Source organism: Bufo gargarizans, chromosome 6 (assembly GCF_014858855.1).
Source record: "Bufo gargarizans isolate SCDJY-AF-19 chromosome 6, ASM1485885v1, whole genome shotgun sequence".
In the NCBI taxonomy this organism is placed as follows: domain Eukaryota; kingdom Metazoa; phylum Chordata; class Amphibia; order Anura; family Bufonidae; genus Bufo; species Bufo gargarizans.
Window position 1 is genome coordinate 356,342,099 of NC_058085.1, and position 72,089 is coordinate 356,414,187.

Genomic DNA, 72,089 nt, shown 5'->3' on the forward strand with positions numbered 1-72,089 from the left:
CCCCTGAACACCAGAGGGCACGTGCTCCAGATCGTCTCCCATCATGCTTCTGTTCTCCACATTGCCGCCACGGAGGAGGCCGAATTTATACAGGACTCCGACCACCACCCAGTAAAAACAAACCTTGCTCTATCCCGTCTTGGATGCCAGACAAAAATATGTCCAAACCAATTTCCGTCAAGTGAACACCATCCGGCCTCATCAAAGCCCTGTTGTCTCCTTCCAGTTGACGGTGACGGACCGTTATACCACCTCGAGAACGCACAAAGTGTGAAATGTGAGCATTCAGAGTTTTCCGGCACCTCTCAAGTGCCTCATTATCTCTTGCCCCGTGCCAGACCACCCGTGGAATCACCTCCGACCACACGATGACCAACTCCCTAAAGAAGGCCGGGAACCGCTCTATGTCAGACCGCATGAGCGCCATTAATTCCATAAGCCGAAGGGCACATAAGTCGTTTCCACCCGCATGAATCACCAGTATTACCGGACCAGCGGACCGGAGACCCAAATCGACTACCTCTGGCAACAGTTGCGACCACCGAAGGCCCCTTATACCTTTCCAAAAAACCTCCACTTCCCTGAATCCCAAGTTCCTGCCTCCAGGCCTCCGTTCCGCTCTCTGCGCCGCCCAGAAAATATAAGAGTGGCCCAATAACCACACCACCGGACGAACAGCACCTAAAAAGACAAAAAGAAAAACATAACCACCATACAACTGCAACCACATAACCCCTCTATTCAATATATATATTTTTTTTTATATATTATTCTTTTTTTTTAAACCAGCAGATCCGGCCGAATATACCGCGCAAAACAAGCTGAACGCCACCTACCAATACGCATCACTTCAGATTCAGCTAGACCCACTCTAGCCGCCTCAGTTGCCGCCCCAATCCGAAAAGAATGAGTACCAAACTCACTAGGAACAACCCCCGCCTGCCTCAAGCATTTGCGCAAAACTGAAGAAAACTGAAATTTCGTAAATGGGGACCCATCCGCGTGCGCGAGAAAATTCACTCCCCCCGCTCAGACAGCCATATACTCGCCAACCACCCTAACTGGGCAAGCTAACCCCGCCACCGGCAATATTAGCAACCACACCCCCGCCCCCAGCTGATCCGTTTTCGACCTCTTAATATGTACTCTGAGAGCATTATTCGCCAACACCACATCTGATTGCAACAAACCCCCAGCTTTAGAACTTGATGGAGCAACCAATTCACCCACCCTCAGGGCCCCAAAAAAGGCTAAGCAAAAACTAGCCGCCACCATAGCGCCCTCAAATTCCGATGAACAAACAGTCCCACAACATTCAATCATCTTGCAAAGCAGAGCGAAAGACACAGGCCGTCTATTATCCCGCACCACATATTCTTTCTGCCATCCTTTCATAGCCTGTCGCACCACAAAAAATTTCGGCACATCCGTCCAACCGCATAATTTGAAATAGAACGCCACCCCGGACAGCCGTCGCCGCGCAACAGGAGCAGAAACCCCCATAGACCTCATTCTCAGCAGCCACTCCACAGTCACCCCCAAGCGAATATCATCCCTCCCACCAACATTTCTCGCCCCACACACCGCCAACCATTCCGCCCAGGCCTTACCATGTGCCTGCCACGTCGCCGGCGACACTGACGCACTCACGAGTGACATCAGCTGTTGGCCACTACTTGCCACAGGAACTGAGGGCATACCAGCCCATCCAACGCCGCCTCCGGATGCAACTCCCAATTGAAGCGAGAAAGAGCATCAGCGATCCGGTTGTCAACTCCGGGAACATGCCTGGCCCTGAAATAGATGTTCCGCTCCAAACAACGAAGCACCAAATGACGCAGCAACGCCAGCACCGGGAGGGAGGAAGAAGACAGACAATTAATACACTGGACCGTACTTAAATTATCCGACCAAAAACAAACATGCCGGTTCTCTAAACGTCCTCCCCAAATCTCCACCGCCACTACTATAGGGAACAGCTCCAACAGTGTAAGATTCCTAACCAAGCCCAAAACCCTATACTCATCCGGCCAGGAAGCCGCGCACCACTCCTTACCCAGTACCGTTCCAAAACCACACGAGCCCGCCGCATCAGACCACAATTCCAACTCCGAGTTCGGTACCATCTCACTGATAAAGCAAGTGTGCCCGTTATAAGAACCCAGAAAGGACCTCCACACCCTCAGGTCAGCCTTTAATGACTTTGTGAGCCGAATGCGATGCCGAGGGGATCGGCTCCCTCGCGTAGCCAAAGAGAGGCGCCGCAAAAAAACCCGACCCATAGGCATGACCCGACACGCAAAGCAAAGCAAACCCAGGAGGGACTGGAGCTGCCGCAAAGTCACCTTGTCAACTACCAAAAAACCCTCAATCAACCCCGCCAAAGTACTCAATTTGTCCGCGGGAAGCCGAAACACCATGGCTACCGAATCAATTTCAATCCCTAAAAAGGAAAGACAAGTCACCGGACCCTCCGTCTTTTGTGCCGAAATAGGAACCCCAAAACGTGCCATTACCTCCAAAAACGTGGCCAGCAGGAGACGACAGCCGTCACCCTCCTGCGAACCCACAAAAAGGAAATCGTCGAGATAGTGAATCACCGATGACAACCCGGACTCCACACGAACAACCCATTCCAAGAAGGAGCTGAACATCTCGAAATAATGGCACGAAATGGAGCACCCCATAGGCAAACACATGTCATAGTAGAAAAGGCCCTCAAAGCAACCGCCAAGCAAATGGAAACAATCAGGGTGAATGGGCAAAAGCCGAAACGCGGATTCGATATCCGATTTCGCCATAAGGGCACCCCGCCCCGCATTCCTCACCAATGCCACCGCCCTATCAAACGATACATACGTCACCGACGCCTCCCCAGGAAGGATGGCATCATTCATGGACATACCCCGGGGATGAGACAAATGATGTATGAGACGAAATTTTCCCTGCTCTTTTTTGGGAACAACACCCCACGGTGACACCCGCAAATTAGCAAACGGAGGGGCAATAAAAGGCCCCGCCATTCTACCCGCGGCCACTTCCTTCCGCAATTTTTCCACCAAAACATCCGGATGTTCCCTGACAGACTTAAGGTTATCAGAGTAAACCGGGGACCTATTAAGAACAAACGGAATAAAGAAACCTTCAGAAAAACCATCACAAAGCATCCTCGCAGCCTCCCTATTGGGGTACCTGTCTAGCCACGGCGCCATCTCTACCACGCTGACCGGCGTCCTTCTGCTCAAAGACAGGAGGGACTCTTCCGGGCCTAACCTGGGATTTAGTACATCTCCCCGCTCCGTGAGGGCCCCCGCAAGCTGAACATTCATGTTTATACTTGCACAGCCCGGCGTATTTGCAAAAACCCTCATTGAACAACCAGCACGTGCCCGGTCTTCTAACGGCCACTGATCCCTGAGCCGTGGAAGCCCCGACACCAGCGGCCGCCCCTGGAAAGGGAGGGGGCCGCTGCGACACCATAAGCCGAAGCCATATGTCTGTGCCCTCAACCCCCCATCCCAGCTCCGGCTGCAGCGCTAAACGTCTCCTAAACTCTTCGTCATACCTCCACCACGCACTGCCCCCATGAGCCTTATAGGCACTATATATAGTGTCCAGGTATATGAACAACTCCGCACAGCGCTCAGGATGATGCTGGCCCATAACACAACCTAAGACTGCAAACGCCTGTAACCAGTTGTTCATAGTCCTGGACACTTTCATTCGTCTGTCGTATGGTTTATCTAAAAAACGTTTCTCCTTATCCACCGTGTGTTGGTCCACCGATATCAATGACCAAATGTCCACATATTGGTTAGACCAAATCTTTTCCCTCACTGCGTCCTCCAAATGCGAGCCCAAAGGACTAACCCCACAGAAAAAGGAATCCTTGTGCACGCCCGCCAACACCGGAGGGGAGGGCCTCACCGACGGGGACACTGCGTCCCCCGACACCGGCCCGGCCACTGGCGACACAGCCACGGAAGCGGAAGGTGACGACGAGGCTGGCAATCTGTCTAACAAGGACTTTAATAATACTTCCAGCCCGGCAGTAGCCCCACTATTGCCCCATGCCCCAGCAAAGTGGTACTCACCAGCAAGAGAAGGGACTGGCGCAGCCATCGCAGGTACAGGAACGACATCCCCATCAACCGCCAAATTCACCAGGCTAGCGGCCCTGGACACTTCAACCGGGACCGGCCGATCCCGTCGGGAACGCGGTGAACGCACAGACTCCCCTGAGGCGCCCGACGACCCCTCTGAGGACGACGGGGAGCGCCACCGAGAGGATCTGGACCGCCTACTACGCCTAGACGACCGGGATCTGCGCCGCTGACGGCGACTACGGCGATACCGCCGCCCCCCGCTCCTGCCATCAACCGATGAGGAGGGGGACAATGACACTTCCCTGCGCCTGCGTGCACGGACCTCAGTGGATGGGGCAGCAAGTGGCTGGCTGAGTGGGAGGGGGGGGGGCAATTGCGGGGCACCCATGACATTATCGCTGCCAACAGTAGGAAGAGGCAGTATGGCTACCTGCTGACCAGGCCCTGAACCCCCAAATATACCGTGCACCGGATCCCCTTGTAATGATCCCCCCAAATGGGGAGGAGGAGGAGGTAACAGTGGGGCTGGCTGGGAATCAGGAGGGGTAAGAGGCCTATCCCCCTCATCTGGGGCACTGCTATTGGACCCCATCACACATCCGCCGCCCGCCTGCACAGCCGCTGTATTCCGCAACTGGGGCGGCAAAACAGGCGGAAGCGGAAGGGGCGGAGCTACCAGCCGACGGCGCGATTCTGCACCCGGCCGCCGAACAAAGGCAGCGCGCCTGCGCACATTCACCCCAGCCGGAACCACAGCCAGGGAGGAGGGAGGGGAATGCCCCAAGCGAACCGGGGGCCGGTGAGTACGACCCGACCGCGGCTCCGCCGGCGCATCGCTGAAGGCACTGGGGGAGGGAACAGCCACTAGTGGTGCCACAACCGCATCCAACACCGCAGGCGCATGAGGGACGGAGGAAGCAGGAGCGCTAAGACCGCTCAAAAAAGAGCGCAGCCAGCCTTCCCCTTCCTCCCTAAACCTAGCCAGGAGAGCTTCACGCAAGTGAACATCTCCTGCGGCCATAACTCTTGGGGACAGGGAGCTAGCAGACCTACCAGCTTCCTTCACCGAACAGAGGAAGAAGCAGGGGCAGGGGAGGGCGTATTTATCCCCCATTAAAGCCACCTCCCCTTCATTTTCACTAGCCACACCACCCTGCCACTTAACCCATTCCTTCTCATTCCCCCATCTGCCACATAACCCTCCAGAAACATCCCGTATATGGGCCCTCTGACCACCTTGGGAAAGGATAGGAGGAACCATCAGTCCCTCATCACCCTCCCTAAAACTGTCGGGTGCTCTCCAGGAACTGAACATAAAGTCTTTAAATGTGGCTTTTATGGTGGATTGAATACACTGCATTCCCATGCACCCCTTCCACCACAAAAAAAAGGTATATGGTTCAATCTTCCTTTTCTCATCCTCCTCCTTCTCCTCCATCATATCAACATGCTTATTAGGCTGCCCTCGCTCCTCATGTTTTTGGGGGTCAGTTCAGCAGCAGATTCTCACCCCTAATGTTTTAGAGGGTCAGCAGCAGGCCCACAAGCATAATGTTTTAGATGGTTAGCTCAGCAGCAGACCCTCACTCCTAAATTTTTAGATGGTCAGATCAGCAGCAGACCCTCACCCCTAATTTTTTAGATGGTCAGATCAGCAGCAGACCCTTACCCCTAATGTTTTAGATGGTCATATCAGCAGCAGACCCTTACCCCTAATGTTTTAGAAGGTCAGATAAGCAGCAGACCCTAACCCCTAAATTTTTAGATGGTCAGATCAGCAGCAGACCCTCACCCCTAATGTTTTAGATGGTCAGATCAGCAGCAGGCCCTCGCCCCTAATGTTTTATAGGGTCAGCAGCAGGCACTTGCTCCTATTGTTTTTTAGGGTCACCAGTAGGCCAGCAATCATAATTTTTCAAGAGTGTGTATGATGCCCTCCTTTATGTGTAATAAAGGATGTATTGGAGGGCCGGTTCCTTGTGATTTTTGGCAGCCCTTTCACTTAGTGCATAGGCTTTATGAGTGTAGGAGTCCCACTACCTGAACAATTGTACCACAATGTGAATGAGGACCTCCTTTATGTGATATAAAGGTTGTATCAGAGTGTCTCTTCCTTTTAATTTTTGGCAGCACTTGCACTTTATATACAAGTAAATATACAGGAAAGAATGTTATCTAACAATTTTTCCTCTAAAGTCGATTTTATCTTCGGTTTTGTGCGTACTATTGTCAGTCTGTAAAAGTGGCGTACTACTCAGACAACATCATTCCCAGCAACGACCTGGGAGTCCAAGATGCATTCAGACATCCTTCCCATGCTGTTCCTGAACCATTTCAGTGGTGTTTCAATCAATTTATGACCTTTTCCAATGAACCAGACACCCTCCCCTAGCGTTACAGTGCACCCCAGCACCCCACAGTATGCAGTATAGCACCCTATAGTATACAGCACCCCACAGTATGCAGTATAGCACCTTATAGTATACAGCACCCCACAGTATGCAGTATAGCACCCTATAGTATACAGCACCCCACAGTATGCAGTATAGCACCCTATAGTATAAAGCACCCCACAGTATGCAGTATAGAACCCTATAGTATACAGTACCCCACAGTATGCAGTATATCACCCTTTAGTATACAGCACCCCACAGTATGCAGTATAGCACCCTATAGAATACAGCATTCCGCAGTATGCAGTACAGCACCCTACAGTGTACAGCATCCCACAGTATGCAGTATAGCACCCTACAGTGTACAGCATCCCACAGTATGCAGTATAGCACCCTATAGTGTACAGCACCCCACAGTATGCAGTAAAGCACCCTATAGTATACAGTACCCCACAGTATGCAGTATATCACCCTTTAGTATACAGCACCCCACAGTATGCAAGCAGTATAGCACCCTATAGTATACAGCATCTCACAGTATGCATTATAGCACCCTATAGTATACAGCACCCCACAGTATGCAGTATAGCACCCTATAGTATACAGCACCCACAGTATTCAGTATAGTACCCTATAGTATACAGCACCCACACTATACAGTATACAGCACCCCACAGTTATCAGTATAGCACCCTATAGTATACAGCACCACACAGTATGCAATATAGCACCCTATAGTATACAGCACCCCACAGTATGCAGTATAGCATCCTATAGTATACAGAACCCCACAGTATGCAGTATAGCACCCTATAGTATACAGCACCCCACAGTATGCAGTATAGAACCCTATAGTATACAGTACCCCCACAGTATGCAGTATATCACCCTTTAGTATACAGCACCCCACAGTATGCAGTATAGCACCCTATAGAATACAGCATTCCGCAGTATGCAGTACAGCACCCTACAGTGTACAGCATCCCACAGTATGCAGTATAGCACCCTATAGTGTACAGCACCACACAGTATGCAGTATAGCACCCTATAGTATACAGCACCCCACAGTATGCAAGCAGTATAGCAACTTATAGTATACAGCACCTCACAGTATGCAAGCAGTATAGCACCCAATAGTATACAGCATCCCACAGTATGCAGTATAGCACCATATAGTATACAGCACCCCACAGTATGCAAGCAGTATAGCACCCTATAGTATACAGCACCCCACAGTATTCAGTATAGCACCCTATAGTATACAGCACCCCGCACTATACAGTATACAGCACCCCACAGTATGCAGTATAGCACCCTATAGTATACAGCACCCCACAGTATGCAGTATAGCACCCAATAGTATATAGCACCCCACAGTATGCAGTATAGCACCGTATAGTATACAGCACCCCACAGTATGCAGTATAGCGCCCCTTAGTATACAGCACCCCACAGTATGCAGTATAGCACCTTATAGTGTACAGCACCCCACAGTATACAGAACCCCACAGTATACAGTAGAGCAGTATAGCACCCCACAGTATACCACACCTCACAGTATACAGTATACAGCACCCCAAACCATACAGAATATGGCACCTCCCACTATGGGGTGCTATACAGTAGAGCAGTATAGCACCCCATAGTATACAGCCCCCCAAGGTATATAGCACCCCACAGTATAGAGTAGAGCAGTATAGCACCCCACAGTATACAGCACCACAAAGTATACAGCACCCTAAAGCATACAGCACCCCACAGTATACAGCAGAGCAGTATAGCACCCCACAGTATACAGTAGCTTATAGTATGTTAGCATAACAGCCCCTGTCATCTTTTCCTGATGTAATCTTCACAAAAAATTCTCCACAGTTAAGGCAACCTTCTCCTGCAGCAACACTCCTGGTAGAAAGAAAGGACCTTTGATTACCTCATAGCCATGTGACCAGTAATATTGCTAGGTTACTGGTCACATGGTGATGATGTCATCTAAGGTCCTTTCTCCTAAGAGAATCACAGCTCTCACAGCTCGCTGCCTGGAGTGCCGGCAGGCAGGCATGGCATGGCAGCACCCCCCTGTGTAGCTGACAGCCTGACCCCCGGGGCAGTGGCCGCAGGGCTCAAGAGGCAGCTGCCTTGGGCCCCCCAGGAGAACCTTAGCCCGGGCAGCTGCCCCTTTTGCCCCTTGTTAAAGACGGCCCTGCCTACCCTTATTTATTAATGGCTTGTAATCAAAATTCACACATATCACTCAAGAATTGCAAACTTCTTGGATGTTCTTTAAAGATTACTTTCAACTTCTTAAAAAAAGTTGTTAAAGGGAACCTGTCTGGAGTAGCATTTGCTGAACAGATTGGTAAGTAGTTTAGTGTAAGTTATTCATTGAAATTTATGCTTAACCTGGGCTTAGGCAGTATGTGGACTTGCCCACTGATTGACAGCTTTCTCTCACAGTCCTAGAGGGAAGGCTGCCAATGACTGAGTAGGAGCGCCCACTGGACTAAAAAGTAGAAAGAGCAGGAATGTCAATGAATGAATTACAAGTTATACTGATTCTTTTTCTACAAAACCACATATTAATCTACTCTGACCACAATGAGATCCCCTTTAAGGCACCTTTTTTCCAATATCTTTATAAGATAGACTTCCCCAACCATGTAATAATCTAGTTGTTTGCCTTTAAACCCTTTCCAGTTCCCCAAATTTCAGTCACCTTGATCAGTCAACCACATCTTTAAAGTCACTATGGTCCTACAACTTTCTTGGAAGCATCAGTACATTTAGAGGGGACATTTGAGTGAACTAAATAGTTGTATGTTTAACTTGTCATGAGCTTCTGTACTACATGTCTTATAGTAAAAAAAAGTTTGGTGCTCTCTTTGGCTTGATTTCCAGAGTATTTATATTGTTGGGTTCATGCACAAACTCACAAATAATCTGCATGATTGAATATGGTGATGCTGATTTTATTATTGATGCCAACCAATAATTATAATCAGCATCCGATGCTTTTCATAGACAGAAGCATCAGTTCCACTCTTTACAAAAGCCCAGCAATTCTATAAGTATAATTAGAATAGTCTGGAAATATGGTTTACAAACCAGGTGAACTGCACTCCTGCTACTTTTTCATTTCAAACTCTAAATGTATTTATGGGGTCTACACAAGCAGATGACTCACTTTTCTAATTCCTTTTTTTTGTTACCCAAGAGATGAAGTGTCAGTGCCATGAAAAGCAATGTCCTACCTGTTGTGTCTGTTATAGAGGCGTCCAGTCTACAGTAACCCTGTTCTGTCTTCATACACATTCACACAGTTTGCAGTCTGACATTGAGCATAAACCATTCCTGTCTTCCAAATAAGAGGACTGTTCTTTGTAGTCTAACTTGTTTATTGGCAAAACAGGATTGTTGATTGGTAAAACAGGATTGTTTGGCAAAACTACAAGAATACAAATAACATGTATAAGCATGGATAGCATGTACTATAACATTTGCATTGACAGTGAAAGCACATGGTAAAATGGCTGCCTATACATAGGATTACATGTCTAACATCTAACAGTAATAACTCCCTGAAATGAATGAACTGATCCCTTATTGGGGATCAAAGGGAATAAAACTTAACATTTAATGGTAATAAGGTTAGAATAAATGGCACAAAAAAGGATACAAAAAATAGACAAGCCCAGACGGGCCAACAACAATTGCACGAATAGGCACCAATGTAAGTAATGGAACGTTCTCACCCAGATGGTTGATGGACGGACAGATCTGTATGGATGGAGCCTGATTGGTGATGCCACAGGAAAGAAGTCCGATTCATGGAGGGTGCTGGTCACTGGAGTGCGTGCATTAAGGATGGTACCAGAATATACTAGACGGTAGGCAAGGTCGGGAGTATTAGTCCCTAGTGTGTCCCTGGTGAAGGGGGGAGGGGGCTAGTCGACCCTACCTACCTAGACAGAGTGCTTGCTCCGCAAGGAGCGACCCCGTCCGGATACCTAACCCTGGTACGGGCCGGTGTCCCTAGTAAGCCCTAAAGGTGTCCCCTTTACACCTTTAGGGCTTACTAGGGACACCGGCCCGTACCAGGGTTACGTATCCGGACGGGGTCGCTCCTTGCGGAGCACCCCACAGTATGCAGTATAGCACCCTATAGAATACAGCATTCCGCAGTATGCAGTACAGCACCCTACAGTGTACAGCATCCCACAGTATGCAGTATAGCACCCTATAGTGTACAGCACCACACAGTATGCAGTATAGCACCCTATAGTATACAGCACCCCACAGTATGCAAGCAGTATAGCAACTTATAGTATACAGCACCTCACAGTATGCAAGCAGTATAGCACCCAATAGTATACAGCATCCCACAGTATGCAGTATAGCACCATATAGTATACAGCACCCCACAGTATGCAAGCAGTATAGCACCCTATAGTATACAGCACCCCACAGTATTCAGTATAGCACCCTATAGTATACAGCACCCCGCACTATACAGTATACAGCACCCCACAGTATGCAGTATAGCACCCTATAGTATACAGCACCCCACAGTATGCAGTATAGCACCCAATAGTATATAGCACCCCACAGTATGCAGTATAGCACCGTATAGTATACAGCACCCCACAGTATGCAGTATAGCGCCCCTTAGTATACAGCACCCCACAGTATGCAGTATAGCACATTATAGTGTACAGCACCCCACAGTATACAGAACCCCACAGTATACAGTAGAGCAGTATAGCACCCCACAGTATACCACACCTCACAGTATACAGTATACAGCACCCCAAACCATACAGAATATGGCACCTCCCACTATGGGGTGCTATACAGTAGAGCAGTATAGCACCCCATAGTATACAGCCCCCCAAGGTATATAGCACCCCACAGTATAGAGTAGAGCAGTATAGCACCCCACAGTATACAGCACCACAAAGTATACAGCACCCTAAAGCATACAGCACCCCACAGTATACAGCAGAGCAGTATAGCACCCCACAGTATACAGTAGCTTATAGTATGTTAGCATAACAGCCCCTGTCATCTTTTCCTGATGTAATCTTCACAAAAAATTCTCCACAGTTAAGGCAACCTTCTCCTGCAGCAACACTCCTGGTAGAAAGAAAGGACCTTTGATTACCTCATAGCCATGTGACCAGTAATATTGCTAGGTTACTGGTCACATGGTGATGATGTCATCTAAGGTCCTTTCTCCTAAGAGAATCACAGCTCTCACAGCTCGCTGCCTGGAGTGCCGGCAGGCAGGCATGGCATGGCAGCACCCCCCTGTGTAGCTGACAGCCTGACCCCCGGGGCAGTGGCCGCAGGGCTCAAGAGGCAGCTGCCTTGGGCCCCCCAGGAGAACCTTAGCCCGGGCAGCTGCCCCTTTTGCCCCTTGTTAAAGACGGCCCTGCCTACCCTTATTTATTAATGGCTTGTAATCAAAATTCACACATATCACTCAAGAATTGCAAACTTCTTGGATGTTCTTTAAAGATTACTTTCAACTTCTTAAAAAAAGTTGTTAAAGGGAACCTGTCTGGAGTAGCATTTGCTGAACAGATTGGTAAGTAGTTTAGTGTAAGTTATTCATTGAAATTTATGCTTAACCTGGGCTTAGGCAGTATGTGGACTTGCCCACTGATTGACAGCTTTCTCTCACAGTCCTAGAGGGAAGGCTGCCAATGACTGAGTAGGAGCGCCCACTGGACTAAAAAGTAGAAAGAGCAGGAATGTCAATGAATGAATTACAAGTTATACTGATTCTTTTTCTACAAAACCACATATTAATCTACTCTGACCACAATGAGATCCCCTTTAAGGCACCTTTTTTCCAATATCTTTATAAGATAGACTTCCCCAACCATGTAATAATCTAGTTGTTTGCCTTTAAACCCTTTCCAGTTCCCCAAATTTCAGTCACCTTGATCAGTCAACCACATCTTTAAAGTCACTATGGTCCTACAACTTTCTTGGAAGCATCAGTACATTTAGAGGGGACATTTGAGTGAACTAAATAGTTGTATGTTTAACTTGTCATGAGCTTCTGTACTACATGTCTTATAGTAAAAAAAAGTTTGGTGCTCTCTTTGGCTTGATTTCCAGAGTATTTATATTGTTGGGTTCATGCACAAACTCACAAATAATCTGCATGATTGAATATGGTGATGCTGATTTTATTATTGATGCCAACCAATAATTATAATCAGCATCCGATGCTTTTCATAGACAGAAGCATCAGTTCCACTCTTTACAAAAGCCCAGCAATTCTATAAGTATAATTAGAATAGTCTGGAAATATGGTTTACAAACCAGGTGAACTGCACTCCTGCTACTTTTTCATTTCAAACTCTAAATGTATTTATGGGGTCTACACAAGCAGATGACTCACTTTTCTAATTCCTTTTTTTTGTTACCCAAGAGATGAAGTGTCAGTGCCATGAAAAGCAATGTCCTACCTGTTGTGTCTGTTATAGAGGCGTCCAGTCTACAGTAACCCTGTTCTGTCTTCATACACATTCACACAGTTTGCAGTCTGACATTGAGCATAAACCATTCCTGTCTTCCAAATAAGAGGACTGTTCTTTGTAGTCTAACTTGTTTATTGGCAAAACAGGATTGTTGATTGGTAAAACAGGATTGTTTGGCAAAACTACAAGAATACAAATAACATGTATAAGCATGGATAGCATGTACTATAACATTTGCATTGACAGTGAAAGCACATGGTAAAATGGCTGCCTATACATAGGATTACATGTCTAACATCTAACAGTAATAACTCCCTGAAATGAATGAACTGATCCCTTATTGGGGATCAAAGGGAATAAAACTTAACATTTAATGGTAATAAGGTTAGAATAAATGGCACAAAAAAGGATACAAAAAATAGACAAGCCCAGACGGGCCAACAACAATTGCACGAATAGGCACCAATGTAAGTAATGGAACGTTCTCACCCAGATGGTTGATGGACGGACAGATCTGTATGGATGGAGCCTGATTGGTGATGCCACAGGAAAGAAGTCCGATTCATGGAGGGTGCTGGTCACTGGAGTGCGTGCATTAAGGATGGTACCAGAATATACTAGACGGTAGGCAAGGTCGGGAGTATTAGTCCCTAGTGTGTCCCTGGTGAAGGGGGGAGGGGGCTAGTCGACCCTACCTACCTAGACAGAGTGCTTGCTCCGCAAGGAGCGACCCCGTCCGGATACCTAACCCTGGTACGGGCCGGTGTCCCTAGTAAGCCCTAAAGGTGTCCCCTTTACACCTTTAGGGCTTACTAGGGACACCGGCCCGTACCAGGGTTACGTATCCGGACGGGGTCGCTCCTTGCGGAGCAAGCACTCCGTATAGGTAGGTAGGGTCGACTATCCCCCTCCCCCTTCACAAGGGACACACTAGGGACTAATACTCCCGACTTGCCTACCGTCTAGTATATTCTGGTACCATCCTTAATGCACGCACTCCAGTGACCAGCACCCTCCATGAATCGGACTTCTTTCCTGTGGCATCACCAATCAGGCTCCATCCATACAGATCTGTCCGTCCATCAACCATCCGGGTGAGAATGGTGGGCTTGTCTATTTTTTGTATCCTTTTTTGTGCCATTTATTCTAACCTTATTACCATTAAATGTTAAGTTTTATTCCCTTTGATCCCCAATAAGGGATCAGTTCATTCATTTCATATAATTTGGGATTTTTTGGTCAAGGCTCTAAGCTAGACCTGTGCACTTTTTGTACTCTAATAACTCCCTGAGTAACAATTACAACTAACAGAACAGCTCTGCAACACACAAAATCCCTGAATCAAAGGTAGAGCTCTCACCAGATATTGCATTTGCAAGGATGGTGGAGTTTGAGAAGGAGATATGCAAAAGGACAGCTCTGCTGATGTGTCCTGGAGACTGGAGACTTCTCTTACCCAGGATGCGTTTCACTCCCAAAATGCAGTTTACCACCCACAATGCAGTAGTCTTTGTAACAGAAAAACAAAGTGTAATATAACTTAACACCGCTAGATGTGCTATAACCACATTAATCACTACAGAAATACCAAAACTGAGGCAGACATTATCTGTAATGATTCTCAAACTCAGCTGGGCAGAACAAAGCCAATAGTGCAATGCTCTGTATCCAGTTCCAGGTGACCCACTGACAATGTACAGTAGCGTAACTAGAGTTTTATGGGCCCCAGGGCAAACTTTGGATCGGTGGTCACTCCCTTGAAACTCATTGGACACTTCCTCCTCTGTTGAAAGGCTAGATATGTCAGCCAGTTTATTCCTGCACTGCTTTCTTTGATAGAAATCAGTATTCAAAATACTTAGGAAGGTATTTTGACCAGATTTGGCGTTCACACGAAAAGCTTCTCAGGACATAAGTCCATAGGCCTCAATTTATCTCTCTCTATGTGGAAGACTCTGGCTTCAGATTCAGAATTCAGGAAGACTCTGCTCCCAGCTGCAGGTACAACCAATGCAGGGAGCCTCTGCTGACAACCAGTTGATAGTTTGTTGGCCCACATCGATTCGCTGGGATCCTAGTACAAATTTAGCTCCCCTCCAGGAGGACTGTTGGCTAGAATGGTATCTCGTTACTACACGCAAATGTCTGCTTATGACCCTGTGGAATGCCAATCGCTCCCTTTATTGACATGTGTAGAACCCTAAACCTGGGTGTATCTGCAAATGTATTATACAATATATAGGTATGTATTGTTAAGTATTGTAATTTTATGTTTTGGTTGTACATTACAGTAGGCAATATGGTTAGCAAATGGTTTGCAGGAACAGGGCTAACCACCCTGTTCCTCCCCTCTTGGTAGGATTGGGCTAGTCCTGCTTACTGCCAGGATGGGGAGTTTTCTGATTAAATTGAGAAGGGAGAGAAAGAACATTGTTGAGCTCCTGCTCCTTTGAAAAGTTCTCCAGGGAGACCAACTTGATTTAGCCTCAAGCAAACAATTGAGACACAGCTGAAAACTGCATTACATACACTGCTGTAAGGGGAGGCACTACGGCTCAGACACTCATCTCCCGAAACTACGACTTGGCTAGTTAAAGTTCAACTCTAGATCTGACAGTGGACACGTATACCCACAAGTGCTAAGTTGTAGCCATCCAACCTGCCTCCATACCTCCTTTACTGGTGCTAGAAACTGCACTTTTAATCTGTTGCTATTAAATGTACCAAAAGCTATACTTTGCACTTAGTAAAAAGAAACTGTTAAACGTTCGCTTCTGGCCTCATTCTTCAAACTACGTTTCCTCCGCACCGATCCCCAGGAAGCAATGGCCTGAGGAAGTACACCATGACACAACACTTCCTCAGGGCCTCTACCACTCCCATTCTCAGCACCGTCTCCTCAGTGGCATGCTACACACGCATGAACCCACCCCATGTTATAGAACCAATTTACAGTCCATAGGGTGACTTCCACAGGCCCCTTCCTGACCGCGGATTGTGTCAGTAGTGTCCAACAACATGGCTTCGGGGCTGGTTATCCCAGGCTCCATGCTATTCGTATAAAAGGAGGTCAGAACCGTCATAAATTAAAGGAGAAAGCATCACCACTTGCAACACAGTGCAATAAACTACATACAATAAACAGCACAAATAGCACTGACATTTCCTCCAATTCAGAAAATATAGTTTATGGTAATGTTTATCTTATGCATACCAATGAAATCCAATATAAAGCTCTGCACTTGTAAGTATTGAACTCAGTGCACCACGTATCCCTCATTTCCTTTGCTTGGAATATAAAAGGGATGCATTTTAAACAATAAAGCGCGCATATCGCTATATTACTCAATGTTCCATGCAAATTCCAGTAAAGAAGAAGGATTGGACCTCTGCATGCTGGTAACTTAAAGCATTTTTATTTTTATTTTTTTGCAGTGAGAAGGAATTTATATGGGAATGCATCAGCTGCTTTGTCATTTTTATCACTGAATCGAAGCTTGGGATTTTACTTTCCACAAGTTTTGCAGTGAGATAACTTTGAAAAACTGCTCTACTGCAGCCCCCGGGGTGTATTTAGGTGTTTGCCAACAGACTGCACAAGATGCAGATTACACGTCGGTACAGCGGCTCACTTTAAGCGTCCTATTTGGATACATTGCAGCGGCGAAGATTAAATCAAGCCGTTTTCTGTTTTGCTGAGTAGGGCCAAGGTAGATGACACATATTTCTTATGTGCGAAATCTATTCAATTACCAATAAAGTGGAATCAACTGACTGTACACGATCAGCAGATCCTAACTCGAACATTTGTTTCATCAGTGTATTCTTAATGGCCTTAGCAGCTCTTGACCTATAAGGAGGAATAAAATGTTTTTAAAGCAAAGTCGAGTCACCAGCAGAGATGTCTGAAGGTTGTGTTTTGCCTTGCACGAACAATCCTGTTCCCTGGAGCCGAGGCCTTTTGCTGGCTTAAGAAAATAAGCCATATTTAATGAGGACCTATAACCCCTCCTGACTTGTCTGTTTTAGTAAAGGGGTTATGAAACAAAAATAATTATTATGCAATGAATAGGGAATTTCAAATAAAGTATTGCTTACATTATACTGTATGTGCAATAAAAATATTGTTCTTTTTTTATACACTACATTTTCCCCTCTGGTAGCGCCCCCTGCTGTTTATTCTTCTGCCCCACCTTCTCCTGTGTTCAGTGATGGACTAACATGCTCAGTAGCTTCCCTGATGTCTTCCTCGTCTCAGTGACGGAATAGTGATCTCAGAAATGGTGAAGAGGCCCAGAAACCATTCATCTATTCACTCACGCAGTATTCAGCTTCCTCTCTTTCTAGACAGCGGAGAAAGACATTTTAGGGAGATTAAATACCATATATATCTCTGGGCCTACATGTGATAGTCTATTGTCTATGCAGTGACGGTTGAAAAAGAGCTAATTACAACGCACCCTGGGATATGCAGGTGCTTGATTGTCTCATGTAAGATGCTGCCCACACACAGAAAGGGAACAAAGTCCTCAAAATATAATCTGTTGAACATCCAGCAGTAATTTGTATAAAGTGCAATTTTTGTCAGATGAGGAGGTATGGTGGCTAAATAAGTGGCAATTAAAGAGGTTGTCCGGGTTCAGAGCTGAACCCGGATATATCCCCATTTCTCCCAGGCAGCCCCCCTGACTTGAGCATTGGAGCAGTTCATGCTCCGATGCTCTCCTTTGCCCTGCGCTAAATCGCGCAGGGCAAAGGCATTTTTTTGAGTTCCGGTGAAGTACTAGGCTCTCCATGGGGATGTCAGGTGGAGGCTTCCGCCCAACAGTGAGTCTGGTGACGTCAACAGGAAAGATGGGCAGGCTTTAGCGCTGCCCTAGCCTGTAAAACGGCTAGGGCAGCGCTAAAGCCCGCACATCAGAGCTGGTGACATCACGAACACACTGCAGGGCGGAAGCCTCTGCCCGGCAGTGTGTTATTGTAAATAAAAGAGCCCTTGCCTTGCGTGATACAGTGCAGGACAAATGAGCGCATCGGAGCATTGCATGCTCCGATGCTAACATCAGGGGGGCTGCCTGGGTGAAATTATGGGTATGTCCGGGTTCAGCTCTGAACCCGCTGGACAACCCCTTCAATGCAGATGTGCTATCCTGCTGATAACTCTCTCTTGCACTTCTAGCTGGCACATGTGGATTTAGGTGTCCACTGTATAGGATTGGAGGTGGTCTGTCCTGGTTGTTTTCTAGGTGATGGGTGTCTGAACTGTATTCCCTCACCTGCAGTAGGGTATGTGAAGCTGTGATGTGCTGGTCACTCTGCTGTCTATATCATACCATAGCTTTTGGGAAAGCTGTATCTTTCCAGGTTTCCTACTGTTTATGCAGTTTCTCTGAAGTAGTGGTCTGACAAGGGCTGGGACGTAGCTAAAGGCTCATTGACCCTGGTGTAAGAGTTCAGCTTGGGCCCCCTCTTCACTCAGCACTGGTGCACCTAGCTTTTCTGCTACCTGAGGCAGAAATTAAACCCCCCTTATCCCAAATTCTCAACCTAACGCCTTCCCTCCAGTCCTACGGTTAAAGGGGTTGTCCTCTTTTTACTACTGATGACCTCAGCATAGGCAATCAATATCAGATCGGCAGGGTCCCCTTTGAAGAGAGGGAAGCGATCATATGAGAGCTGCTTTTTCTGCTTTGTTCACCTGCTCGCCGTAGCATTTGCAGTGATGAGCAGGTAAACAGTGCAGAGAAGGCAGCGGCGTACAAAAAAAAAAGGGTAACCCCTGTGACGGTAGTAGAAAATATCCCCGTCAAGCATTCCCTTCTTCCCATGAAAGAAAGTCACCCAATATTCCACGAGTAGGAATATCCCTGGAATCGCCGAGTAATCCACACATGAGTCAACTTAATGCTGGAAACACGAGACTACTTTACTGGCGCACAGAACTCACAATTTATGCAGCATAAAACTCCTCCTCTGGGCCCGGCTAGATAATTGAGTTTTAACAATACACACGGCTCAATTGTCTGCTGGCCAGAACATTTACAACTTTTAACACTTTCAGAATACACACAGCTCAATTGTCTGCTGGCCAGAACATTTACAACTTTTAACACTTTCAGAAAAGTACTTTCCATCCCACATACAAACATAATTTCAGCCTCCCTGTTCGGTACACGAATACATTCATTCTTGACATTTGGAACCAAACAATATAGACCTTAAAATAGCAGGGAGAGAATTAAACTGAAGCATATAGGCAATTGCATCAAAGTCCTTCACAATGGCCCCCCTTTTTCTCCCTGCTCCGGCAACTCGGTTGGACCTTTCCTGGTCCAGTAGGGTTGACGGGTTCAGAGCTTTTAGTCCGAGGTTAAATCCGTTTGGCGTGACAATCCATCGGCATTCCCGTTTTGCTTGCCTGGGCGATAATGAATCGTAAAGTCATAGGGCTGTAAGGCCAAGCTCCAGCGTAGCAAACGGGCGTTGTCCCCTGAAACCCGGTTAAGCCACACCAAGGGGTTGTGATCGGTGATGAGAGTGAACGCCCGGCCATAAAGGTAAGGTGTGAGCTTTTTGAGTGCCCACACCAAGGCCAAACACTCTTTTTCAATGGTGGCATAGCTGACTTCCCTTGGCAACAGCTTCCGACTCAGGTATGCCACCGGGTGCTCACCTCCATCCTCCCCGATCTGGCTCAGTACTGCCCCCAGTCCAAACATTGAAGCGTCTGTGTGGACAATAAATCTTTTGTTAGGATCTGGGGTAACCAACACCGGAGCATTAACCAGAGCAGTCTTTAGTGCTTGGAAAGCCACCTCGCATTCCGGGGACCACAGGACTTGTCGGGGTAGCTTCTTTTTGGTCAAGTCGGTCAGGGGTTTGGCCAGGGCGCTATAGTCGGGTACAAAGCGTCTGTAATAGCCGGCTGTGCCTAAGAAAGCCATGACTTGTGTCTTGGTGTGGGGAGTGGGCCAATTGGCAACAGCCTCGATCTTAGCCGGCTCCGGCCGTTGCTTACCACATCCTACTCGGTGGCCCAAATATTGTACCTCCGCCATACCCAAGTGACATTTGTCGGGTTTCAGGGTCAGCCCGGCCCCCCTGATCCTATCTAATACTACCCCTATGTGCTCTAGGTGCGCCTCCCAAGTATCGCTATGGATGGCGATGTCATCCAGGTAAGCGCATGCAAAGCTCTGGAGACCCCCAAGTAACTGATCCACCATCTGTTGGAAGGTGGCCGGGGCGTTCTTCATCCCGAACGGCATAACCCGGAATTGGTATAGGCCGAACGGGGTGATGAAGGCCGACTTGGGTATGGCATCTTCTGCTAGGGGAATCTGCCAATATCCCTTGCATAGGTCTATTGTGGTCAGATACTTCCCTGCAGAGATACGGTCAAGCAGCTCGTCCATCCGTGGCATCGGATAGGCGTCCGTAACTGTCTTGTCGTTGAGGCGCCGGTAATCTACACAGAAGCGGGTTGTCCCATCCTTCTTTGGCACTAAGACTACCGGCGAGGCCCAAGGACTTTCTGAGGGCTCAATTACGCCTAGCCGAAGCATCTCATCTATTTCCTTCCGCATCCCTTCCCGGACTGCTTCGGGGATACGGTAAGGGGGCTGTCTCAGGGGTGCCTGTCCTGGAGTCTCTACCTTGTGTATGGCTAGGAGTGTGTATCCAGGCTCCTGAGAGAATGTGGCCTGTTTTGTTTCTAGTAAGCGGACAGCTTGAGCCCGCTCTTGCGGCTCCAGCTGTTCACCTAGCTGGACTTTCTTTATCTGGGTCATCCCGTTGTTACTGCCCAATAGGTCGGGAAGGGGTAGGGTCTCTGTGTCTTCTCCTGCTGGTGCACAGATAGCGGCTACCTCCTCTGCCCGTTCCTGATAGGCCTTGAGCATGTTGATGTGAAAGGTTCGTTTCACATCTTCATCCTCGCAGCTGGCTATCGTGTAGGTCGTGTCGCATATCTGTCCTATAACTTTATAGGGGCCCTGCCAGGCGGCCTGGAGCCTGTCTGTTCGGACCGGTCTTAATACCATGACCTTTTGGCCTATCTGAAAGCTCCGCTGCCTAGCCCGTCGGTCATACCATACCTTCTGGCGCTGCTGGGCCGCCCGGAGGTTCTCTCGCACTGTCTGGGCTAATTCCTCCATGCGGTCCCTCAGCTCCAGGACATAAGGTACAACCGGGGTCCCCTCAATCTCTGTCTGCCCCTCCCAGTGATCCTTGATGAGATCTAAGGGCCCCCTCACCCGCCTCCCATAGAGAAGTTCGAAGGGTGAGAATCCGGTCGATTCCTGCGGCACCTCTCGGTAGGCAAAGAGAAGGTGTGGCAGGAATCGCTCCCAATCCTTGTATGCCCCCGTGAACGACTTCAACATTTGCTTTAGCGTTCCGTTGAAGCGCTCGCACAGGCCGTTAGTCTGGGGATGGTATGGGGAGCTAGTCAGGGATTTAACTCCACAGGTTTTCCATATCTGCTGGGTTACCTCGGCCGTGAATTGGGTACCTTGGTCGGACAGAACCTCCTTGGGAAAGCCTACTCGGGAAAATACTTTAACTAGGGCCTCTGCTACGGTCTCAGCCTGTATGTTAGAGAGAGCTACCGCTTCGGGGTAACGGGTGGCGTAGTCTACTATGGTGAGTATATACCGCTTGCCGGAACAGCTAGGTTGGGCCAGGGGCCCTATAATGTCCACGGCTACCCTTGTGAACGGTTCTTCAATAATGGGCATGGAAACTAGTTTAGCCTTTGGGTGGTCTCCCTTTTTACCTATACGTTGGCATACCTCGCACGTTTGACAATACGCCCTGACGTCGTCAGATACCCCAGGCCAGAAAAAGTTCTGAGTTACCCGATACCCTGTCTTGCGTATTCCCAAATGGCCTGCCAAGGGTACGTCGTGCCCAATCCTCAATAACTCCTGCCGGTATTTCCGGGGAACTACCAGCTGGCGTTTTTGCTTAGGCCCTGGTGCATTACCCCGGGTCTCGGTGAGCCTGTACAAGCGGCCGTTCTCCCAGATAAATTGCTCCTTCTCTAATCCCCCTTGGCCCCTCCTGGCTTTCTCTCGATACTTTCTGAGGGAAGGGTCTCCGGTCACCTCCCGCCCAAAGTCCTCTGGGGTGTCCCAGGGTAGGGGTTCTACAGTCAAGGGTAGGTTGGGTTGGCTTACCTGGGTCTCAGTAGGAAGTGGATGGCTCTCGGCAGCGCGACTTTGTGCTCTGGTGGTTACTGCGTGGGCCTCCTGAGCGGGGGTAGAGGCGAACGCCGAAGTCAGGGGGCCAATGTCGTTGCCCAAGATGACTTCAGAAGGTAAGTCTTTCATGACGCCCACATGAACAATGCCAGCTCCCGCCCCCCAGTCTAGGTGTACCTGTGCAGTAGGGATACGGTATACTGCCCCCCCTGCCACTCTCACAGCAATTGATTTCCCCGGTTTCTCTGATGCCTTAATAAGGTGTCTTTGTACCAACGTGATGGTTGCCCCACTGTCTCTTAATCCCCGGGCGGTTTTTCCATTAACCATGACCAGCTGACAATGGTGTTTCCTGTTGTCCGTAATAACAGATTGTACCATGAGGGCTTCGTAAAGGGTGCCCAATAGGTTCTTCCTGACCCAGTTCCTGGGGATCCCAAGCCGAGTCTACACAATGGGCTGCTGCTGGGGGGCGGTACCCAGGTCGAGACCAATTTGACCTGGTGTTGTTGTCCATGGGGCAATTCTGCTTGTAGTGACCCAGCTGTTTGCACCGGAAGCAGCGTTGTTCATTGCCCTCCTGGCGTGGATAGCGAGGGCTAGATGTCACCGGTCTGTTAGGAGGTTGGTATCTAGCGGCGGGTGGGTATGAGGGCACCGTTGGTCGTGGAGGTTGTACCCGTGGTGTGACCGGGTTCGTCTTGCGAGTATCCGCATATTCATCCGCCAACTTAGCGGCCTCTGGTAGAGTCATGGGCCGGCGATCTCTCACCCAGTCTTTGACATCCGTCTGGATGTGCTCGTAAAATTGTTCCAGGAGCATTAGTTGCAAAATGTCCTCTGCGGTGGTGGCCTGGCTGCTGTGGACCCAGTTAGAGGCCGACAGGGATAACTGGCATGCCCATTCCACGTAAGAGTCTTTCGTGGTTTTGCGTGAGTCCCTGAACTTTTGTCGGTAGGACTCCGGGGTTACTGCATAACGAGCCAGGAGCACTTCTTTAACCCTGGCGTAGCTATGGATCTCCTGCTCTGGCACGGTCCGGAAAGCATCAGAAGCTTTGCCTGACAGTTTGCCTGACAATATTGAGACCCACTCTCCTCTATCTATTCGGTGCAGGTTACATTGTCGCTCAAAATCTGCCAGGTAATTATCAATTTCACTGTCTTTTTCATCAAAAGCTTTAAAAGCGCTAAACGGAATCTTCCTTGTGTCTGCTGTACTGTACTCACTGTTTGGAGAATGTGCGGCTGCTTGTTGGACTGCTGCCAGTTTTAACTGTAGCTCTGCGTCTCTTATTTGTTTAGCCTCCTCCGCTAACAGGTTCATCACTTTCAGCACCACATCCGCCGTTGGGTTCGGACCGAACCATGCTAGCTTCTCTCTCATTGCCTTGTTGGCTGGTGATTCCTCCTCCTGAATCACTGGTGTCCCCATCTCTTGTACTGCTGGCGTTGCTGCAACCAAGTTCTCCTGGTCTAGCTCCATTAATTCTGCTATAATGACCCGCTTGGTTTTGTTGCTAGCAATCCTTCCACGGACTTCCAGTAGTTCTTTCAGTGTATTTCTTTTAAGCAGGGTGTACCAGCCTTCCATTCACTGTTCCCAGTGTCTGCTTGGAATCCTGGTGTAAAGGAAAGTAGAAGGGAAAATCCCGCTGCTGCCAACCAGTTGTGACGGTAGTAGAAAATATCCCCGTCAAGCATTCCCTTCTTCCCATGAAAGAAAGTCACCCAATATTCCACGAGTAGGAATATCCCTGGAATCGCCGAGTAATCCACACATGAGTCAACTTAATGCTGGAAACACGAGACTACTTTACTGGCGCACAGAACTCACAATTTATGCAGCATAAAACTCCTCCTCTGGGCCCGGCTAGATAATTGAGTTTTAACAATACACACGGCTCAATTGTCTGCTGGCCAGAACATTTACAACTTTTAACACTTTCAGAATACACACAGCTCAATTGTCTGCTGGCCAGAACATTTACAACTTTTAACACTTTCAGAAAAGTACTTTCCATCCCACATACAAACATAATTTCAGCCTCCCTGTTCGGTACACGAATACATTCATTCTTGACATTTGGAACCAAACAATATAGACCTTAAAATAGCAGGGAGAGAATTAAACTGAAGCATATAGGCAATTGCATCAAAGTCCTTCACAACCCCTTTAAAGACATACTTGGAAAACATTACATACAGCGCTACAGAACATACAGGGTCATACCTCTTACATCCAGTGACTTCTCTTCTCTGATGTAGATATTCTATTTCCTCTTCTTCTCCTCTCAGACAAGACCGCTATGGGGACTTCTTTCAGCCGCGCCTCGTCTCTGCAGAGTTTAACAAACAGACATCTTACTTTCCTACTTTTCCATCCTCCTCCTCACCTTCTCAACACCGCATCCTGCCACCACAATACTGTGTCCACTGTGCCCCCAATGTTATCCGTCAGAAACAGTCCCCTTGAAAATACTGGTACCACACAGAGCGTCAGTACAAAAACACCCCTTTATATTGTGCAAAAATACCCCTTTCAGATCAGACCCCCATATAAAACCCTAAATGAGACCCCCCATCTCAGACCAAACCCTCTTTAGACCTCAGATTAGACCCACCCATTAGACCTCCATGTAAGACCCCGACCCAATATCAGACCTCAGATAAGACCCCTATTAGACTTCTAGACCCCCATTAGACCTCCAGACCCCCAATCAGATGTCTATACCCCCATTAGACCTCTCCAGACCCCCAGTCAGACCTCCATACCTTCCTTTAGACTTCTCCAGACCCCCAATCAGACCTCCAGACCCCCATTAGACCTCTCCAGACCCTCAATCAGACCTCCAGACCCCCCATTCGACCTCTCCAGACCCCCAATCAGATGTCTATACCCCAATTAGACCTCTCCAGACCCCTAGTCAGACTTCCAGACCCCCCATTATAACTCTCCAGATCCCCAGTCAGAACTCCAGACGCCCCATTAGACCTCTCTAAACCTCCAGTCAGACCTTTAGACCCCCCATTAGACCTCTCCAGACCCCCAGTCAGACCTCAAGACCACCCAGTCAGACCACTCCAGAACCCCCCAGTGAGACCTCCAGAACCCCCATTAGACCTCTCCAGACCTCCAGAACCCCTAGTCAGACCACTTCATACCCCCAGTAAGACCTCCAGACTCCCCATTAAACCTCTCCAGGACCTCCATATCAGACCTCAAATCAGACTGTAAAATAATAACTTACTTCTCCTGTATCCTGCCGCCACTCTCCCTGTCCTGGCTCTCTTCTCAGGTCTTGCGCTGCAGTCACATGACCTCCTGCAGCGTCACGTCAGAGTGCGCTCTGTACGTCATGATTCTGCAGGCACACAGCAGCGCAGGACCTGAGAAGAGTAAACAGAAGGAGGAGTAAGTACAGCGCTCACAGCACTTAACCCCCCCCCCCCCTCCTCCACCTGCCTACTAGTGAGGGCTTCCATTATGGAAGAGTTCACTAGTATTCCCTTTTTAAGATGCACTGCATCTTATAAAGAGAAAAGTACAGTACCACTGGCAAGGGGGCCCCTCAGGGCCCCCTGGCTTAGGGGCCTGGTCGCAACTGCAACCGCTGCGACCCCTATAGCTACACCACTGCACATGGGAATAGGTTCTCTTGCTAATCCCTAAGACTCTAGGGCCATGAGCAATTGGACATGCTTCTTTCTTCCTCACTGTCTTAGCGAGAACTCCCCTTCCTGGCAGGAAGAAAGACCATCCCACTCCTACCAAGAGGGGAGGAACAGAGTGATTAACCCAGTCCCTGCCAACCATAACTCTTGATGCTGGTTTACTTACATTACATAACATAGCATTAACATAGCAAAACAATTGAAGATACCCTGAGGTCTGGGGTACTGTATAGGTAGCTGCTATGACAGTGTACTGGAAGCAGGTAGAGTATGGGCCCACTCCTACCACAGCCCTCATAGCAGTCATGTTCTCTGTCCACTGGAAAAAATTGCAACTAGGGAAAATAACAGTAAAAATCCCATACATTTTGAAGTATGTGTTGCAGGTCATTGCAACCTGTAGAAAAGGTCAGAATCTAATAATTTAATAGAGTGTCAAGCAACCAGAGAAAGCTGAGAGATGGGATTAAAAAAGACAAACATCTGCTCCCAAATTACTTTCCTTTGTTGATCCAGAATAAAGTCAACATAAAAAAAAAATCATCTGAAGGAAACTGTCAAAATCAGAAATATGTAACCCCCCTAAGCAACAAATCAGGAAGATAAATGAATAATGTGGCTGATCGATCTGTGTAATATCTCATGGAGGAGTTAGAGATTTGTATAACAAATTCTCTCAACCTGAGAGGTTTGAGAACCTTTAGCGAAAAAACACCAGTCATCCTGCTTCTTTGATGCTATCATACAATCAAGATTGCTCTTATTTCCTGCAAGACTTAAAGGGAACCTGTCACCGGGATTTTGTGTATAGAGCTGAGGACATGGGTTGCTAGATGGCCGCTAGCACATCCGCAATATCCAGTCCCCATAGCTCTGTGTGCTTTTATTGTGTAAAATAAAACTATTTGATACATATGCAAATTAACCTGAGATGAGTCCTGTCCCTGACTCATCTCACGTACAGGACTCATCTCAGGTTCTTTTGCATATGTATCAAATTGTTTTTTTTACACAATAAAAGCACACAGAGCTATGGGGACTGGGTATTGCGGATGTGCTAGCGGCCATCTAGCAACCCATGTCCTCAGCTCTATACACAAAATCCCAGTGACAGGTTCCCTTTAAAGGAATTATGTCAGCTAGTTTGAGCCTATAGAGCTGAGGAAATGAGTTGCTAGATCTCCCCTAGCACGTCTACAATATACATTTCCCATAGCTCTGAGTGCTTTTATTCAATAAAAAAACCGATTTCATTTATATGCAAATGAGGCTAATAAGGAGCCCAAGGGGCTGTTACCAACGTTTCAGGAGCCCAGCCACGTCCACTGTGAAGGAGCCCAGCACCGCCCGCTTCCTCTGAATCTCCTCCTTGCTCCCCTGACGTTGAAGCGCCGTAATCTTCACATGCCAGCTACTTACAGGTATAAAGCTCATTTCCGTTAAGGCTTGTTTTTCTTGATGGTCCAGGATTTTTCTCGTTCCCATAGGCGATTCCGGGCTTGCCCGCGATCTGTCAGCTGTAGAGATGGGTCCTGGTTCGTTAAACTATCTCTAGTTACCCTTCGGGGATGGGCACCACTTGATCTCCCTACGCGACTCCGTCAGCAAGAATCTCCTCCGGAATTGGGGGCGAAGTCTGGGGCTAATAATAATAATGGCGCGCTGTATACTCCTGGTGAGCCTCCCAAATGAGTCTGTAAACCTCCTCGTACCTCTGAGAAGCCAGGGCTAAATTTCCTGGTCGCACTTGGGCACTGTGAACTGGGCCCTCTCCCTCACTCTGGTGCATTGCCGGCTCTTCAGTCAGGGCTTCAGAGATCGGGGCTCTCAACTGGGTCAATAGAGTCATTGAACCTCATGGGATGAGCTGCTTGGTTGCGCTGATCCGGATGGGCCGCACTTCTCTTATCTGGCACTGGTGTATCGTCGGCCGCAAATCTACTGGGTTGAAGACGATCCCGTTCCTTCTCCTGGGTGGCGAGGTAGAAATTCCGGCCGCTTCTGCTGCACTAGCCGGTGCAGGGTTTACGGATAGCTCTCCCTCTGGGGCTGACGGTTACTCCGGCAGTCCAATCCTCCTTTGGGGCTGATCAGGATGCACAATGGTGTTGTTACTTTCGCGGCCCAAAGCTGGAGACGAAGGAGGAGCTCTAGGGGTGAAACTTTCACTTCCTTGCTCCATAAATACAAAGTGGTTCCCTGTGGGCAGGACTGACTTGCTTTTCAACCATGCTGCCTCTCTTTTGCATGTCTTTCTTTCTTGTGTGCTCAGCATCATAAGATGTTTGAAGTGTCCCATTATACACATACAGTTGCAAGAAAAAGTATGTGAACCCTTTGGAATGATATGGATTTCTGCACAAATTGGTCATAAAATGTGATCTGATCTTCATCTAAGTCACAACAATAGACAATCACAGTCTGCTTAAACTAATAACACACAAATAATTAAATGTTACCATGTTTTTGTTGAACACATCGAGGAAATATTCACAGTGCAGGTTGAAAAAGTATGTGAACCCCTAGACTAATGACATCTCCAACAGCTAATTGGAGTGAGGTGTCAGCCAACTGGAGTCCAATCAATGAGATGAGATTGGAGGTGTTGGTTACAGCTGCCCTGCCCTATAAAAAACACACACCAGTTCTGGGTTTGCTTTTCACAAGAAGCATTGCCTGATGTGAATGATGCCTCGCACAAAAGAGATCTCAGAAGACCTGAGAATTGTTGACTTGCATAAAGCAGGAAAGGGTTATAAAAGTATCTCCAAAAGCCTTGCTGTTCATCAGTCCATGGTAAGACAAATTGTCTATAAATGGAGAAAGTTCAGCACTGCTGCTACTCTCCTAGGAGTGGCCGTCCTGTAAAGATGACTGCAAGAGCTTAGCGTAGACTGATCAATGAGATGAAGAAGAATCCTAGAGTGTCAACTAAAGACTTACAAAAGTCTCTGGCATATGCTAACATCCCTGTTAGCGAATCTACGATACGTAAAACACTAAACAAGAATGGATTTCATGGGAGGATACCTCAGAGGAAGCCACTGCTGTCCAAAAAAAACATTGCTGCACATTTACAGTTTGCACAAGAGCACCTGGATGTTCCACAGTAGTACTGGCAAAATATATCTGTGGACAGATGAAACCAAAGTTGAGTTGTTTGGAAGAAACACACACTATGTGTGGAGAAAAAGAGGCACAGCACACCAACATCAAAACCTCATCCCAACTGAGAAGTATAATGGTGGAAGCATCATGGTTTGGGGCTGCTTTGCTGCGTCAGGGTCTGGATGGATTGCTATCATCGAAAGAAAAATGATTTCCCAAGTTTATCAAGACATTTTGCAGGAGACCTTAATGCCATCTGTCCACCAGCTGAAGCTCAACAGAAGATGGGTGTTGCAACAGGACAACGACCCAAAGCATAGAAGAAAATCCACAACAGAATGGCTTAAACAGAAGAAAATTCTGAAGTGGCCCAGTCAGAGTCCTGATCTCAACCCGATTGAGATGCTGTGGCATGACCTTAAGAAAGCGATTCACACCAGACATCCCAAGAATATTGCTGAACTGAAACTGTTCTGTAAAGAGGAATGGTCAAGAATTACTCCTGACCGTTGTGCATGTCTGATCTGCAACTACAGGAAACATTTGGTTGAAGTTATTGCTGCCAAAGGAGGTTCAACCAGTTATTAAATACAAGGGTTCACATACTTTTTCCACCTGCACTGTGAACGTTTACATGGTGTGTTCAATAAAAACATGGTAACATTTAATTATTTGTGTGTTATTAGTTTAAGCAGACTGTGATTGTCTATTGTTGTGACTTAGATAGAAACATAGAATGTGTCGGCAGATAAGAACATTTTGGCCCATCTAGTCTGCCCAATATATCTGAATCCTATGAATAGTCCCTGGCCCTATCTTATATGAAGGATAGCCTTATGCCTATCCCATGCATGCTTAAACTCCTTTACTGTATTTGCAGCTACCACTTCTGCAGGAAGGCTATTCCATGCATCCACTACTCTCTCAGTAAAGTAATACTTCCTATTATTACTTTTAAACCTTTGCCCCTCTAATTTAAAACTGTGTCCTCTTGTGGTAGTTTTTCTTCTTTTAAATATGCTCTCCTCCTTTACCGAGTTGATTCCCTTTATGTATGAAGATCAGATCACATTTTATGACAAATTTGTGCAAAAATCCATATCATTTCAAAGGGTTCACATACTTTTTCTTGCAACTGTATGTGGGACACTGCAGGACCAAGACAAGGTGAACTTGAAGTCTTACTAGGTGACCATACAGACAGGGCAGATGGAATATGCCTGGGCAGGTGCATAGCTCCTGCACTTAGCAAAGAGGGAGTCCGGCTGACCCCCAGGCCCACAGCTAACAGGAATATATAGCACATCGTGACGACACCCAGACCAAGACATTAACCCCACGAAAACCAGACAACAGGGCGGAAAGCAAGAACATACAAGAAGAACAGTACACACGTAACAACTTGTCGCCCATGGCAATTTTCCTTGCCAGTATGCCACAGCAACAGGTGTGAGAAATATGGCAACCTATGTCACAGTGAACCACACTGTGACAAGTCTCTGTTTACCTGATGCAAAATATATGTTATGGCACATCCGTGAGCAATAAATGCAAAGTACAGTTTATGGCACCAGATGAGGAGGTGTGGTGGCAGGCTGAATGGCAATAGGTGGGGACTAGCAGAGACTTGTGAATATAGGTGTCCACTTTTGTACAGGCTTAATATTAGTCTGACCTAGTGATGTTCTAAGTAGGTGGTGGTGTCTGAGTTGTTGTCCCTCAACTTGCAGCAATTTCTGTAAAGCTGTATGTAGCTGATCACTCTCATGTCTTGTCATTCAAGTGTTGTCTTGAGGCAGGATTTAGTTGTTCTCAAGGGAGAAGAATATCTGGTTCAAGAGTTTTCCTCACAGGGGAATAAGATACGGTTCCTGGGAGCAGGAGCTCTGCATTTGCTTTCTCATTCACCACCAGAACAGGAACTTCTTCCTCTTCTCCTCTCTCCTCGCTCTAGCTAGACTGGAACTCCCCTTCCTGGCAGGAAGTAGGACCAGCCCACTCCTACCAATAGGGGAGAAACAGGGTGGTTAGCCAAGATTAGCAAAGATTTTCCATCAGTGACAATAACAATAGTCTGTTTAACAGTTGTGAACATGCCTTGAGAGTAACATTAAATGAAAAAGTAGACATTGCCACTCCCTTACATGCTACTACATGAACTTTATCCACCCTCTTCTTCAATGTTATGATCCTAGAGCACCCCGTTAAATGATCAATTGTAATTATTAGCGTTACTATTTCCGGAACAATTTTTTCTAGTGACATCACGTAGGAATCAACTGTAAGAATGTAAGGGGGTTGTAATGGCCCAACTGGTCTCTGGGCCCTACACAAGCGTGGCACAATGTAGGATACAGACTCATCAATTTAAATATGCATGTTCTTAAGATTGAGGCAACTAGTGTGGCGGATGCAGCCTCTTTCACTTAGGCTGGGTTCACACCTGAGCGTTTTACAGCGCGTTCCTGTATGCGCGATTGCAAACGCCCGTACAATCGCGCATACAGAGCATACCCAGCGTCACAGAGGGTACAGGCAACACAGCAATACTTTACAAGGTGCTGTCACCACCAGACATCTGAGAAGCTCTGACAGATGCCTTTCAGAACCTCCTCCTTGAGCTTCCTTTGTTTTGCTTTCAGTTCCTCATCTCGTTAGCCTCGCTCAGCTGTCATGTAGTTGTACTGATTGCATCCCTTTAAATTCCTCCCCATAGTGCATCAGTTTGCGGTTTATATTACTTCCTGGAGTGTGTGTGCATGCTGATCCTACTTCCCAGTCTTCTACAAGATAAGTGTTGTGCATTCATTTGTGTTTTTCTGTTTGCTGGATCCCAGGTGACCCTGACTCCCTCCGTATCTAGTGTAGGGAGCTGGTGGTCGTGTCCCCTCACTATTGTAGGGTCTTCAGGTGTTATACAGTCGAGGTACGAGGATATGCGATCATCTACCATTGGGATTTTCGCATAGGCTGAGCAGTAAGGGAGAGAGCCAGGTCTTATGCAGGGGTCTCCCTTTTTGTTCCTTAGTTTTGGATCCAGTGAGTCATATATTCATTTTGTGTTGTCTTGTTTCCTGTACACATTCCGTGACAGGTGCAATGCTTGGCGGTTACAGCAACAAGCAGACTCTCATAACTCTTACTGCCGATGTGTTCCACTCAGCAGGACTAGCTATTGTCATAGGCCTTGTGCATTCTGGCACACAATGTTTCCTGCATACATTGTCAAAAATACTACCAAATGCCTTGAAAGCCTGATGCACTTACCTCTAGCAGGTTAAGCATGCAGTTATCTTCAGCAGTGCTGCTTTCATTAATTTTCTTTCACTTCACTTGATTTTTTTGACTGAATTGATAATAGACCTATCAAGAATAGTTTTTGGTAGTATAAAGATATTTGATATTATTCTGCAAAAAAAAATCACAATATGCAAATGTTTATCTGCACTTGCATGGATGTTATGCGCCTCCTAGGTCAGCACTAGAGCAAGTGGAAACAGGTGAAACTAATATAATCGCAGATGGGGGCAGAAAAAGAATCACATGCATTACATGGTCTTGTGAGCTCTCCTGACTTGTCTATCGAAGACGTTGTTCACACTACAGTGAAAGCCGGCTGGATGGACATGTCAGCTTTTTTAAAGGACTGTAAATACCAGGATTAAAAAAAAAGTCCTAATTTTGACCGTTTTGACTGCCTGAGGGACCCCATGGAAGTCAATAGGTCAATTTTTAATGGCGGTTGGAATGTCATCCGTCTTGACGGCTGTTAAAAATGGGTTGGATGTTTAAAGGGGTTGTCTCGCTTCAGCAAATGTAATTTATTACGTTGGGGAAGTTGATACATAACATTACTAATGCATTGTGATTGTCCATATTGCCTCCTTTGCTGGCTGGATTCACTTTTCCATCACATTATCACACATTTTCATGGTGATAATTCATAAATTTCAAGGAGGAATAACAGATGAACAGTAAAATGCTGTGTCCTCCAGAATCGCTATATTGTGAGGAATACAAGTAATTTGCTAAAATAGAAATGTCAGGATCGGTGATAGATCCTCTATAGGTAGCTCTGATCAGACAGAGATCATGCTTTGAATTTATCACCCTCATTTTACTTCTTCTATTTGTGAGTGCATTTTGTGATGAAATGATTGCACCATTTAAAATGTTAATGCGATTTTATACCGTTTAAAGGTTGGGGTTTACAGACAATATAAATTTATGATTATTTAAATTCATTTGCTAAATTGATCTTACTTTGTTTGTATTAAAATACGGTGTCTCGGCTTCGGAAATAACTGCAGCCGTTTCAGCACAATTTATTTAAATAGATCATGTTAATGTCTTCATTGTTCTTGCAGGAGAAATAAGTTTATAAGGCTAGAGAGTGTGTTTGAAAGTAAAATGAGATAAAGCAGTATGCATAATGTCTCCAGAATGGTGAACAATTTATTCTACAATAAAAAAAAACCTTTGCTGTCTATTAAAGGTTGCTTAAATTATCATAATGCACAGCTTGATGTATATAGCACATAGTGCTAAAGCATGTACGAACCCACAAATGTAAATTTTAGATTTCACAATGTGTTTTGGGAAAATTTCTTGATGGTCCCACTTTCTGACAAATCCCACAAAGACTAAAATTATACAAGTACCAACGTTTTTCTTATACATAAAGGGGTTGTCCGCATACAGAGCTGAGACAGACATATCACCTTCTTTCCCCACTCAGCCCCTCTGACATGAGCATTGGAGAATTTCAGCATTGCTTCAGCACATGGACACACCCCCGCCCTATAACAGAACCCGATCTGGCAGCCATTTTACATTCTGTGTTTTGCCAGCGTAGGGAGAGGTTGCTTTGTGGAGCAGGGACAGGCTGTTAGGGACACCAAACGCTAGCTAATAGGGCCACAAAAGTCTTTTTAAGGACTGGTATAGGTGTGCTATCGATATGTGTGATATAGTGAGGGATGTGATATACTAACATAGAAAGTATATTATAGTGCATTTGTATTGTGCAGCAGTTGTGTGCGGTTCTGCTGCGATACCACAGCTATATAAAGGGACAAACGCTATTGGAGTAACTAATTGCAACTGGTGTGATATACCTGTTGCCCCCCAAAAAACTGATTGAGGGGTGTGATATACCTGCTTCCACCAAATATTGATTCAGGGGTTCTATATACCTGTTTCCACAAACTACTGATTGAGGGGTGCGATATACCTGCTTCCACAAAATACTGATTAAGGGGTTTTTATATACCTGCTTCCACAAAATACAGTTTGAGGGTGCTATATATCTGCTTCCACCAAATATTGATTCAGGTGTTCTAGATACCTGTTTCCACAAAAGACTAATTGAGGGGTGTGATATACCTGCTTCTACAAAATACTGATTAATGGGTTCTATATACCTGCTTCCACAAAATACTGATTGAGGGGTGCAATATACCTGCTTCCACCAAGTATTGATTGAGGCCAGCGATACACCGGCTTCCAAAAAATACTGATTAAGGGGTGCGATATACCTGCTTCCACCAAATATTGATTCATGGGTTCAATATACCTGCTTCTACAAAATAGTGATTAAGAGGTTCTATATTCCTGCTTCCACAAAATACTGATTGAGGGGTTTCATGTACTTGCTTCCACAAAATATTGATTGAGGCCTGCGATAAACCTGCTTCCACAAAATACTGATTGAGGGGTTTGATATACCTGCTTCTACAAAATACTGATTGAGGGATGTGCTATACCGTCTTCTACAAAATAATGATTAAGGGATTCTATATACCTGCTTCGACAAAATGCTGATTGAGGGGTGTGATATACCGGCTTCCACCAAATACTAATTGAGGCCTGCGATATACCCTAACAGAATCCTTACAGATCACGGCTACAAGTCACAGATAGAGATAAAGACATGTTCACCATTTTCTCTTTATTTTAATGTTTAAATAGCACGGTCATTTTATCTGAATTAATGAATATTCTCCTACTTTGATAAAACACCAGATATCTGAGTGCCTTTCTTTCTATGTAATTTATACTTGACATTTTTAAAATGACAGGCAGAGGAAGAGTCAGGCCATTCTGCAGGGGTGGTAGGGGTCGGGTAGGTGCACCAGACTAGAACCTAAGTGGGAAGTTGGAGAAGCTGCGAGCTATTATGTCAAAGGACACACCAGAGTTGGTTGAGTGGCTCACTCAGCCTTTCACTTCTGCACCCTCCTCAACCTCGGTATCTGCACCCTCCTCACTCTCTGCTGTGTGCACCCCTAAAGACACCACCACCATAGCCCCTCCACTGGAGTCAGAGGAATTATTTTCCAATCCATTTCCAGACCTTACCGATGCGCAGCCATTCTTGGCATTGGATCAGGAAGAGGAGGTAGCAACAACTGCCACCAAGTGGTCTGATGACAGTACACAGATCAGCCCAAGGAGGGTGGTCCCCGCTGTTGCTGCCTACTCCGAGATCTCTAATGTCAGTGGTGGTGAAGGTGATGTGTCGATGGATGTCACGTGGGTGCCCACAAAAGAGGAAGAGGAGGGGAGTTCAGATGGAGAGATGGAGAGATGGAGCAACAGATAGGGAGGAGAAGGAGGAGAAGCAGGCAGAACTCGCAGTGCACAGGAGGCAAAAAGCAGACTGCAAATGTATCTGGAGTGAGCCATCCACCATGCCCGGTCACATCTTGCGCTCCCAGGATGCTGGGACATGGCTCTGCAGTGTGTTTTTTTTTTAAATGTGTCAGCTGCTGACGATAGTGTTGCCATCTGCAGCCTGTGCTGTCAACGCATAAGTCGCAGTAAGCTCAACACTCACCTAGTGACGACCGCCTTAAGAAGGCACCTGGCCTCCCATCACCAAGCCCAGTGGGAGCAAGGCCGTCAGAGCCCACAAAGTCACACTCCCCGCGCTCCTTCTCCTCTCTCCTCCTATTTGTCCTCCACTCCACCTCCACTCCACCTTCCACCATGCCGTTGTTGCACTCATCTGGCAGAAGGCAGGCTTCTGTGGCCCAAATGTTCGAACTTAAAAAGTTGATGATGCCAAATAATCTGACCGATGGGCTAGTTCCCCAACTACTGCTATGAATACTGGTGGACTTGGAGGCCTTTAGAAAATGTGTGGCCATTAGCACACCGCAATGGAAGGTCCCCGTAAGGAAATATTTTTCCCAGAAGGGCATCCCAGAGCTATATGGCCACGTTCAGCGGCAATTGAATATATCTCTGGCACACAGTGTCGGTGCCAAGATACATCTGACCACAGACACGTGGTCTAGAAAACATGGGCAAAGAAGGTACTAAACTTTTACTGCCTACTGGGTGAACCTTCTGACGGCCATGAAGCATGTCACCCATGGCACCGGTGTGGATTTGGTGTTACCGCCATGGATTGCATGCAGGCCTGCCTCTTCTCCTCCTCCTACTCCATCCTCCGTCTCCTCCTCGGCTGACTCCTCCTTTTACGCTGCTACCGCCTCTTCTGCTGCACCCCCCAAGATCCCCAGAACTTATTCGACATGCCAGGTGAGACGTTGCCATGCTGTGCTGCGGCTGTTGTGCCTGGAAACCAAGGGCCACACAGATCCTGCTTTCAGCTCTGCGGTCACAGGCCGATCAGTGGCTAACCCCGCTCAATTTGACAGGTGGTAAAGTGGTGTTCAACAACGGTGCCAATCTGCTGAGCGTGCTGAAGCAGGGCAAAATGACACACGTGCCGTGCATGGCACACGTCCTGAACTTAGTCGTGTAGCGATTCATTGATAAATACTCTGGGGTCCAGGATGTCTTGTGGCAGGCCAGGAAATTTTAGAAGATCTTACACTGCCATGGCTCGCCTTACTGACATTCGGCAGCGACACCACCTGCCCGTCAGACGTCTGATTTGTGACATCCCTACGCACTGGAAATCCACCTTGTATATGCTTGATAGGCTGTTCCAGCAGAAACGTGCTGTTAACATCTACCTGTACGAACTCTGCAGCAGGACAGGTTCTGGGGAGCTTGATTTCTTTTCACTGCGCCAGTGGCTGCTCATTTGCGACGCATGGAGACATCTGCGTCCATTTGATGAGATCACCAAACTGGTCAGTCGCAGCTAGGGCACCATCATTGACATCATACCCTACACCTTCTTTCTGGAGTGTGCATTGCGTCGTGTCATTGATCAAGGCATCGAGGAGCAGGAGCTGGAAGATGAGGAAGTCGCAATGCTGGATGAATTTCCAGGGGGGCTACTCCATCTGAGACAAGTCAGCAGGAGTCTGAAGAGGAGTCAGAGGAGGATGGTGGCTGGGAGGGGAAGGAGGAGCAAGAATAGCATGCTTTAAACTTTTCGGGGATCCCTGGTGTTGTCTGTGGGTGGGGGGATAAGACCGAGGACGACATTCTCCTGGGCGATGACCAGAAGCCAGGACGCTCAACCGCTTCCAATTTAGTGGGGCCTTCATGCTCCAGTGTTTGAAGAGGGATCCCCGTATAAAAAGCATAAAGGGCAAGGACCATTACTGGGTGGCAATGTACTTAGACCCCCAAAACAAACACAAAATGGCGGACATGTTACCAGCATCACAGAGGGCTGTCAGAATGCAGCATTTACAAGCCTTACTGCGAGAGATGCTGCATTCTGTTGTTGCGGGCACTGGCAGAGGAATTCCCACCCACAGCGAAACAGGTACGGTTACCAATCCTACCACGCCTGCAAGAAGAGGGCGGTTTGAAGATGTTTTGGTCACTTTGGATATGATATCATTCTTGCAGCCAACCCATCGAGGGCTGCCCTCCGGATCCAGCCTCAGGGAACACCTAGACCGACAGGTGTCCGACTACATTGGGTTAACGCTCTGAGAAGCGAGGACGCTCTGAGAAGCGAGGAACCCCTAGATTACTGGGTGTGCAGGCTTGGTCACACCTGTGATGATCACGTGTAATTGAATTTCCTTATGCCAGCCCACACATTTCTGCCACCACCCAGAACAAAAAATGGTCCTTGTCTTATGTATATACAGCGGCATAAAAGGCCTTTTCTGTCAGGTGACAGTAAAAATGTTATTCAGTGACCGCCTAATGTACCTCCAGCCATATAATCACTTCTTCTTTTCTGTCAGGTGAATGCCTAATTTTTGGGGCCTGTACTGGCCTACAGTAAAATTGACTGACCGTCTAATATACCTCCAGCCACATAATCACTTGTTCTTTTATTTCAGATGAATGCCTCATTTTTGGGGCCTGTACTCCACTGGCCTACAGTAAAATTGTTATCCACTGACCGTCTACTATACCTCCAGCCACATAATCCCTTGTTTTTTTCTGTCAGATGAATGCCTAATTTTTGGGGCCCGTACTCCTGTGGCCTAAAATAAAATTTTTGTAGGATCCAGCAGGGCGCATTTTTGAGAGTTTCCCTTTAAGTCGCATAAAAGTGGCCCCTGATTAAAATACATATTTTTTGTGGGAATTTTTGCCATTGACCCCCCTCTGGTATGTCACTGTCCATGTTTTGGGACTCTTTGTGCACTTCTAGTAAGTATTTGGTGACTGCAAATATGACCTGAAGGTTTTTCATGTTCACCTGCCATTAAAGTGAATGGGGCTCGCCATGAACGCGCGGTTTGCGAACATATGATCGCGAATGCGCGTTCGCGTTTACGAAACGTCCGGGCCGATGTTGGTCCATCACTAATGTGAAGTCCACAGAGTAGCCCTATGACATAATGGTGAGGTGGAAGCAGCATGAAGAGACCAGAGTGGCCCAATGACAGAGGCTAGAGGTGGCTGCAGCATCAGGAGGCCACAGAGCGGCACAATAACAGAGTGTAGAGGTAGCGGCAGCATCAGGAGGCCACAGAGTAGCACAATGACAGAATATGGAGGTGGCGGTAGCTGCAGCAGCATCAGGAGGAAGCTACAGAGTGGCACAATGACAGTGTAGAGGTGGCAACAGCAGCATCAGGAGACCACAGACTGGCAAGGTGACATAGTGTGGAGGTGGCAGCAGCATCAGGAGACCACAGAGTGGCAAGGTGACATAGTAAGGAGGTGGTAGCAGCATTAGGAGACCACAAAGTGACCCGATGACATAGTGGGGAGGTGGGTGTCAATACGAGTACCAGCTGAAGATCGTGAGTGAAAGAAGGAGCACATGGCATCAGATGTGTGGCATCAGGCGGTTGGAAGCATCAGAATAGTAGCTGAGGCAGGTAGCCAGAAGAAACCGGTCTTTTTTGTCAAAGTGTTGGTGTGGCACCATGGATGATCTAGTCTGATGCATCAGGCATTGGTGGGTGGAAATCTTGGCTGATCTAAGCCTGATTCATCTTGACAAAGGTCAGTCTCTCCACATTTTGGGTGGACAAGCGAGTTTTTCTTGGGGTAACTATGGCCCCCGCCACACTAAACACTTACTCTGATGCCACACTACTGGCCGGGCAGGACAGCTTTTCCAGGGCAAACTCTGCTAGTTGCGGCCACAAATCCAGTTTGGCTGCCCAGTAGTCTAGTGGATCTTTAATGTGGGATGGCAGGGTACTGTCCAAGTATGCCACCACCTGCTGGTTCAGGTTCTGCTCCAGGTCTAACTGCTGCTGCTGCTGGTGAGTAGTTTCTTCACTAGGCTGGTAAAGAAAGCTGCTCATCAACGACTCTAGACTCAAGTTGCTTCTGATGGAGCTCGAACTGCTCCTACCCCCCACCCTGCCACAGTAGTCATGGCAGAGGAACGTGAGCTCAGAGGGCCCCCCCGGTCAGACCTGCGACAGGATAGAGGATGGCGCAGATAGGCAGGGGCTAACTGACTACATAGAATGTCTCTATAATAGTTCAGTTTGTCCTCCCTCTCAGCGGGTGTAAAAAAGTACCCTATTTTGGACTGGTAGCGAGGGTCCAACAAGGTGGAGAGCCAGAAGTCATCCTTCTGCCGGATGGTGACAATTCGTCTGTCACTACGCAAGCAAGTGAGCATGCATCGGGCCATTTGTGCAAGTGACTCTGAAGGACTCCCTGCCTCTATCTCCACTGCATACTGCCACGGTGTGTCTGGGTCCTCTGCCTCGTCTTCCTTATCGCCCTGTAGCTCCTCTGGCTGCTGCTTCTCCTCTCCTGTCACCTGTATGTAAAAGTCACCCATATCGCTACACATTGCTTGTGCTTCAATGTCCTCCTCCTCCTCCAGTTCAGCCCCCACAGGGCTCATGTGGCTGTGAGATCTAGGCACCATGTCTTCAATCCCCTGACCAGCCAGATTTGCCAGCATCTGTTCCAGGACATGAAGCAGTGGAATGACATTGTTCATCCCATAGTCCTGGCAACTGACAAATAACGTGGCCTCCTCAAAGGGCCTGAACAATCGGCAGGTGTCAATCATGAGCTGCCACTGGCTGACATTGAAGTTACAAAGGGGAGTACTCCTATCCACTTGGATCATCAAGAAATCGCTAGCAGCACCAGCTCTCACGCCAATCTCCTCATCACCACTTACCTGCCTAGTGGAGGAAGCAGTGGATGTCTCCTCCACATCTTGGCTGGCCAGTAGCTGCTGACTATCCTCTAGTAGCTCATCCTCCCTGTATAGTGGGGCTGAGCCCACAGCATATAATATTTCTCTGGCTGAGGGAACAGAAAAGGACAGAGGCAGGTTGAGGACAGGTGAGGGCACAGAGCCTGTTCCCGGGCCATGCCAACTAAGGGTTGTGTCTGACCAACCCACTGACTCTTGGCTGGGGGTGTCTGATGTCACTTGGGACAAAGTGAAAGACCGAGTCAACCATTCAAGAACCGCTGGGTTGCTGGTCAAGACACACCCGCTAGATGACACCGGGAGCTTAGGCCTCTCGCTGTGACTCCTGCTGCCACCCCCCCTTACTCTGCTGCGACCACTGCCTGCGCCAGAAACAGTTAGTCCTCTGCCACTCCCCTGTGCAGGGCCTGGCACTTCTCTGTCTGACATACTGTTAGATCAAATAAATAAATAAAAAGGAAATTAAAACACTCCAAAAAAGTCAGTTTTTTCTGACTTCACCACACAACGGCTAATAAGCCCTTTTTTCCCCACTAATACACACCAAAAAGGGCTATAGTTTTCTAACTTCACCACACAACAGCAAATACTTTTATTGTGCCACTAATACACGCAAAAAAAGTGCTTTAGAACATATAATATTGCACCGCTGAATGGCAAATATATTTTTCTTTTTTTCTCTTATACACCCCACAAAAGGCTTTAGAACATATAACTGCACCACTGAATGGCAAATAGGCCCTTATTTTTTTCCCCTTTATAGACAACACAAAAGGCTTCAGAACATATAACTGCACTGCTGAACGGCAAATATATTTTTCTTTTTTGCACTTATACACTCCACAAAAGGCTTTAGAACATATAACTGCACTGCTGAATGGCAAATATATATTTTCTTTTGCCACTAATACACGCCACAAAAGAGCTTTAGAACATATAACTGCACCGCTGAACGGCAAATAAATGTTTTTTTTGTGCCACTAATACACGCCAAAAAGGGCTGTGATTTTCGCACTTCACCACACAACGGCTAATAAGCCCTTTTTCCTCCCACTAATACAAGCCAAAAAATGCTTTAGAACATATACAGTGGGGCAAAAAAGTATTTAGTCAGCCACCAATTGTGCAAGTTCTCCCACTTAAAAAGATGAGAGAGGCCTGTAATTTCCATCATAGTTACACTTCAACTATGAGAGACAGAATGGGGGAAAGAATACAGGAAATCACATTGTAGGATTTCTAATTAATTAATTGGTAAATTTCTCGGTAAAATAAGTATTTGGTCACCTACAAACAAGCAAGATTTCTGTCCCACACAGAACTGTAACTTCTTCTTTAAGAGGCTCCTCTGACCTCCACTCATTACCTGTTTTAATCACACCTGTTTGAACTTGTTATCAGTATAAAAGACACCTGTCCACAACCTCAAACAGTCACACTCCAAACTCCACTATGGCCAAGACCAAAGAGCTGTCGAAGGACACCAGAAACAAAATTGTAGACCTGCACCAGGCTATGAAGTCTGAATCTGCAATAGGCAAGCAGCTTGGTGTGAAGAAATCAACTGTGAGAGCAATTATTAGAAAATGGAAGACATACAAGACCACTGATAATCTCCCTCGATCTGGGGCTTCATGCAAGATCTCACTCCGTGGAGTCAAAATGATCACAAGAACAGTGAGCAAAAATCCCAGAACCACATGATGGGACCTAGTGAATGATCTGCAGAGCTGGGACCAAAGTAACAAAGGCTACCATCAGTAACACACTATGCCTCCAGGGACTCAAATCCTGCAGTGCCAGACGTGTCCCCCTGCTTAAGCCAGTACATGTCCGGGCCCGTCTGAAGTTTGCTAGAGAGCATTTGGATGATCCAGAAGAGGATTGGGAGAATGTCATATGGTCAGATGAAACCAAAGTAAAACTTTTTGTCAAAAACTCAACTCGGAGGAGAAAGAATGCTGAGTTGCATCCAAAGAACACCATATCTACTGTGAAGCATGGGGGTGGAAACATCATGCTTTGGGGCTGTTTTTCTGCAAAGGGATCAGGACGACCGGGCAACGAAGGAGTGGCTTCTCATCAGATCTCAACCCCATAGAAAACCTGTGGAGGGAGTTGAAAGTCCGTGTTGTCCAGCGACAGCCCCAAAACATCACTGCTCTAGAGGAGATCTGCATGGAGGAATGGGCCAAAATACCAGCAACAGTGTGTGAAAAACTTGTGAAGACTTACAGAAAACGTTTGACCTCTGTCATTGCCAACAAAGGGTATATAACAAAGTATTGAGATGAACTTTTGTTATTTAACAAATACTTATTTTCCACCATAATTTGCAAAATAATTCTTAAAAAATCTGACAATGTGATTTTTTAGATTTTTTTTCTCATTATGGCTCTCATAGTTGAGGTATACCTATGATGAAAATTACAGGCCTCTCTCATCTTTTTAAGTGGGAGAACTTGCACAATTGGTGGCTGACTAAATACCTTTTTGCCCCACTGTAACTGCACCGCACAAAGGCAAATAAGACAAAAAATATTTCCTTGTAATAAACCCTGTTAATGGCTGCATCAAACAACACTTGCTCCTTAATAACAAGAATGGTTTGCTGGAATTACAGAGCTGTATAATGGCAATTTGGCTTCCAAATCAGTGCTGCAAGGTGTAATAGGATTGTTCCTATTACCCAGGCTGTAACCTCCCCCACTGAACCCTGTTCTACATAAATGCTGTAGAATGATTCCTCCCTATCCCTTCCCTACACCTTGAATAATCTTTTCCTAAACTTGTAAATCGTTTTTTTTTTTTAGCACAATGAAGTCTTTCCTAGCACTGTCCCTGGCGCCTGCTGATGTCTCTCCCTGCACTAAGTACACTGGCAAATGGTAGAATCCAAGATGGCTGAGGCTATTTATAGAGCTGTGACATCACAGGGCTGGCTGCTGATTGGCTGCATGCATGGCATTGTGGGTGATCCCTCGTTCCCAGAGTTCCTTGCTCCATGTCCTCACACCTGCAGCAGCCATTTTAGGAAAAAATTTGATTCGTTACCACAAAGCGTGAGGAAATTCGGATTCGGTGCAAATCAAATTTTTCCTGAAATTCAGATCGAATTCCACTTAGTAAACTTTGATTCGCTCATGTCTAGTGGCAGCTGCAGTAATGCCAATAATAACCCTCCAATGTTTGGAAATATATATATATATATATTTTGTAATTTCAATGTTCTGGGTCAACAGCAAATTCCATAAATATCTCAATCGAGATTCCCATGACAACTGCCATCTGCGTACGATGAAAAGTTTGTAAGTGTATGTAAGGAGAAAAACTTTTAATAATAAAGCGTATAAGAACAGAGAGAACAGACTCAAACTTATCAGAACATTTTGCCTTGATAAAAGCAGTGTGTCTCGCCTTGCCCTGTGAATGTGCTGAGATCTGTCAGACTAGCTGCACATGTCTGACTTCTTTGTTTGTTTTGATTTGGGTTTGAGCTGGATCCACCTTCCCTCAGGTGTACTGGGTTCCATTGTTAGTGAGGCTATTTATTCCTCCTTCCCCCAGTGGCCTGTGCGGGTTATAGTTCTTTCCTGGGAGCTCTTGATTTGCTCAAGATAAGTCCTCTCTTGATTTGCTAAAGATAAGTCCTCTCCTTCATTTCCCTTTGTGTGTTTTATCTAGGCCTCTAGGGAGACGCTTGCTTCCTCCTAGTTTGAAGAAGCAGGTTGCCTCTTCCCTTTTCCCTGCTCCATAGGGTTTGCCCATCGTGTTTAGGTTTAGGCACGAGGGCATGTGCATATCCACCCTAAAGGTATGCACATGTGCATAGCAGCTTAGGGAAAGCTTTTAGGGATCGCTAGGAGGTGACCCTTTTCTCCCTAGCTTTTGGGCCTAGTTGTTTGTTCTGTTTAGTTATTTCCCCACTTACCTACCTATCGTGACACAGTGATAGAGTCCACAACTCCTTCAGTGTCAGCAAGTGAAATACATGATTATATCATAACTTTTTCTATTTTTCTTTGATGTAACTATCTGGGAACTTGTAGTTGGCAGGATAGGTTATAGTTATATATAGAAGCATTTTGGGTACATACAGTCTATTGATTACGTTTTACTGAAATTTTTTGTGGTGATGGGAACAAAATTCTGCAATTTTTAATTTTAATTTTATTTATTTTTTATGGATTTTATTTTACAAACTTTCACCATGTGGTATTAATAATATCTATCTGTTAAATTGTTACCATTTATGGCAATACTAAATTTATAGTTGTCGATTTCAGGGGAATTACTGTATTATGCAGTACATACAGTATAAATCAGCATTTAGTTTAAATTGTAGAGACAAAATAGAGAATATATTTTTTTGGGTTGGGTGGGGTGTTTAAATCCTTTCTTCCTTTTTATGCCATTCATCGATCATCTTGAATTTGTTTTTCAATTTATGTTGTGGAGTATTAAGAGGATACTAAATAGTTATTCAAAGTTAGCGGATACAACTGCATATAGCTTCTTTCCCATTCTACTTTGTTAAGAATATAACATATATTTGTTATACGTGATTACACAGGCTAAAAAAAGAAAAATGCCAACTTAGCGCAGCTATTTGGAACGACAAAACAAAGATAATGCTAACCGTAGCCAGTGTATCCTCATAAAGCAAATAAATAAATAAAGCCATCCCTATAACCTAACCCTGATAATGCATCAAGATGAGTTGGGAGTGTATGATTACATGAATGAATCAAAGCTTAATGGAAATATTTCATTTGAAAATGACCTATTGCTTAAAGGGAACCTGTCACCGGGATTTTGTGTATAGAGCTGAGGACATGGGTTGCAAGATCACTCCTAGCACATCCGCAATACCCAGTCCCCCGTATCTCTGTGTGCTTTTATTGTGTCAAAAAATCGATTTGATACATAGGAAAATTACCCTGAGATGAGTCCTGTGTGTGAGATGAGTCAGGGACAGGACTCATCTCAGGTTAATTTGCATATGTATCAAATCGATTTTTGGACACAATAAAAGCACACAGAGCTATGGGGACTGGGTATTGCGGATGTGTTAGCGGCCATCTAGCAACCCATGTCCTCAGCTCTATACACAAAATCCCGGTGACAGGTTCCCTTTAAGTCACATTTTTTTGATAAACATATTTTAAAGAATTTTTAATGATGTTTTTTTTTCATTTTTCTTGTTAAAATCTACCGTATATTTAAACAAAACCCATAAAATCCTGCAGTTTTCACACTGGCTGCTAAGACTAATAATAAGTTCGCAGGACAGTTCGCAAACGTGATCGCGTGAACGCAAACAAATGTTCTCGAACCGCAAGTTCGCGGCGGGCCCCATTCACTTTAATGGCAGGCGAACCTGAAAAACCTTCAGCTCATATTTGCAGCCAGCAAACAGAAGAGGAAAAGTACACAAATAGTCCCAAACATGGACAGTGATATACCAGAGGGGGATCATTGAAAAAAAATTCCCACAAAAAATATGTATTTTATTCAGGGGCCATTTTTTTGCGTCTTAAAGGGAAACTCTCAAGAATGTGCCCTGCTGGAGCCTAGAGAAATTGTATTTCCTATCGATTTGATGTATACAAATGTGCAGCACTCCACGTTTTTATATCCTGGAGAGTCTTTTCAAAAAATGCATACATTAACGCAATTTTTTTTCCTACCATGCAACTGTATGGTGAACGGACGCCACTGTACGGCATCAGTTTGAGGCATCTGTTAACGCATATATTTTTGGTATGCATTAAATGGATGGCAAAAATAGGATATGAACCCAGCCCTAGTGTCAGAATAAGCACCAGTACACATCGGAGCAGCGTGGCGGAGAGGGGAGGCCGCCATGTACTGACTAAGCGCTACCTGGTCCTGGTAGTCAGGGATAAGGACTGTGTTTCCAAAGGATCATTTTCTACTGGGAAATACAGGGCACAGTATAATACACTAGAATCTATATAATATAAAGATATTAGCCCTACCGCTGAATGATAATACAATTAGGTGATCATTTATGATATAGAAATATGTCTATGTTAGGCATATTTCTGACACAGATTGTGGCGCAAAGGTCCTTAGCACCGCAATCTGCATATTTTTCCCGCTCATGCCAGGTCTAAAAAAGGATGGCGTGGGCAGGGAGATGGATACAGTTATGGATACAGTGGCTGGAGGTAAATTAGGCGGTCACAGGAAAATAAATTAACTGTCGGCCAGTACAGGCCCCAAAAATAGCCAGTAGGCATTCACCTGACAGCAAAGAACTTTTGATTCTGTGGCTGGAGGTACATTAGGGGGTCACAGGATAAAAATGCAACTGTCAGCCAGTACAGACCCCAAAAATTTGGCATTCAACGTACATAAAAGGCCTTTTATGCCGCTGTATTTACCAAAGACAGGGACCATGATTTGTTCTGGGTGGTGGCGGATATTTGTGGGCTGTCATGAGGAAATTCAATCAAACATGGTCGACTCGTGACATGTGTTGAATTCCTCCGAGATCCATGCCTCATTCATATTTAGAAATGTGAGGTAGTCCACAGTGTCGTTAGCTAGGCGAGTGCGCTTATCGGTCACAATCCCCCCTGCTGCGCCGAACGTCCTTTTGGACAGAACACTGGACTGCTCTGGCCACAGGTTAAGCCGGCACACCCAGTAGTCCAGGGATTCATCGCTTCTCAGAGCGCCCACATCGGCCGTGAACCCGATGTAGTCGGACACCTGTTGATCTAGGCGTTCCCTGAGGCTGGATCCGGAGGACGGTTGTCGATGTCGATGGGTTGGCTGCAAGAATGATATCATATCCGAAGTCACCAACAAATCTTCAAACTGCCCTCTTCTTGCATGCGCTGTTGGATTGGTACCTGCAACTGTTTCTCTGTGAGTGAAAAATCCTCTGCCAGGGCCCGCAAAAGCAGAATGCAGCATTTCTCAAAGCAAGGCCTGGAAGTGCTGCATTCTGAAAGTCCTCTGTGATGGTTGTAACATTTCCGCCATTTTGTGTTTGTACCGGGAGTCTAAGTACGTTGCCACCCAGTACTGGTCCTTGCCCTTTATGCTTTTTATACGGGGGTCCCTTTTCAAACACTGGAGCATGAAGGCCCCCATTTGCACTAAACTGGAAGCGGTGGAGTGGCCTAGCTCTTGCTCATCATTCAGGATAATGTTGTCCTTGTTCTCCTCCACCCAGGCACGGACAACACCAGGGATCCCAGAAAAGTTTAACGCATGCTCTTCTTGCTCCTCCTCCACCCCAGCACCATCCTCCTCTGACTCCTCTTCAGACTCCTTTTGTTGACTTGTCTCAGATGGCGTAGCCCCCCCCCCCACCCTGGGAACTCATCCAGCATTGCGACTTTCTCATCTTCCTGTTTCTGCTCCTCAATGACACAATGCAATGCACGCTGCAGAAAGAAGACGTAAGGTACGATGTCACTGATGGCGCCCTGGCTGAGACTGACTAGTTTGGTGATCTTATCAAATGGCCGCAGAAGTCTGCATGTGTCACGCATAAGCAGACACTGGCGAGGTGAAAAAAAAATATAAATCCTCAGAACCTGTCCTGCCGCAGAGTTCGTACAGGTAGACATTAACTGCATGTTTCTGCTGGAGCAGCCTATCAAGCATATACAAGGTGGTCTGATGGACAGGTGGTGTCGCTGCTGAATGTCAGCAAGGTGAGCCATGGCCGTGTAAGATCTTCTAAAATGGCAAGAGATTTTCCTGGCCTGCCACAAGACATCCTGGACCCCGGGGTATTTGGCAACGAATTGTGCACGACTAAGTTCAGGACGTGTGCCATGCACGGCATGTGCGTCATTTTGCCATGTTTCAGCACACTCAGCAAGTAGCACAGTTGTCGCACACCACTTTACCAACTGTCAAATTGAGCAAGGTTAGCCACTGATCGGCCTGTGAATGCAAAGCTGAAAGGAGTGCAGGACCGGTGTGGCTCTTGGTTTCCAGGCACAACATACGCAGCACAGCATGGCAACGTCTCACCTGGCACGTCGAGTAGGTTCTTGGGAGCTTGAAGGGCGCAGCGGAAGAGACGGTAGCAGCGTAAAAGGAGGAGTCAGCCAAGGAGAAGGAGGATGGAGTAGGAGAAGAAGAGGAAGAGACAGGCCGGCCTGCATGCAATCCGTGGCGGTAACACCAAATCTACACGAGTGCCACTGGTTGCATGCTGGACAGCCGTCAGAAAGTTCACCCAGTGGGCAGTAAAAGTTATGTACCTTTCTGCCCCCGCTTGCTAGACCACGTGTCTGTGGTCAGATGTATCTTGGCACCAACACTTTGTGCCAGAGATACATTCACTTGCCGCTGAACGTGGCCATATAGCTCTGGGATGCCATTCTGGGAGAAATATTTCCTTCCGGGGGCCTTCCATTGCGGTGTTGCAATGGCCACAAATTTTCGAAAGGCCTCCGAGTCCACCAGTTTATATGGCAGTAGTTGGCAGGCTAGCAGTTCTGACAAGACAGCGGTTAGCCGTTGGGCAAGAGGGTTTTCCGGCGACATCATCTTTTTTCACTCGAACATTTGGGGCAAGAAAGCCTACCTTTTGCCAGATGAACGCGACGATGGCACAGTGAAAGGTGAAGTGGAGGACAACTGTGAGGAGAAGGAGAAGATGCAGGACGGTGAGCGCCGGGAGTGTGGCTTTTTGGGTTCTGACGGTGTTGCTCCCACTGGGCTCGGTGATGGGAGGCCAGGTGCCTTCTTAAGGCGGTCGTCCCTAGGTGAGTGTTGGGCTTACCGCATTCTGCAATTGCTGTAATTTTTTCAGACACTGCCACGTAACACCTTTCCAGGTCATAAGTTGAACACAGAATGTCTTTCTATGACCTTCTCAGGACATGACCTTCCTCAATTCTGTGACTGATTGGCTGATCCTGGCAGTCTGTCAGCCTTCGAGTCAATTAGGGCAAGCCCATGACATTTTTACGCAATTTGTTTGAAACAAAAAAACTTTTTGCAGACACATTTTTGTTAAATTTGGAACAAATCTGATTTGTTTAGAATTGATTCGCTAATCTCTGATATATATAGTATTAGAGATGAGCGAAGCAAATCCCACAAAGAGAAATTTGATTCGAATTTCAGGATAAATTTGATTTGCCTCGAAGATGAATTTCCTTGTGCTTCATGTTAGCAAATCGGTTTAACCTAAAATAGTGTAAAAAAAAAAAAAAAAAAATCATACTTACCTCCTCCATTTGCTTGCGACAGGCCGGCAGCCACCATCTTGAAGATCTCGGCCGAAATTTCGTGCGTGGTGACGTAATCTCGCGCCGTGTGAGATTTCGCTTATGATCATCAAGCAAGATGGTGGCGGCTGGCCTGTCGCAAGCAAATGGAGGCGTTAAGTTTGATTTTAAAAAATGTATGTTAATTTCACACTATTTTTACATTTAGGTGCTGCTATCATGTATGAACGCGGCATCTGAGGGGTACAATGGTGGGGGGCAGCGCTATCGCAGATCCCTGTCATTGCACCCACTACTTACAAAAACATGTGCTTCGTGATGTAGTAATTCGGTACTAAGCAAATTTTTTTTTCAAATTCAGCGAATCAGTCGAATCAAGCTTTTCATAAATTCGCTCATCTCATATATATATATATATATATAGAGAGAGAGAGAGAGAGGTGATACTTGTCATCCTGCCTGTGTTGATAATGATCTGACTCCTGAAAAGTGATGTCTACAGAACAGGCATATAATATTGCATAGAACTTTAGAAAAGAGGCTCATTCCCTTTAATTGCTTATTCCAGTTATGGCAACATCTCTGCATTATTTGCTAAAAATCTAAAAGCAAAGAAATAAATCAAATAGCTTTTGACAAATTGCTTTTATATCACTGAAAGAGTAATTTGTTGCTTTTTGTAAACACAAACATTTTCGCAGATTTAAATTGTCTTCCTTTACAGGGATATATAGATTTCTGGGGACATTTGCGCTCGATGGAAAAGCTTCTTTTTAAAGTGAGAATATTTGTGCCTGCTTTTAACTTCAAGGGCTTAGATGCTGCCTTTCATAAAAAAAACAGGCTGATCAAAGTGGATACGTGATGTTCGGTAAACTGTCGTGGGCAATGAAAAACGGGCATCTTTACTGTATCAGTCTCGGAATATAAAAGCATTGCTTAAAGGGGAATGTCACCAATAATTTTTTTCTGCCAATTAAAACCAGATAATGAAATTTTTTTTTCTAATATACTTTTATTTTCTAATTGTGCAGTGACTCAAGGAGGGGAGAGCAGAGAGGATGGGAGTAGTTGTACTCACGGTGGCAGGTTTTAGGGCTGTTTCACACGAGCGAGTCGATTGCGGGAATCCCGCTCCGTGTGTGAGTGTGATCCTCTGCTCTGGACTTGCAGGAGCGCACGCCATTATCATGATTTATAATGCTATGTGTCTCTGCTTGACCTTATTTCTACAGAATCACACTGACAGCTTTATGTCACTATGATTCTGTGGAAAAAAGGCCATGCAGAGACACGTAGCATTATAAATCATGATAATGCCGTGCGCTCCTGCAAGTCCAGAGCGGAGGATCACACTCACACACGGAGCGGGATTCCCGCAATCGACTCGCTCGTGTGAAACAGCCCTTACTCCGGTGATCTCCCTTTCTTCCCTTGGGGGAACATTCTCGTTCCTGGCCTTTCTGCCTGGTGGTAATGGTAGTAATGGAGGTGCCCTTGGTTATGGGGTGCAAGGATTAGTTACTGAATGTTGCAATGCAGATGTTGGAGCAGACAATGATGAGGCCAGTATTCTTAAAACGAACAAGTCATACTTTACTGAGCGTTTCGGCAGGTTACACATCCTTGCACTTGCAAAAGTCAGTATAAGTCTTTACAAGATGTTTTAGACAATTCCCTCCGTGTTGTGTGCATGGGATGCTAAGCAGTTTACTAGTCTCCTCTGAGTGTCTCTGCAGATAGGCAATGGAGCCTCTCTGTAATCTGCACAATCTACCCAAATTCGGCCTGGGGGTGCCATCCTTCTGTGTGCAACCATGGGGCGGCCCCCTATAGGACAGACCATTTTCTGTTTCTTTCTCAGGTTGTCGACTCTCTCAAAATGCGGCACTACAATACCCAGGTAGTATTTCTGCTGTACCCACTGCATGGACAGATTACAGTAGGTGATCAGGTTGTTTCTTAAAGGGATTGACCAACAAAAAATATTCTATAGTTTTCAAACCAACAGATGGATCTGAATACTTGTGTAATTCATTGTAATTAAAAATATATTATAGCTACTAAGTTATTCAATGAACGCTATCTGTACAGCGCCACCTGCTGCTTGATCTTTTTCTAATTTCTCTGTCCTGCTTACTGAGAGAGAAGCACGTGCTCAGTTCCATCTTTCAACTGACACCAGCTGCAGCAGAAAGGACTCACCCCTGAGAAAGGACACACCCCTAAGCTGGCAGCTTGAAATAGACCTAGCAGAGCAATTGGAGTAATGAAGGGGGAGATCTCTGGATCCATGTGAGGTACAGGACTTGCTCTAGCTTTGCTAGAAAGAGGTTATCATTTACTAGATTATGTATGGTTCTAATTTTCTACATTATTTATGGGATAACCTCTTTAAAGAATGATAGGATATCTGAAACTTCTTGTTCCTTCTAGGCCCGGTGGCGTACATACAGGGGTCGCAGTTGCGACCGGGTCCGGGGGCCTGGCCGCCTGTGGACCCCCCTGACCCCTGCAGCTTGTGTTCCCTCTTAACTGCGCGGCCGCCCACAATTATTTTGTCCCTGCTCACAACCTTATAATCCCCGCTTTGCCACATCGCGCCGCTCAAGCTGCTGGCAAAATGCCAGCAGTCAGTGCAGTAACAGTGTCAGAAACGTGGCATGCAGACTCGTCGCCACACCGGCAGCTTGAGCTTAACATCTCTCCCTCCGTCATGTGCCTCCTGCCCCGTCTGCTGGCTCCTCCCACTTTATGAATGAAGCAGGCAGGCGGGGCAGGGGGCGCATGACGGAGGGAGAGATGTTAAGCTCAAGCTGCCGTCACGGTGGCGAGTCTCCATACCACCCTAGTTAGTAAGTACAGCAGGGTTTGGGCTACTTTTACAAAGATTAAGCTTTACATGGATATAATTTACAGCTGTGTGTGGGGCCGGTGTATTAGAGTAGAGTCACTGCACCGGCCCGGCCACCAGTGTCCCCGTCTCCCTCCCCACTGATACATTACTAGAAGGCACTTATGGGGATCTGTGGATGAAACTGTTATGAGGGATCTGTGAATGACACTGTTATGGTGGGATCTGTGGATGACACATGTATAGCATAAGATGCTATACATGTGTCATCCAGATATCCCCATAACAGTGTCCCCCACAGATATCTCCATAACAGCATCCTCCACAGATCCCCCATAAGTGTCCTCCACAGATCCCCCATAACAGCGTCCTCCACATATCCCCCATAAGTGTCATCCACAGATCCCCCATAAGTGTCATCCACAGATCCCCCATAAGTGTCACCCACAGATCCCCCATAAGTGTCACCCACAGATCCCCCATAAGTGTCACCCACAGATCCCCCATAAGTGTCACCCACAGATATCCCATAACAGATGGCAGTACAGCAGGATTGCCATCCAAAATCGGCCTGTTCCGCACAAATGATACTGTTGGGAGGCATGTTGGGTGAATGGTAGGGGAGGTAGTGGGGGGGGGGGTGCAGGCAGGTTGGGGGGGCGGGGGCAGGTTGTGGGGGGGTGGGAGCGGTGACGGGGAGGGGGCCCTAATGGATCAGTTTTGCACCGGGGCCCCATGGATTGTGTGTACGCCACTGTCTAGGCCAATAGCCCTAACTATAGACTTTACCTTTCACTGGCACATATTCTCCAGCACTCTTCTTTGTAATGACCATGGTGCAGTCTCTTTAGCTCAGTTTTCTTTTTTTTATGGTTCACTTCTTTACTCCCTGTGTTGCTGTACTGTCTCACACAGCTTGCTTCTCTGGCTGTCAGCCACACACTGACTCAGTAGCCTCCCAGCTAAAGGGGAGGGACCAGCCACACCCAGTTACTGTAACTAAGGGGCTGGCTGACTCTCCGTACTCAACCTCCAAGGTATACAGTGCAGTCTAAGGGCTCATGCACCTGAACGTGTGGCGGCTGGGCACCATGTTGCAAACCGCAAATTGCGGTACTCAATGCATGGGCACCGACCGTAGGGCCACCGCATTCACTTGAATAGGGTGCACTGCTTTTTTGCGGTGTGGAGGCACGGACAAAAACCCCACGTAGCTATATGGAGTGCAGTTGTAGTGGTCGCACCCAGGCCCTGATCCATGACTGGGCCCAAAGACTCTTCTGACCCGTAAAAGGACACCAGTATTAAGAATGGTACAAGGTAACTGGGGTAGCCTGTTATGGATTTTGCTTTGGGTTCAGGAGCTTCACGTTTTTTTTCCTCAGCTTTGACAAATCCTTTTAAGAAAAATTGTAAAATTAGGACAAAGAACATCAATGTGTAAGACTGTAAGTGCATCCAAAATTCAAGATGTAATGACTGCAATCAGTCCATATTATACGGTGAGTGCCTTTCATAAATATACTGTCTGTAATAACTAAAGAGGTTTAGAAATTCATACATCGATTCTTCTTCAATGGGCTCTTAAGTTATCCCTAGTGGTGTCTGCAGGAACACAGCATTTTATCATCCAACTCTGTATCTGTAAGAAGGGAAGATATTTGAGCTTTTGGTCAAAAAAAATTAAAAAATAATGGATGCTCCAAATGCTCCAAATTCTGGGACCTTAATGCATGGCGGCACATGGGGCACTCTTATAGAAGTGAATATAGCATGCTGAGAGTTGTAGTTTCGAAACAGCAAGAGGTTTGCTGATACCTGTAATGCAGTAAGAAGTCCATTCATGTTTGCATGTTGTGGATTCTAAATTTTACCCCTTCTTCATCAATGGTGCCCTTGGTGGCCACCTACTCTAACTTCAATTTAGGGATCATGCACGCTAACGTATGCATCCTGTGCTGTGGACCACAAATAGCTGTCCGCAATGCATGAGCATCAACCGCGTACCCGCCATTTGCGGTGGCATACCCATTCACTTCAATGGGTCCGCCATCCCTAACATCACCGATCCTGACATTGTGAACTAAGTATACAGACATAGAGAGCGGCGCCCGGGGATCTCACTGCTCTAACTATTATCCCTGGGCGCCGCTCCGCTCTCCCGCTATGCCCTCCGGTATCTCCGGCCACTAAGTTATAGTAGGCGGAGATTTCAGTCACTAAGTTATAGTAGGCGGAGTCTGCCCTTGTTCCGCTGTAGCGCTGGCCAATCGCAGCGCAGAGCTCACAGCCTGGGAGGTTATTTTCTCCCAGGCTGTGATCTCTGCGATGCGATTGGCCAGCGCTACAGCAGAACAAGGGCAGACTCCACCTACTATAACTTAGTGGCCGGAGATACCGGAGGGAATAGCGGGAGAACGGAGCGGCGCCCAGGGATAATAGTAAGTGCAGTGAGATCCCCAGGCGCCGCTCTCCATGTCTGTATACTTAGTTCACAGTGTCAGGATCGGTGAAAGGTCCTCTTCAAAAAAATTGGTTCTATGTTTGTTTGAGATGCGAAGGTGCCATAGTGCTTCTGTGGGCTTCCATTCCGTGCCTTGGCTCCGCACCGGTCCGGATTGCAGGACCCGTTCGAGTGAACGCGGGCCGCAATTCGGGCATGTGACGCACACTCCAAAGCTCGAAGTGAAAAGGCTAATAAATAATGTAGAATGGTTTAAAAGGTAGCATATTCATGGCTTCTGCTTAGCATGCATCTAGAGGTAATAGACACAAGGTTTTAAGGTGTCAAGAAGCATTCTGCCTGACCTCAATAGTGGCTTGGCTTGACAGCGTTGTGATCTACTACCAGCAACCAAAGCGATGCTAAGGAAGCCCTTGGAAGGCATGTTACTTTCGATGACAGGCATAATAATGTTTAGGAGATAATGTGAAACCATTTCCTTTCAAACAGATCAGCCTCAGGCTATTACACAAAAACATGTACAGTAATTTTCCTAATGCAAGAACATCAATGGGAAGGACATGTAATATGTGCAGTTTTTTCTCCAAGACCGTGTTTAAGTTAACTTAATAGAATATTAATTTCCTTTAAACGTGCCAGCAGCCTCATCCTATTATTAATATGTGGAAACAGACAGGAGGAAATGGAAGCTCGAGCATTGCCAGAATACATCTGTGTGCATCCAGCAATCTCAGCGAGATGTTGACAGAATGGGGCCAGGGGATGCAAATACTGAGATTTTTTTTTTCTATCGCTCTGGCAGTAAATATATTCATTTGTATCTGAAGTTAGAGAAGTACATCTACTATTTGTCAATCTTTTTCTTCCATTTATTGAAATCAGGTCTTGTAACAACTCTGTTTTTCTGATCCGACCTCAAAATGATTGAACCAAAAATGCCAGTTTTTCTCTTTCCTAAACAGAACTGGATGGACGTGTGTCTTTTGTTTTCAGCCTATGTTACTATCTTCCTAGAATGATGTTGTGACCTTGGCCTATGGATCTGATTTATCATGCCCTCACTCCAGAATTCTGGTTTCCAAAAGTTGCAAAAGGGGGCCTTTGTGACATTTTGGGCTCACTTGTGCAAACATTTTGCAACTTTTTTCATTTTTAGACCACTCACTCCATTTTTATAATATGGGAGAGGAGTGGGGTGGTTAGCTATGTTAATCAGTCTCACTCCAGATTTATCACTGAGACTTTGATTTTGATTTTAAATCACCCCAAAAAAAAATCCACTTTCACTCTGGTAGGTGGGTGGTGTAGGAAAAATGGAGTAGCATTTCTAGACAAAAGTGTTAGGTTTACACGACATTTGATAAAAGTAGCATAACTCTGACAGAGTTAAGCAAATATTCCCCTCATGATAATTAATTCCCACCTTTGCATTTACGGGAGGCCTGTGAGGAGAGGAAGCCTAGCACAGAAATCGTGACCATTCATTTTCTTGAAAAGAGTCATTTCTGGCACAGTAGTTGTCATTGCTGAATATGGTCCCCTTCCACGTTTTGCCACAAGGTCGAATAGTATATTGCGCACCTGTGAGGGACCTGGGTGTAAAGGACTGCTGCAAAGAGGACCATCAGAGAAGAGACCCACACCCTTCCTGCATGTGTATCCTATAGGTGAAAACAGCCATTAAGGTAACTGGTGGTTAATGTCTTAGGCCACATGCACACGACCGTATGTGTTTTGTGGTCCGCAAAAAAAAAACTGATGATGTTCCGTATGGCATCCGTTTTTTCTGCAGATCCGCAAACTAGAAAAAAATAGGACATGCACTATTTTGTTTGCGGGGCAACGGAACGGACATCCTGAAAGGAATGGGTGCGCATCCTATCCGCAAAAAAAACGGAACGGACACGGAAACAAAACACAGTCGTGTGCATGAGGCCTTATTATGATGTTATACCATGTCACCTATTTTGTGCCTTTTACTTCCATTTTATTACTGCCACTGTCTCTTCAAATGCTGATTGTGAAACTTTGCTTGGGGCTGTGATTATGTGGGGAATGTGCTGTGTCATCCAGAGCAGTGACGGCCAGCGAACACATGCGGGCTGCCATCTTAACTCACAAGTCCAGGTAAGCCCTTACATGTGCCTGTGCCGCGAGCCGGTCTGAAAAAAATGCCGGCACCGGGAGCAGGCAGTTCCGAGAACAGCCTGATGAAGGCCCCCGGTGGCTGTTCTCGGAACTGCCTGCTCCAGGTGACCGCATTTGTTTCAGACCGACTCGCGGCACAGGCATAGGTAAGGGCTTACCTGTGCATTGCCCGACTTGTGAGTTAAGATTGTAGCCCACATGTGTTCGCTAGCGAACACTGCGAACTGGCCATCACTGATCCAGAGCCCAAACTGTTTAGGATGAGTTCATATCAATGTTTAGCTTTTTGTTCTTCTGATCCATCAAAAGAAGAGAAGAAAAAAAAAAAGGATCCTGTTGCATCAGTTGGCATCCGTTTGAGCCATTTCCGTCTGAGATCTGTGTTTTTAGATGAAAAAAAAAAAAGTCCTGCATGCAGGATCCTGTTTTTTTTTTTTCTCTTCTGACGGATCAGAAGAACAGAAAGCGAAACGGTAATGGGAACTAAGCCTTAGGCCTCTTGCACACGACCGTATGCCCTCCGAGACATACGGACGGTGAGCGGGCCATATGTCCCGAAGCGGCATTGATCGTGCGCACGGGAGTACACAGCATCCTAGTTTACATGATCATATGAGTGCGGGACAATAGCCCCGCGGGAAGCCCGACGTGCACAGCATCATTGTAATCTATGATGCTGTGAACTCTCGTGCACACCATCAATGCCGCTTCGGGACATATGGCCCGCTCACAGACCGTATGTCTCTGAGGGCATACGTTGGTGTGCAAGAGGCTCATGCACATGAACATATTTTCTTTACGCTTCCATTTTGTTTTTTTTGTGGACCGTATGCGGAACCATTCACTTTAATGGGTCCACAAAACAACGGAAGGTACTCCGTGTGCTTTCCGTATTTCCATTCCGCAAAAAGGTAGTGCATGTCCTATTATTGTCCGCAAATCACGGTCCGAGGCCCCATTCAAGTCAAAGGGTCCGCTAAGAACACGGAACGCACACGGAACACATACGGAAGAGGACTTTAATCAGAGAAAAAAAAACTCAGATACGGAACAACGGATCTGTGAAAAGCAGACCACAAAACAACAACGATCATGTGCATGAGCCCTAAGAGTGATGTTTTATATGTCAGTCGTAGTGAAAATGTGCCTCTTAGGGCTCATGCACACGACTGTATGTATTTTGCGGTCTACAAAATACGGATCCGCAAAAAATACGGATGACGTCCGTTTGCATTCCACATTTTGTGAAACGAAACAGCTGGCCCCTTATAGAACAGTGCTATTCTTGTCCGTAATATGTCCAATAATAGGACATTTAAAATTTTTGGGGGGAACGGACATACATAAACAGAATGCAACTTCCTTTTTTTGTGGACCCTTTGAAATGAATGGTTCCGCATATAGTCTGAAAAAAAAAATGGAACAGACAGGGAAAGAAAATACGTTGGTGTGCATGAGCCCTTAGGCTGAGTTCACACTTCAGTTATTTGGTCAGTTATGTCTATCAGTTATTGTGAGCCAAAACCAATTGCGTGTCAAAAAAACGGAAAAGTTGCAGATACTTAAATGACGCCTGATCTCAGAGTAGGCTTCACTACTGATTTTGGCTCACAATAACGGATGGCAATAACTGACCAAATAACTGAAGTGTGAACTTGACCTTAATGAATTCTGCTAGTCTGTTCGCCAAAAACTCAAATCTGCAACAGTAATGAGTTGATGTTGATTTAAACTATAATTTACACTGATTTCTAGTGTAAATTATTGTAACTCTGTTGGGCCCTAGGAGACCATAACCCCCCCCCCCCCCCCCCGTTATGCCCTGCCCCTTTTCCCGCCACATTTATACAAAAAAATGCTAAAAGTCGCAAAATATAGCGTAAATATGATGTCAAAATTTGCGACTATTTTACACCTTAAACGTGGTATCTAAACAATGATAAATCTAACTTTAGGTATCCATGGTGAGTATTGCCAGGAGTATTGAATTACATGTAACCAGATAGGACGGTGCCTGACAAAAGTATATTAGGGCTTTGCAACAGAGAAGGAGGTTGTTGGGGTAACGTAGCTGAAGCCACGTGGTGGAGGAGTTTAGGTATGTGCCTGTGTGGCAAGCACATCACTCTTCACTAAACCGGGAGTGTAGGTACATTTGAGCCATGAAAAAGCAGGGAGCAGAGGCATCCACTTAAAATGTGTTGTCCTTTAATGTACAGAGCTTCAATGCCTGCCAAAGTGATGAGCTGTTAGTGGGCATGCCAGAGGTCTAGAAAAAGCCAAGGACCTTAAAGTATTGCCTGGGTCTGACAAATGGGACAGAGCGAATCAAGTGACTGCATTCATATACGGAGAGGCAGCAGAGATGTTGAGAAAGCTGCTGGTGAGTGAGATAGCCATGGTCATGTAAGAAGAATTTTTGAGTGCCTTGTGGTCCATTAGCGACAGATTGTAATAAAAATCATGCTGCAGAGATGAGTGTACCTGTCCTCAAGAGCAGTGAAGAGGATCCATATGTGAAGATGGGTTTGCTGAGAAGAGTATTTACCCTCTGAGCTAAACTATTGCCTATGCTTTGGACCTGCTCTTGACTCCTGTTGCCAGGGGTAGACTGGCCATAGACCTTACAGGTAAATTTTCAGATGGGCCGATTCCCAGGGGGTCGCCCCAAGCCCTCCTCTGAGTACATAGCAATCCTTATTAAATAATGCCAGGAGTACTTATGTAGATGACGGTGAGGAACGACAATTTGTGTTTCACAAGGTGGATGATGATGATGAGACACAGTTCCCAATAAGTCAACCGCAATTAGTGTCTCAAGAGGTTGATGATGAGGATGAGACACAGTTGTCAATAACTGAGGTTCTTGTTAGGTCAACAAGTCATGAGGATGACCAGAGTGAGGAAGTGGAAGAGGAGGTGGTGGACGATGAAATCACTGACCCAACCTGGGAATGTGGCATGCTGAGCGAGGTCAGCAGTACAGAGGGGGAGGGATCCGCAGCACCGCAACAGGCTGGAAGAGGCAGTGGGGTGGCAAAAGGGAGAAGAAAGGCCACACCAAACAGTCCCGTACCTGTTTCCCAGAACACCCCCTTGCGGCAATCTCCCTTGCCAAGGGGTTCCGCAGTCTGGCGTTTTTTTTTTTTGAGGAACGTTCAGACGATAAAATAATTGTCATTTGCAACCTGTGCCGTACCAAAATGAGAAGGGACGTGAACAGTAGCAACCTCACCACCACCAGCATGATCCACCACATTGCATCAAAGCACCCTAATAGGTGGGCCAAACGCCTGGGACCACAATCAGTGTCTGCGGGTCATACCACTGCCTCCTCTTCCGCTGTGTTACATGCTGGCCAATCCGCTGTCCAAGACGCAGGCCCGGATGCCTCCTGCCCTGCACCTGGACTATCGCAAGCACCATCAGCTAGCACCTCCACTTCTGTGTCCCAGCGCAGTGTACAGATGTCCATGCCCCAGACCTTTGAACGAAAGTGCAAATACCCACCCAACCACCCACAGGCCATAGCACTAAATGCTCACCTTTACAAATTGCTGGCCCTGGAAATTGCCATTTAGGCTTGTGGACACTGAGGTTTTCCGCAGCCTAATGGCAGAGGCCGTCCCTTGTTACTCAGTCCCGAGCATCCACTATATTTCCCGCCTTACACCAACATATGTCCCTGTGCCCTGACCAACGCAGTTATTGGGAAGGTCCACTTAACGACTGACACATTGACAAGTGCTTTTGGCAAGGGACGCTACATTTCTCTGATTGCACACTGGGTGAACGTTGTGGAGGCCGGGAGCGAGTTGTACCCTGAGATGGCACAGGTGCTACCGACGCCAAGGATTGCGGGCCCTTCTTCCATCAGGATTTCCGCCACCACCTACATTAGTGGCTGCAACCGCACCCTTCTCCACCTCCTCCTCCACTTCCACCTCTGAATTCTCATTTTGCAGCACCAGTCAGCCATTAATCAGTAGCTGGAAGCAGTGTAGCACTGCAGTGAGAAAGCAGCAACAGGCTGTGCTGAAACTGATTTGCTTAGGTGACAAACAGCACGCCGCTGCAGAGCTGTGGCAGGGTATAAGAGACCAGACTGAGCTGTGGCTCTTGCCACTCAACCTACAACCAGGCATGTCAATTGCCAGCTCACAGACTGTTGTGCGAAGTGATGATGATGAGGAAGAGAAGCTGTTGCCTCCGCTACAGAGGGTAGTAGCCATAGAAGGTTTATTCCATCTGTTCAACGTGGATTGGCCAAAGAGGAGGAAGAGGATGAGGAGATTGAGAGTCATCTTCCTGACGAGGACAGCAAACTGTTGGGACTCTGGCACACATGGCTGACTTTATGTTATGCTGCCTTTCCCGTGACCCTCGTGATATACACATTTTGGCTAACACTGATTACTGGTTTTTCACCCTTCTCGACCCCCCCACTACAAAGAGAACTTCTCATCTCTTATCCCTGTGGTGGAGAGGACTAGCAAAATGGTGTAATACCAGAAGGTCCTTGTGGAAAAATTGTTCCAAAAATTTCCAGCTGACAACGCAGGCGGCAGAGTATGTAGTTCATTGGGCAACCGAGGAGAGGAGATAAAGGGAACAGACAGCAGTTCCAATAGAGGCAGGGCAACACTCTCAAAGGCCTGGGACAGTTTCATGACACCCCGCCAGCACCCTCACCCTGATGCGCGGCCTAGTGTCACAAGGAGGGGAATGTTTTGGAAGATGGTAAAGGAGTACATAGCAGACCGTGTCAGCATCCTCAGTGATGCCTCTGTGCCTTACAACTATTGGGTGTCCAAGCTGGACACGTGGTACGAACTGGCGCTCTATGCCTTGGAGGTGCTGGCATGCCCTGCTGCCAGCGTTTTGTAATAGCGAGTATTTAGTGCTGCTGGAGGCATAATAACTGATAAGCGCATCTGCCTGTCAACTGAAAATGCTGACAGGTTAACTGTTATCAAAATGAACAAGGCCTGGATTGACCCTGATTTCTTTACTCCACCAGAGGAAAGCAGCTAAACATAAAGGAACTTTAAATGTAGCTTTTATGGTGTATTGAATACACTGTATTCCCATGCACCCCTTCCACCAAAAAAAGGGTATATGGTTTAATCCTCCTTTACTTGTTCTCCTTCCCCATCATATCAGCATGCTTATTAGACTTCCCTCGCTCCTAATGTTTTAGAGGGTCAGCTCAACAGCAGACCTTTACACCTATTTTTTTAGACAGTGAGCTCAGCAGCAGACCCTCACCTCTAATATTTTAGATGGTCGGATCAGCAGCAGGCCCTCGCTCCTAATGTTTTAGATGGTCAGCTCAGCAGCAAACTCTCTCCCCTAATGTTTTAGATGGTCAGATCAGCAGCAGGACCTCACCCCTAATTTTTTAGATGGTCAGATCAGAATCAGACCTATACCTCTAATGTTTTAGATGGTCAGATCAGCAGCAGACCCTTATCCCTAATTTTTTAGATGGTCAGCTCAGCAGCAGACCCTCACCCCTATGGTTTTAGATGGTCAGCTCAGCAGCAGGCCCTCACCCCTAATGTTTTAGATGGTCACCTCAGAAGCAGGCCCTCACCCCTAATGTTTCAGAAGGTCAGCTCAGCAGCAGACTCTCACCCCTAATTTTCTAGATGGTCAGATCGGCAGCAGGCCCTCGCCCCTCATGTTTTAGAGGGTCAGCTCAGCAGCAGACTTTCACTCCTAATTTTTTAGTTGGTCAGATCAGTAGCAGGCCCTTGCTCCTAATGTTTTTGAGGGTCAACAGCAGGCCAGCAATCATAATTTTTCAAGGGTGTGTATGATGCCCTCCATTATGTGTAATAAAGAGTAATGTATTGGAGTGCCGGTTCCTTGTAGTTTTTGGCAGCCCTTTCACTTTATGAGTGTAGGAGTCCCACTACCTGAACAATTGTACCACAATGTGAGTGAGGCCCTCCTTTATGTGATATACAGGTTGCATCGGCGTTCCTCTTCCTTGTAATTTTTGACAGCACTTGCACTTTATATACAAGTAAATTGTTTCCTAACAATTTTTCCTCTAAAATCAATTTCATCTTTGGTTTTGTGCGTATTATTGTCAGTCTGTAAAAGTGGCGTACTACTCGGACAACATCGTTCCCAGCAGCCACCTGTGAGTCAAAGATGCATCCAGACATCCTCCCCATGCTGTTCCCCGAACAATTTCAGTGGTTTTTCCATAAATTCTTGACCTTTTCCTATGAACCAGACACCCTCCCCTCTTCAGAGCAGGGGGTGCCTGGTTTAATGCTCGTGTCCTCCCATTGACTTTTATTTTGCTCAGGTGTGCTGTAGAGCACCCGAGCATCCCAAAGTGTTCTACTCGAGCACCCGAGCACTTTGGTGCTCGATGAACACTGATGATGATATCAGCCATGATATTTTATCAGCCATCATATTTTATTGAGAAATTCCTACTTTTATTTTTATGCTAATTTGGTTCTCAGAGCATTAAGGGGTGGGCCTAGCCCCTCGGAGCACCATTTCACCTCTGCTGTTTTCCCTTAGGCACTCCCTCTCCCACACTAATTGACAGGGTGAGGCATCATCTGACAAGTAGCCCTGAAGAGTTCGCATTCGCCGCATGCGCAGTAGATCTCATTAGGTTGTCCTTTCTCCTGAGATCCAAGGGCAGACACACATGAGTGAATTTAGTTTGAGAAACTGGCTGCGTGTGGCAATGAGAGTATTCATCAAAAAGTGGCAGTCAGGAGTGAAAAAACACTTTAGTTTTACTAAGAATTCTGTTTCAATTTGTGCAAGAAAACTGGCATACATGCCTTGTGCCAGATTTATTATGTGTTTTAAGCACTTTTTAGCCTCATTAGACAGTGTTCTAGTGTCTATAAAAAAGAGCGAGGCTACATGTATGGTGCTGGTTCGATGGGCAAACATGGCGCCTGCTCGCGCGTGCAGCAGGTGTCATGGCTGGAGGGTCTCCATTGTTTCAAACAACAGAGACTCGTGGCTAATGACCGCGCCTGACTGATCGCGGTCATTAAGATCAGGGTCCACTTGCCGGTCAGGATTTAGGAGTATCCCACAGAATGAATACCTGTGATAAATCCTGATGGATAGACACTAATTATATCAGCTCCCCAATACTAAGGAAATCCTGAAAACATGACTGGTAGGTGGGCCCTGAGGACTGGAGTTGAGGACCACTGCTTTAGATCACGTGATCAAGTAAGATCACGGAATTTGAAGGGTGAAAAACCCAGACTTATCGACATCCTCTGCGGCCAACATAAGAAATGAGCAATTCTGTACAAATAATGGATCTAAAAGACCCATTTATTGTTCAGAATAAAAAAAAAATAAGGATTTTGTAGGTTCAAATTAGAGCTTCAGAATCTTAAAAAAAGGAAAATAAAAACATAAAAAATATATAAAAAATTTGAAAAATAAAAATCTAAAAGTTTAAATCACCCCTCTTTCCATAGAATAAAAAAGAATCATGGGCATAACAGCATCCGAAAACGCCCGTATTTAATTTTCCAATATGGCAAATGGCGTAACGGGAAAAAGGGTCAAAATTAGAGTTGAGCGAACACCTGGATGTTCGGGTTCGAGAAGTTCGGCCGAACATCCCGGAAATGTTCGGGTTCGGGATCCGAACCCGATCCGAACTTCGTCCCGAACCCGAACCCCATTGAAGTCAATGGGGACCCGAACTTTTCGGCACTAAAACGGCTGTAAAACAGCCCAGGAAAGGGCTAGAGGGCTGCAAAAGGCAGCAACATGTAGGTAAATCCCCTGCAAACAAATGTGGATAGGGAAATTAATTAAAATAAAAATTAAATAAATAAAAATTAACCAAAATCAATTGGAGAGAGGTTCCATAGCAGAGAATCTGGCTTCCGTTACACCCACCACTGGAACAGTCCATTCTCAGATATTTAGGCCCCGGCACCCAGGCAGAGGAGAGAGGTCCCGTAACAGACAATCTGGCTTCATGTCAGCAGAGAATCAGTCTTCATGTCATAGCAGAGAATCAGGCTTCACGTCACCCACCACTGTAATAGTCCATTTTCATAAATTTAGGCCCAGCACCCAGGCAGAGGAGAGAGGTCCCGTAACAGACAATCTGGCTTCATGTCAGCAGAGAATCAGTCTTCATATCATAGCAGAGAATCCGGCTTCCCGTTACCCACCACTGGAACAGTCCATTCTCAGATATTTAGGCCCCGGCACCCAGGCAGAGGAGAGAGGTCCCGTAACAGACAATCTGGCTTCATGTCAGCAGAGAATCAGTCTTCATATCATAGCAGAGAATCAGGCTTCACGTCAGCCACCACTGCAACAGTCCATTGTCATAAATTCAGGCCCAGCACCCAGGCAGAGGAGAGAGGTCCCGTAACAGACAATCTGGCTTCATGTCAGCAGAGAATCAGTCTGCATGTCATAGCAGAGAATGAGGCTTCACGTCACCCACCACTGCAACAGTCCATTTTCATAAATTTAGGCCCAGCACCCAGGCAGAGGAGAGAGGTCCCGTAACAGAGGATCTGGCTTCATGTCACCAGAGAATCAGTCTGCATGTCATAGCAGAGAATCAGGCTTCACGTCACCCACCACTGCAACAGTCCATTTTCATAAATTTAGGCCCAGCACCCAGGCAGAGGAGAGAGGTCCCGTAACAGAGGATCTGGCTTCATGTCACCAGAGAATCAGTCTGCATGTCATAGCAGAGAATCAGGCTTCACGTCAGCCACCACTGCAACAATCCATTGGCATATATTTAGGCCTAGCACACAGGCAGAGGAGAGAGGTCCCGTAACAGACAATCTGGCTTCATGTCAGCAGAGAATCAGTCTTCATATCATAGCAGAGAATCAGGCTTCACGTCAGCCACCAATGCAACAGTCCATTGTCAGATATTTAGGCCCAGCACCCAGGCAGAGGAGAGAGGTCCCGTAACAGAGGATCTGGCTTCATGTCAGCAGAGAATCAGTCTTCATGTCATAGCAGAGAATCAGGCTTCACGTCACCCACCACTGCAACAGTCCATTTTCATAAATTTAGGCCCAGCACCCAGGCAGAGGAGAGAGGTCCCGTAACAGAGGATCTGGCTTCATGTCACCAGAGAATCAGTCTGCATGTCATAGCAGAGAATCAGGCTTCACGTCAGCCACCACTGCAACAATCCATTGGCATATATTTAGGCCTAGCACACAGGCAGAGGAGAGAGGTCCCGTAACAGACAATCTGGCTTCATGTCAGCAGAGAATCAGTCTTCATATCATAGCAGAGAATCAGGCTTCACGTCAGCCACCAATGCAACAGTCCATTGTCAGATATTTAGGCCCAGCACCCAGGCAGAGGAGAGAGGTCCCGTAACAGAGGATCTGGCTTCATGTCAGCAGAGAATCAGTCTTCATGTCATAGCAGAGAATCAGGCTTCACGTCACCCACCACTGTAAGAGTCCATTTTCATAAATTTAGGCCCAGCACCCAGGCAGAGGAGAGAGGTCCCGTAACAGACAATCTGGCTTCATGTCAGCAGAGAATCAGTCTTCATATCATAGCAGAGAATCAGGCTTCACGTCACCCACCACTGTAACAGTCCATTTTCATAAATTTAGGCCCAGCACCCAGGCAGAGGAGAGAGGTCCCGTAACAGACAATCTGGCTTCATGTCAGGAGAGAATCAGTCTTCATGTCATAGCAGAGAATCAGGCTTCACGTCACCCACCACTGCAACAGTCCATTTTCATAAATTTAGGCCCAGCACCCAGGCAGAGGAGAGAGGTCCCGTAACAGACAATCTGGCTTCATGTCAGCAGAGAATTAGTCTGCATGTCATAGCAGAGAATCAGGCTTCACGTCAGCCACCAATGCAACAGTCCATTGTCAGATATTTAGGCCCAGCACCCAGGCAGAGGAGAGAGGTCCCGTAACAGAGGATCTGGCTTCATGTCACCAGAGAATCAGTCTGCATGTCATAGCAGAGAATGAGGCTTCACGTCAGCCACCACTGCAACAATCCATTGGCATATATTTAGGCCTAGCACACAGGCAGAGGAGAGGTTCATTCAACTTTGGGTAGCCTTGCAATATAATGGTAAAATGAAAATAAAAATAGGATTGAATGAGGAAGTGCCCTGGAGTCCAATAATATATGGTTATGGGGAGGTAGTTAATGTCTAATCTGGACAAGGGACGGACAGGTCCTGTGGGATCCATGCCTGGTTCATTTTTATGAACGTCAGCTTGTCCACATTGGCTGTAGACAGGCGGCTGCGTTTGTCTGTAATGACGCCCCCTGCCGTGCTGAATACACGTTCAGACAAAACGCTGGCTGCCGGGCAGGCCAGCACCTCCAAGGCATAAAAGGCTAGCTCTGGCCACGTGGACAATTTAGAGACCCAGAAGTTGAATGGGGCCGAACCATCAGTCAGTACGTGGAGGGGTGTGCACACGTACTGTTCCACCATGTTAGTGAAATGTTGCCTCCTGCTAACACGTTGCGTATCAGGTGGTGGTGCAGTTAGCTGTGGCGTGTTGACAAAAGTTTTCCACATCTCTGCCATGCTAACCCTGCCCTCAGAGGAGCTGGCCGTGACACAGCTGCCTTGGCGACCTCTTGCTCCTCCTCTGCCTTGGCCTTGGGCTTCCACTTGTTCCCCTGTGACATTTGGGAATGCTCTCAGTAGCGCGTCTACCAACGTGCGCTTGTACTCGCGCATCTTCCTATCACGCTCCAGTGCAGGAAGTAAGGTGGGCACATTGTCTTTGTAGCGTGGATCCAGCAGGGTGGCAACCCAGTAGTCCGCACAGGTTAAAATGTGGGCAACTCTGCTGTCGTTGCGCAGGCACTGCAGCATGTAGTCGCTCATGTGTGCCAGGCTGCCCAGGGATAAGGACAAGCTGTCCTCTGTGGGAGGCGTATCGTCATCGTCCTGCCTTTCCCCCCAGCCACGCACCAGTGATGGACCCGAGCTGCGTTGGGTGCCACCCCGCTGTGACCATGCTTCATCCTCATCCTCCTCCACCTCCTCCTCATCCTCGTCCTCCTCGTCCTCCAGTAGTGGGCCCTGGCTGGCCACATTTGTACCTGGCCTCTGCTGTTGCCAAAAACCTCCCTCTGAGTCACTTCGAAGAGACTGGCCTGAAAGTGCTAAAAATGACCCCTCTTCCTCCTCCTCCTCCTCCTCCTCCTGGGCCACCTCCTCTTCCATCATCGCCCTAAGTGTTTTCTCAAGGAGACATAGAAGTGGTATTGTAACGCTGATAACGGTGTCATCGCCACTGGCCATGTTGGTGGAGTACTCGAAACAGCGCAACAGGGCACACAGGTCTCGCATGGAGGCCCAGTCATTGGTGGTGAAGTGGTGCTGTTCTGTAGTGCGACTGACCCGTGCGTGCTGCAGCTGAAACTCCACTATGGCCTGCTGCTGCTCGCACAGTCTGTCCAGCATGTGCAAGGTGGAGTTCCACCTGGTGGGCACGTCGCATATGAGGCGGTGAGCGGGAAGGCCGAAGTTACGCTGTAGCGCAGACAGGCGAGCAGCAGCAGGATGTGAACGCCGGAAGCGCGAACAGACGGCCCGCACTTTATGCAGCAGCTCTGACATGTCGGGGTAGTTGTGAATGAACTTCTGCACCACCAAATTCAGCACATGCGCCAAGCAAGGGATGTGCGTCAAATTGGCTAGTCCCAGAGCTGCAACGAGATTTCGCCCATTATCACACACCACCAGGCCGGGCTTGAGGCTCACCGGCAGCAACCACTCGTCGGTCTGTTGTTCTATACCCCGCCACAACTCCTGTGCGGTGTGGGGCCTGTCCCCCAAACATATGAGTTTCAGAATGGCCTGCTGACGTTTACCCCGGGCTGTGCTGAAGTTGGTGGTGAAGGTGTGTGGCTGACTGGATGAGCAGGTGGAAGAAGAGGAGGAGGAAGCCGAGAAGGAGGAGGTGGCAACAGGAGGCAAAGAATGTTGCCCTGCGATCCTTGGCGGCGGAAGGACGTGCGCCAAACAGCTCTCCGCCTGGGGCCCAGCTGCCACTACATTTACCCAGTGTGCAGTTAGGGAGATATAGCGTCCCTGGCCGTGCTTACTGGTCCACGTATCTGTGGTTAGGTGGACCTTGCCACAGATGGCGTTGCGCAGTGCACACTTGATTTTATCGGATACTTGGTTGTGCAGGGAAGGCACGGCTCTCTTGGAGAAGTAGTGCCGGCTGGGAACAACATACTGTGGGACAGCAAGCGACATGAGCTGTTTGAAGCTGTCTGTGTCCACCAGCCTAAATGACAGCATTTCATAGGCCAGTAGTTTAGAAATGCTGGCATTCAGGGCCAGGGATCGAGGGTGGCTAGGTGGGAATTTACGCTTTCTATCAAATGTTTGTGAGATGGAGAGCTGAACGCTGGCGTGTGACATGGTTGAGACGCTTGGTGACGGAGGTGGTGGTGGTGGTGTTGGTGGTACATCCCCTGTTTGCTGGGCGGCAGGTGCCAACGTTCCTCCAGAGGCGGAGGAAGAGGCCGAGGCGGCAGCAGCAGAATAGGCCGAGGCGGCAGCAGCAGAAGAGGTAGCAGGGGGAGCCTGAGTGACTTCCTTGGTTTTAAGGTGTTTACTCCACTGCAGTTCATGCTTTGCATGCAGGTGCCTGGTCATGCAGGTTGTGCTCAGGTTCAGAACGTTAATGCCTCGCTTCAGGCTCTGATGGCACAGCGTGCAAACCACTCGGGTCTTGTCGTCAGCACATTGTTTGAAGAAGTGCCATGCCAGGGAACTCCTTGAAGCTGCCTTTGGGGTGCTCGGTCCCAGATGGCGGCGGTCAGTAGCAGGCGGAGTCTCTTGGCGGCGGGTGTTCTGCTTTTGCCCACTGCTCCCTCTTTTGCTACGCTGTTGGCTCGGTCTCACCACTGCCTCTTCCTCCGAACTGTGAAAGTCAGTGGCACGACCTTCATTCCATGTGGGGTCTAGGACCTCATCGTCCCCTGCATCGTCTTCCACCCAGTCTTGATCCCTGACCTCCTGTTCAGTCTGCACACTGCAGAAAGACGCAGCAGTTGGCACCTGTGTTTCGTTATCATCAGAGACATGCTGAGGTGGTATTCCCATGTCCTCATCATCAGGAAACATAAGTGGTTGTGCGTCAGTGCATTCTATGTCTTTCACCGCTGGGGAAGGGCTAGGTGGATGCCCTTGGGAAACCCTGCCAGCGGAGTCTTCAAACAGCATAAGAGACTGCTGCATAACTTGAGGCTGAGACAGTTTCCCTGGTATGCATGGGGGTGATGTGACAGACTGATGGGGTTGGTTTTCAGGCGCCATCTGTGCGCTTTCTGCAGAAGACTGGGTGGGAGATAATGTGAACGTGCTGGATCCACTGTCGGCCACCCAATTGACTAATGCCTGTACCTGCTCAGGCCTTACCATCCTTAGAACGGCATTGGGCCCCACCATATATCGCTGTAAATTCTGGCGGCTACTGGGACCTGAGGTAGTTGGTACACTAGGACGTGTGGATGTGGCAGAACGGCCACGTCCTCTCCCAGCACCAGAGGGTCCACTAACACCACCACGACCATGTCCACGTCCGCGTCCCTTACTAGATGTTTTTCTCATTGTTATGGTTCACCACAACAACAAATATATTATTTGGCCCAATGTATTGTATTCAAATTCAGCGGGATATAAATTTGAGGCCTAGTATTTAGGCGCTGGGTGACCGGTATGGATTTAGTGACAGAATTAGACTTGGAAATGCACAGAAGCGTGTGTGTGAAGTTATTCTGAATGACCCTATGTGCACCTTCAATATGATCTACCCTTTTAGGGATAGATTTCAAATAGCTCTGATATAGCAGAAACGACTAAATTATGAAATTGCTAAATTGGGAATTGTATTTCAACCCAGAACAAAAAATGTGCTTTGACGGACACTAAATAACTTTCCCAGCCACAACAGGACAGCGGTAACGAGAGATTTAGCGGGATATAAATTTGAGGCCTAGTATTTAGGCGCTGGGTGACAGGTATGGGTTTAGTGACAGAATTAGATTTGGAAATGCACAGTAGCGGGTGTGTGAAGTTATTCTGAATGACCCTATGTGCACCTTGAATATTATATACCCTTTTAGGGATAGATTTCAAATAGCTCTGATATAGCAGAAACCACTAAATTATGAAATTGCTAAATTGGGAATTGTATTTCAACCCAGAACAAGAAATGTGCTTGAACGGACACTAAATAACTCGCCCAGCTACAGCACTAGGGACAGATTTAGCGGGATATAAATTTGAGGCCTAGTATTTAGGCGCTGGGTGACAGGTATGGGTTTAGTGACAGAATTAGACTTGGAAATACACAGTAGCGGGTGTGTGTGAAGTTATTCTGAATGACCCAATGTGCACCTTGAATATTATATACCCTTTTAGGGATAGATTTCAAATAGCTCTGATATAGCAGAAACCACTAAATTATGAAATTGCTAAATTGGGAATTGTATTTCAACCCAGAACAAAAAATGTGCTTTGACGGACACTAAATATCTTGCCCAGCAACAACAGTACAGCGGTAACGAGAGATTTAGCAGGATATAAATTTGAGGCCTAGTATTTAGGCGCTGGGTGACAGGTATGGGTTTAGTGACAGAATTAGACTTGGAAATACACAGTAGCGGGTGTGTGTGAAGTTATTCTGAATGACCCAATGTGCACCTTGAATATTATATACCCTTTTAGGGATAGATTTCAAATAGCTCTGATATAGCAGAAACCACTAAATTATGAAATTGCTAAATTGGGAATTGTATTTCAACCCAGAACAAAAAATGTGCTTTGACGGACACTAAATATCTTGCCCAGCAACAACAGTACAGCGGTAA

The 72,089-nt window shown here is 46.8% G+C and overlaps 1 protein-coding gene across 1 annotated transcript; it reads right to left on the bottom strand.

Annotated features, from left to right (window-relative positions):
• Positions 1-19,433: 19,433 nt before the first annotated feature.
• On the bottom strand, positions 19,434-49,776 carry LOC122942219 (the record flags this gene model as incomplete). Its single annotated transcript, XM_044299720.1, has 4 exons — positions 49,740-49,776; positions 22,670-23,354; positions 21,027-22,617; positions 19,434-20,819 (listed from the first exon to the last, which is right to left on the bottom strand). Coding segments are annotated over exons 1-4 (3,699 nt in total), but the record flags the coding sequence as incomplete, so codon positions are not given.
• Between the last annotated feature and the right edge of the window lie 22,313 nt (positions 49,777-72,089).